Below are 72,089 nucleotides of genomic sequence, written 5' to 3'. Positions count from 1 at the left end.
GCTCTGAATGGTCTCATAAACCTTCAATGGTACCTGTGAAAGCGTGAATCTGATCGGTGCATTTACAATTCTGGCACTGTATTCATAAATGAAACACCTGCCAGTGTGTCCAGATGCTTGAGGTCAGGTAGTCTCCCCCTGGAGTGCAGGCCGCTGTCACTCAGAGCCCACTAGGCAGGTCCACAGGCTGCCTATAGTAAGGTCCCCTCTCCCCAGGGCATCAGGGATCACAGTGGGAGTGGGCTTCAGCAGGGCCAGATGCTCACCTGAGCACTAAGGCACCCCTCTATCACTGCCCACTAGGTCCGTCTCCCACCTGCCAGAGCACAGCTCAGGTCAATGCTGCCAGGACTCGGGGATGCCCACAGGCTGCACGCTGAGCTTGGGGCCTGGCACACCATGGGCCTCTCTCCTCGTGGCTTGTGTCAAACCTTGATGCCAAGCAGGCTCAGCAAAGCCCGTCACACCCCACTGATTGCACCAGGTTGCAGGGATCCTTATTTAATGTAGCTACTGGAAAATGACCACTGGCCAATTCTACCCCCAGAGGACAAGCCCACTGGGGCTGCTTTTCCCTCTTGGGTGGTTCCTGGCAGCGTGGACAGCACGTGGCCCCTTGATGGGTCTGAGAGTGACTCAGCTTTGACAGGCCCGGCAGAAGCTGTGGCCACAGGAGATGTTCCCCAGGCCGCCGTCTCCAGGCAGACGGTGCAGGTCCCATCTGCCAGGAGGGTCCAGTCGTGGCCCCAAGGTCATGACTGTCCTTCAAGGTGGGTGAGGAAGGGGAACAAATGCAGGGCAGAGGAGACGGTCAGGAAGGACTTGACCACACCTGCCCTGGTCAGGCCACAGGAGCCTCCTCCCTGCCCCGCACACTCTCACCCTCTCCAGTCTCTGCTCCCCACAGCACCCCAGGCCTTTCCCAACACGGACCCTCACCTGCCTTCTCTGCTCCCCACACCTGGCAGGGAGGGCTCACAGGGCCTGGCATCGCCTCCACTTTCTCTCCCACGTCACCTGCCTCCATCACCAGAGCAACATCAGGAGGAATTTTTAAAATTCGACTTATCAATAGTAAGATGGCCTAGGCAGATAGTGAGGCGCCCGTCACTAAGAGGACCCATTCTGGACGTTTTCAGTGGATTTGACCACATTGAGACCTCAGTCTCCTCAGCTCAGAGACCCTGCCTCACTGCAGCTGCCACAGCAGGGGGACCCTGGATGGGTCAGAGCCCTGGGTCCCCCAACTGTGACCTGGGCTGTGCTTCTGAGTCTCACTCCCACAGTCATTAGTTACGCTGGGGTCATGGGATCTGACAATGCACAGGGTGTCGTGGGTTGAACTGAAAAATCCATGCAAATGTTTGTCTTATTTTCATTGTTGGCTTTTTCTCCATTTTTTTTTGTTTGTTTACATCATGAAAACTCAATTTCTCCCTCTCCCACTTTGTGTGTGTGTGTGTGTGTGTGATTGCACAGCATTGTTACAGCAACAACAAAAATAAAATAACTTTTATAAGTAAAAATCTTACCTCCAATGCCAGTAGCAAATACCGTAATGATACTTACCTTTCTGTGCTCTCCTCAGGGTGGCCATGAATACAAGGAGATTCATCCTGAACACTATAGTGGGGAGAGACTTGGGGGAACCAAGCTGTGTTTGACCTGAGATCCTCTCCCTGCTGCACATGGAGGGTTACCCTGGGGAGATGGGAGAGCCCCAGAATGAGAAAGAAACAATTCACCCCCTCCAACATTACACCTTCCTCCAGGAGCTGAGGTGGAACCTGCCCCATCTCCAGCTCCCTTCCTAAACCTTAGACAAAAGCTCACCCGGTAACTGGGGTGACCTGGGCTAATCCTGCCCCTGGGCCAGACCAGCAGGGGACACACTCCTCCCTCTCCCTGTGGGGCTCCCTCCAGCTCTGGTCTAGAGAGAAAGAAGCTGCAGCCCATGGTGCTCCCTGATACTGAGGCCTGTGGGTTTTCTGCAGAGACTCCAAAGGAGAAGAATGTTGGGGTTGGGGGAGGGAGCTGTCAGGGGCAAAGGTGCCACCACATCCTAGCAGGGCCCTGGAGGGGGTATCCTGCCCATTTCCTTACACCTCAAGCCAACAGCAAGTTATTTCTAAACCTCCTCCTCTTCTTCAGGTCCAATGTTTTTTCAGTCCAGCTCAAAAACTGCTTCTCCGTGGAACTATATTTACTGAGGTGTTGTTCTGACACTCTTTACTCTGTGTGCGATTTGATTTCATTTATTCTGGGGCTTCATGTTAATTGACTTCCCATCATCTTATGTTGTGTATCCTGTTACACACACACACACACACACACACACACACACACACTCCCCTCTCCTTGGAAACCAGATCCTCACTCAGCACTGGGGTTACTCTGACCCTCTGTCTCTGGTCCCCCTCAGAGCCGCCCTCTCTGCAGTGTCTCTACTCAGCGGTGTCTGAGCAGCCCCAGGAGTCCCTGCACCACCTGCCTCTGCCCTTGGGGGGAACCAGCTCCTCAGCCTGCATGACAGTGAGGAGGCGAAGGCAAAGTCCTGAGATCAGTGATTGATGAAGAAGATAATTTACTTTTTTCCTTTTGCTTAAGAACTTTTCTTTTTCCCCTCATTGTATTATTCAGTTGAGGCAACACTACAGTGTGGTTTACACACTGCATGTGTTAGAGGCGCAGGGTCACACCTCTTCAGATGTTCATTATCACTTCCCACCCATTTAAGGGCACCCATAATCCTCCACCATAGCCCATTGGGCCCTCTTCCTACCTTGTTTCCTTCTCTCACCCCCACCCCATAACTTCAATTCTACAGTCATATTTCTAGATTGTTTTGGTTTAGTTTCATCTGTCCCTGCTGTCTTTCCTTATATTCCACATATGAATGAAATCATCCAGTATTTAACATTCTCCCTCAAACTTATTTCACTTAGTATCATCCCATCCATATCTATCCATGTCATTGCAAATTCAATATTTCATCTTTTTCACAGCTCAGTAGTATTCCACTGTGTATATTCCACAGTGGAATATTACTTATATTCCATAAGTAGTATTCCACTTGTGTTTTTTATCCCCTCATCTGCCATTGGGCACTTAGGTTGTGTCCATCACTTGGTTATGGTAGACAGAGCTGCAGTTACCATAGGAGGTACATATTCCTCAGAATTAGTGTTTTACCTTCTTTGGACAAATACCAAGGAATGGAATCCCTGACCATGGGACAGGCCTATTTTGAATATTTTGAGGAAATTTCATTTGTTCTCCACAGGGGCAGGACTGTACCCATGTGCTATCCATAGAAAAGGGAGGTTCCAGGTGTCCTGCCCCACCCAAGGAAAGGTGGAGCTGAGCAGGGATGAGAAGCTAAGGAAGAGGAGGAAGACGTGGAGCAAGATGGGGAGAGAAGACTGGAGGAGGCGCATGGAGCAGAGAGACATGTGAAGAAGCAGCCAGGCTTGCTCCTCAGGCTTGGACTTGTGCCAGGGCGTTGGGGACATGGAAAGAGACACTTGAAAGAGACAAAGACTTGGGTGAGGGACCCATGGGGAGGCTGGCAATGGCAGCTGTTATCTTGATGTGGATTTTGACTTTGCTCTTGTCCTTCCAGACTTGCCTGGCCCCTCCTGCCCCTGTCCCATGGGTCTCTACCAGTAGGTGCCTTAGCCTTGTGGCAGACCTTCGGGCCTCAGTGGGCCTGCTTTGGGCCAAGCCTGTTTGGCTCGGAATTTACCCATGAGGGGACAGGTGACTTTAATTGATTCACGTGGGAACTATTCTAACTATATTCTTTCTCTTCTCTCTCTTTATTGCACACTAATTCTTTATTGCACACAAATTTTATTAAAGTTCTTTTCTATTGAAGGTCTTACACATTAGAGCATGTTTTGTCTTTATGCAGCTGATGACAGATTCCATGTAGAGCGTGCAGCTTTGGGGGTCCGGGGAACCTCTCCTTCTGCCCGCTAACAGGACCAGTCTCCATCCCCAACACCATGTACCAGAGTTCCTTTTCCTTCACACTCTTCAACGGGTCATTGTCACAGGTTTAAGGTGGTAACTTATTGTGGTTTTAATTGGCATTTTCCTGACAGCACATGATGATAAAATTTTATCCATGTACCTTTTGGCCACATGTAAGTCTTCTTTAGAAAAGTGCTTATTTAGCGCCTCTGCCCCTGTTGTGATTTGGTTGCTTTCTTGTTTTGGAGTTCTTTAAATATTAACTCCTTGTTGGATTTATGATGTGCAAATATTTTCTCCGACTTGATATTGTCTTTTCATTTTAATGATATTTTCCTTCACTATGTAGAAGCTTTTTAGTTTGATGTGATTCCACTGGTTTCTTTTTGCTTTTGTTTCCTTGTAGCACAGAAGACATTGTGGGCAGTGAAAATACTCTGCACGATATTCTCATGATGACACATGTCAATATACATTTGTCCAACACCCATGATGTGCGGATCCATCACTGGTTACACTGGTCACACGTGCCAGTCTAGTCTTAACATGTGATTTGGACATGACGTAAGAAGAGTTTTATAAGCTGAGCAGTGTAGTGTAATTGACTTTTGAAAGCATATTTCATGCACATACCAGGATGCTGCAGGTTGCCCCAGCCAGGTAAGACACTGGCAAGCAACTAAGAAAAGGGCCTCACACCCTGGGGCTGAAGATTCCTTGTGCTTCACACCATGGGGCTGACGATTGAACATCCCTTTGTTTTTTATTCTTGGTCATAATAAGAAAGAACTTCTCAGTAAATACATTGGGCAATAAATTACACATATAAGAATATTATAAGTACATGGCATGGAGAATTACTTGCTTAAAAGTTAAACACTGAATAATTTGGCCTACTTGACAATGGGAAACAACTATTGTGCAAGGGCATGTCTGCTAAACAACCCAGAGCTGATCATAATAATATTCTTCATATAAAAGTTCTGTAGAGAAGCCTTGCAATGAATCATAAAGTTAATTATGCTAAGAGTTTCTAAGCTGAATCATAAAGTTGATTACACTAAGAGTTTCTAAGCTGAAAAAAGTTCTAATAACTGATTACCAGGAAACAACTGGTTTCTCGCTGCAGGACATATAGATAGAGGAGTCTCCTGATATTGTGGCCTTGGTAACAGGGCATTACCAAGGACTGCTAGTTGACATAGGTAGTTGTTTAGGCTAAAATAATAAGTCTAAATTTTAATTATCTATTAACTTTTAAGATCGTTTCTTTTGGGAAAGGAATGGGAAAGGAATGTACTGATTGTTTTATTTTGCTTCTATGCATTTGATGATGTAATCCCATCGCTTGTCTTAAACATATAAATAAAGACCCGCTGAGACCCTCAGCAGGAGATGCTTTCACCAATATAAGAGTGTATTTGCTGCAGGGGGCCTTGTTGCCCCAGCCAGATAAGACACTGGCAAGCAGTGAAGCTCAAAGGGCCTCACACCGTGGGGCCGAAGATTCCTTGTGCCTCACACCTTGGGGCTGAAGATCTAACATCCCTTCACTTTTTGTTCTTGGTCATAAAAAGAGAAAAATTTCCCAAAAAGTACATTAGGCACTATATTATATGCATCAGCATACTGCAAATAAATGGTACGCAAAATTATCTGTTAGAAGCTAATTATTAAACAATTTGGCCCACTTGACAATGGGAAACAAGTTATTGAACATGCCTGACAAGCATTACAATACAACAATTATAGTAGGTCCTTCTTTTGCCTTCCCTTGAAGTTTCTTGGGAAGGTTTTTAAATGAAGCTATTTGAGTTAAGGAGTTTCTAGGTAGAAAAAATTCTGATGGCTGAGTAGCAGCCGGCCCCTGCTGTGAAGGCCATGAGAATAAGAAAAGTCTTTTCTTGCTTAGGCTTTAGCTGATAGGGGTGTACTGGCGGCTATCAACTGTCTTAGGTTATTGTTTAGCTGAAACAATGAGTTCTAGTGTAAGGCTTAGTTTTTTTATTAAACTTGAAGGTTGCCTTCTTGCTGAGAGCACGTAGTGGCCAAAAGTCTATGGAAAAAGAGATGCACTGATTGTTTCTGCTTTGTGTCTATGCACATGATGATGTCATCTCACTGCTTGCAAAAAATGTATAAATAAAGAACCTGCTGAGCCTCTCAGCACCTCACCAAGTGTCAGTGTCTCCTCATTCTACCTCTTCCCCTTCCCCTCAGCCCTTTCGTTTTCGCAGACGCTGTCTCATCCTTCCAGGAACCCCTAACACGACATCTTGCTGGAGGCTGGTCCCCGGCATGTATTGTATCTGCCTCGCCTCCCCTTAAGAAAGTTTCGCCTAGGCCTTCTCATCCTTTCAGGGACACCTGACCCGACATTTTGCCGAAAGCTGGTCTCCTCTGCACCAGGACATTTACATCACAATCAAGGATAGACATAAGTTAAGTCAGTCTTTCCCCTCAATCCCCCAACACCCCAGGCAGCCAGTATCTGCTCAAAACCTGTTAGTGATTTATCATTTCTCTTTTCCAAAAAAATGTATATCTATGCTGGGTCTCCCCTGGTGGCGCAGGTGGTTGAGCGCTGCGCCATGGAGTTGTTCACAGCCTCTGTAGCGCTGGTTTGATCCTGGCTGGCCGGAGAGGGTCCCACATAGTGTGGCAGACCTCTCCTTTTCCACCCGCTGCTTCCCTCAGCAGTGCATTTCATCAGTCTGCTGCTGCAGGAGGCCTTGATGCCCCAGCCAGATAAGACACTGGCAAACAGCGAAGGTAAAGGGCCTCACACCATGGGGCTGAAGGTAAAGAGCCTCACACCTTGGGGCTGAAGATCTAACATCCCTTCACTTTTTGTTCTTGGTCATAAAAAGAGAAAAATTTATCAGGAAAGCACATTAGGCAATAAATTATATGTATCAGCAGACTGCAAGCAACTGGCATGGAAAATTACCTGTTTAGAAATTAGTTACTACACAATTTGGCCCACTTCACAATGGGAGACAATTTGTTGTACATATCTGACAAGCAATCCAGCATAACAATTATAGTAAATCCTTCTTTTGTTTTTTAGAAGTTTCCTTTTAGAAGTTTCTTAGGAAAGTTTTTAAATGAAGGTAACTGTGGTAAGAAGTTTGTAGGTAGAGAAAGTTCTGATAGCTGAGCAGCAGCTGGTCTCCAGCTGAAGGCCATATGAATAGAAGAGTCTTTTGAAGCTGAGGCTTTAGCTGATAGGGATGCACTGGCGACTATCCACTGTCTTAGGTAATTGTCTAGCTGAAATAATAAGTTTTAGTGTTAGGTCTGGTTTTTTATCTGTTAACCTTGAAGGCTACCGTGTAGCTGAGACCCGTAGGAGCCAGTAGTCCATGGGAATAAAATACACTAATTGTTTCTGCTTTGCACATGATAATGTATTTTTTCCTGCTTATTAAAAATGAATAAATAAAGACCTGCTGAGTCTTTCGGCAGAAGATACTTACACCTCATCCAGTGTCAGTGTCTCCTCACTACCTCATTCCCTTTCCCTTGGCCCTTAAGTTTCAGCCCTTTACAGGTCGCCGAGGCCGTCTCATCCTTTCAGGAACCCCTGACACGACATTTTGCCAGAGGCTGGTCCCTGGCAGTCTGCCTTTTCTGTTTCCTGCTCTGTCTCTGGTGAATCCTCTCACCCTCCCACAAATCTGACCTATACCCCAGTTCCTATATAAACGAATAAATAAATTTAAAAAAAAAATGTATATCTGTGCTTCTGTGTGGACACTGGTGTTTGTTTTCCTGTCAGTACAGGACACAGAGTGGGGGAAACATTTGCATATCATGAATCCGATAAAGGACTGTATCTAGAATTTACAAAATAACACTTAAAACTCAATGAGCAAAAAGAAACAACCCAATTTTAAAAAGGACAAAAACAGTGTTGTAAATGAATGGTGCCTCATTTGAAAAATGTACAAAAGACTTTAACAGACATGTCACTAAGGAGAGACACAGACGACAAGGAAGAACATGAACAGATGCTCAGCATCACAGGGCACTAGGGAAAGACAAAAAGAACAACAGTGATGCCATCACACCTAGGAGAGGTTGAAAAATGCAAGCCCTGCACAGGTGCTGCCCAGGATGTGGACACAGGAGCCTCATGGTTGCCAGCAAGAGTGCAAAATGGTGCGGTCACTGTGGAAGATTTTTGACAGTTTCTTTGAAAACCAGAAAACCTGACATACAGCCAGAGATCACTGCCCCAGCTAGTTTCCAACCGTGCATGCATGCAAGTGTTTATAGAACACCTGTAAGTTATAGAACACCCGTAAGTGTGAGCTGCACATAGTGCTTCCTTCCAGAGACAACAGCATTTAAATAAATGGAACAAAAAGAAGTTTGGCAGGAAGAAATCTGGGAAACACTGCCTTAGCCTGGTGTTGAAGGTTAACACCATCAGTGACCAGTTAGGTGGACATGATGAGCAATGACGTGTTGAATGGACAATGGCCCTGCACCCCTGGGGTCTGCTTCCCCAAACCCACAGTCCCACTCAAAACAACAACAAAACCCTAAATTGAGGTACTATGTTCCTGAGCAGTGCTCCTTGATGGAGACTAAGAATAAAAAATTAGGTTCCCTAGTGGCTCCAGGAGTTAAGACACCACCTATGAAGCTATACTCAGCCTCTGCAGCACAAGTTCGATCCCTGGCCAGGGAGCTACCCACATGGCGCAGCAAACCTCTCCTCACTCCCTGCTGCTCCCCTCAGCAATGTATTTCAGTCAATCTGCATGTTCTGCTCCCCACTCTGTCTCTGGTGAATCATCTCTCCCCCTCACACCTCTAGTCTGTGCCCCAGTTTTTTTTTTTTTTTAAAGATTTATTATTTATTTATTTATTTATATAAGCACTGGGTACAGTCAGAAGTGCGGAGGGTGAGAGAATTCACCAGAGCCAGAGCAGGGAGCAGAGCAGGCAGACTGACGAAGAAATACACTGCTGAGGGGAGCAGCGGGCGCGGCAGGAGAGGTCTGTCACGCCATGTGGGACCCTCGCCAGTGGCCGGGGATGGAACTGGCGCTACAGAGGCTGCGGGTAGCTTCGCAACCCAGCGCTCAACCACTGCGCCACCAGGGGAGGCCCTGTGCCCCAGCTTTTATATGCATAAATAAACAAATCTTTAAAAAACTAAAGAGTAGAAAAATTAGGGTGGAGGGGTCACATGACCAGAAAATGTAGGTGGGGGTAGAAGTGATTAACATAGTTATTAAACCAACTATAGAAATGAAAAATGCTTAGGGCCGACTGCTATAGCAAGTATTAGACGCTACAGGACATATACAGACAGGAGCTGGGGTATGCAGATGGAGCCACTGCAGAGAATTGCTGGTCTTGACAAATCAGCCTAGTCACACCATAGAAGTAATTCATTTAAGTTTTCTTTGTATAGGTCCTTTACCTCTTTTGTTAGGTTTATTCCCAAGTATTTGATTTTTTTGGTTTCAATAATAAAAGGGATGGTTTTTTTGATTTCTTCTTCTTCAGATTTATTGTTTGTGTATAGGAAGGCTACTGATTTTTGTGTGTTGATTTTGTATCCTGCCACTTTACTGAACTAATTGATTAATTAGTTTTTCTGTGGAGTTTTTGGGGTTCTCTATGTATATTATCATATCATCTGCAAATAGTGATAGTTTGACTTCTTTTTTTCCTATTTGGATTCCTTGTATGTCTTTCTCTTGTCTTATTGCTCTGGCTAGGACTTCCAGTATTATATTGAAAAACAGTGGTGAAGGTGGACATCCTTGTCTTGTTCCAGATCTTAATGGAAATGCTTTCTGCTTTTCGCCATTGAGAATGATACTGGCTGTTGGCTTGTCATAGATGGCCTTTATCATAAAGGTATGTTGAGGTATGTTCCTTGTATCCCAAGAATTTCAAGGGCTTTTATCATGAATGGGTGTTGCACTTTGTCGAAAGCTTTCTCGGCATCTATTGATATTATCATATGGTTTTTATATTTCTTTTTGTTGATGTGTTGAATGACGTTGATTGATTTTCGGATGTTAAAACATCCTTGTGTCCCTGGAATGAATCCTACTTGGTCATGGTGAATTATCTTATATGGATACATTGTTGGATTTTGATAGCTAGAATTTTATTGAGGATTTTTGCATCAGTGTTCATTAGGGGTATTGGCCTGTAGTTTTTTTTTTTTGTGTGTGTGTGTTGTCCTAGTTTGGTTTTGGTATTAATGTAATGTTGGCTTCATAGAACGTGTTTGGTATTATCCCTTCCTTCTCAATTTTTTGGAAGAGTTTGTGAAGGATAGGCACTAATTCATTTCTGAATGTTTGCTACAAAGAAATGGAAAGACATCCCCTGCTCATGGATTGGAAGAATAAACATTATTAAAATGGTCATCCTACCAAAAGCAATATACCGATTCAATGCTATTCCAATCAAAATTTCAATGTCATTCTTCAAAGAAATAGAACAATTATTGATGAAATTCATATGGTAGCACCAAAAACCCTGAATAGCCAAAGCTCACTTGAAAAAAAACAGAAGGGAATAGAGGCATCACACTCCCAGATTTCAAACTATACTGCAAAGCCATAATCATCAAAACTGCATGGTATTGGAACAAGAACAGACACACAGACCAATGGAATTGAATAGGAAAATCCAGAAATAAACCAACAGATTTATGGTGAACTAATATTTGAGAAAGGAGCAAAGAATATGCACTGGAGCAAAGAAAGTTTGTTCAATAAATGGTGCTGGGAAAACTGGGTCGCTACATGCAAAAGAATGAAGCTTGACTACTACATTACACCATGCACAAAAACCAACTCAAAATGGATTAAAGAACTAGACATAAGACCTGAAACCATAAAATACATAGAAGGAAATATAGGCAAAACATTACATGATATGCACATCAAAGACATCTTTACAGACACATCACCCAAAGCAGTGATAGTGAAGGCAAAGATAAACAGCTGGGACTACATCAAATTAAAGAGCTTCTGCACAGCAAAAGAGACAATAACAAAAACAAAGAGAAACCCCACCGACTGGGAGAATATTTTTGCACACAACACTAATGATAAAAGACTGATAACAAATATCTACAAAGAGCTGATGAGACTCAACAACAACAAAGAAAATAATCCAGTCAAAAATTGGGCAGAGGAGCTAAAAAGAAACTTCTCCAAAGAGGAAATGCAAATGGCCAACAGACATATGAAAAAATGTTCAACATCACTTGTAATCAGGGAAATGCAAATCAAAACTACAATGAGATACCACCTTACACCAGTGAGAATGGCACATATTAAAAAAAAACTAGCAACAACAAATGTTGGCGAGGGTGTGGAGAAAAAGGAACTCTCCTGCACTGCTGGTGTGAGTGTAAACTGGTCCAACCACTATGGAGAGCTGTGTGGAGATTTCTTGACCTACTAAACATAGAGCTTCCATATGATCCAGCAATTCCACTCCTAGGTATTTACCCAAATGTCACAGAAACAGTAATTCCAAAGTGCACCTGCACCCCTATGTTTATAGCAGCACTATTTACAACAGCTTAAATATGGAAACAATCCAAATGCCCAAAAATAGATGACTGCATCAAGAAGATGTGGTACATATACACCACGGAATATTACTCAGCATTCAAAAAAGATAAACACACGCAGTTTGCAGCAACATGGATGGAACTAGAAGGGATCATGCTCAGCGAAATCAGTCAGAAAGAAAAAGAAAAATACCAGATGGTCTCACTCATAGCAGGAATTTAGAAAACCTAAATAAGAGATCAGGAAAAAGACTAATCAATACAAAGTAATAATCAAAATCAACCAGCAACTATAAACCCGAGACACACTATGGGGGGGAGGGGCGGGGAGAGGAAGAACTAGAGTCAAAATAAGAGGGGGTTGCAATTGTATGGGGAATATAACCAAAATGAAAATGCATACATTGTGCAGAGATGAAAAGTGATATAAGAATTATATAAAATAAAATATAAAAAAGAAAAAAAGTAAAGCATGAAATTCGGTAAAGATAAATGGATGGATGAGATGCACCAAGATGACATATAATAAAAAAGTTTTTGATTGCTCAAAAAAAAAAGTAATTCATTTAAAGGCAGATAACAATTGCACATCGGAATGAGCCCTCCCAACTAGAACACCACCTCAGTGCCCCTTCTGCCCTGGGAAGACACAGCTCTGCTCTCAAGGCTGCCACCTGGGTCCTGCAGGCTTCTCCTAACACACCTGCCCTCTCCAGGGGCAGCTCCTTCTGCCTGCTGGTGTCTGCACAAGCATCTACTTCTTTCCTTTTGTGTGTGGGGGTTGAGGGCAGAGTGTGGGGTGTGGACACGCACACCACTGAAAGGAGGACTTTGGTGAAACTTTTCTTCTAAGAGGTGATCCAAGAACCCCCATCTGTAAACCCATGACCTCCCCAAAACATCACTCCTCACCAAAGTCAATGTTTCAATAATGACGAAAGTCTGAGAAACTGTCATCCAGGCAAACTGGACGGGATTACGGAGCATAAAATGGACATTAGCAAAAATCAATGAAAGTATGGCATTTAGTAATTATGTCAACGTTGCTTCATTAGTTGTAAAAAAAAAAGTTTACTCCTGTAGAATGTTAACAAAATAGAAATGCTGTGGGATAAACAAGACCTGTGCTACCTTTGCAACTTTTCTGTAAGTCTCACAGTATTCTTTAAACGTTATTTTTTAAAAGATTTATTTATTTATGCATACAAGACTGGGGTACAGACCAGAGGTGTGGGGGGTGAGAGGATTCACCAGAGACAGAGCGGGGAACAGAACAGGCAGACTGAAACACACTGGTGAGGGGAGCAGCTGTGAGACAGGAGAGGTCTGCTGCGCCATGTTGGTAGCTCCTTGGCTGGGGATCGAACTTGTGCTGCAGACCTATAAGGGTAGCTTCATAGGTTGTGTCTTAACCCCTTGTGCCACCACGGAGGCCCTAAATGTTATTTTTTTTTTTAATGCCCTCCAAATTTTATAGGTTGTATAATGAAAAAAATCTGTCTCATTTCCAGTTTTCCTAGGTGTTCTGAGGAGAAAAGATGGAAGTTTCACACCCAGGGCAGGCTCCGGAGTCTCCTCTCCTCTGAGCCCTGCTTCTCTAGCTCCTCACAGAGCATCTCACCCCCAGGACGCCGCCCTCCAGGACCCCCAACTCTGCCCACCTCAGCCCCCGCCCCGTCCTGGCGGCTCCACCAGAATCCGGAGCAGCGCGGCAGCGCCCCCGTGTGGCCACAGGGCTGAGCACAGGAGCCCAGAGCTTTCCTTTCTCCTGCTCAGCCAGGCCCTTCCCAGGCTCCCTGGGCTCCCTGCGGCAGGACAGGGATCTGCACACAGGGCTACGCCCAAGTGTGTGTCAGTTTATCCTTATTTTTAGTCTCCAGTTGTCTCCGGTACATAACAACTGGTTCCTCGGTCCTGGGCAAATCCCCAAATATACAGGTTGCCTCAGTCTCTTGGGATGGAAACTTAGATTCCAGGGTCCCTGTAATTTGTTTCTGCTTCTGCTTCCAAGGACAAAAGCCCCTTCTCCTGGGAATCACCTGATATTCTCCGTCCTTTGGAGGAGGGGAGAGGCCTAGGAGAGCCCCAGGGCACTGGCTAGGAAGATGGGGAGACTCCTGGAAAAGAGAGCAGAGGATGGAAAATGGGGACTTTAGAGGACAGAGGTGGGAAGGGGTGCAGTGGGGTGCAGAGAGGACCGGACAGGGAAGGGGCAGCACAGGGGACACTGTGGGGGGAAGGTCTGTGTGGGTGACACGGGCTCTCACTGGGGGGCTGGGAGCGTCTGACTCACCTGGGGGGATGCAGCAGGGCTGGCCTGTAACTGCCCAGGGAACTGTGCACATCTGGAGCCTTGCCTGTCCTTGCAGGGCTGGTGTCACCCACACACACACATGCTGGTGACGGAGAGTACTGTAAGGGGAGGAGGTGGGGGGAATGTCCCCAGGGGAAGATCCAAGTTCCCTGATCCACCAAGCAGGGTGGAGCTGAGCAGGGAGAAGCAGCTGGAGAGTAGACTGGAGAAGGAAGGAAGCAGTATGGAAACAGAAGGAGACCTTGGAGGAGGCACATGGAGCAGAGAGACACGTGAAGAACTTGCACTTACTTCTTGGCCTTGGGCTGGGTGCACAGATGTGGGTGAGAGACAATGGGGAGGTTACAATGGCAGCTTCTATCTTGATTTTGCTCTTTTCTTTCACTTGTCAGCCCCATCCACCCCTTTACTATGGGTCCCCACCAGGAGGTGCTTTAGGTGGCAGGTATTCAGGCCCTGCTTGGGCCAACCCTGTTTGATTGAACATTTACCCACAAGGGGATGGTGACTTTGAATGTTTGATTGATTTGGAAAATTTATTCTTTCCTTTTTCTTTGTTGCACACTAATTGTATTTAAGTTCCTTTCCATTAAAGATCTTACATGTTTTGTCTTGATGCAGCAGATGGCAGAGTATGAGGGAGACAGATGGTTAAGAGGTGTCCTTAACCCCTCCTTACTCAGGACATCACCCTCAGTTCCCCAATGCTGGGGTGTCAGGGAGATTCAGGGAGGCCAAGAGGAGGGCAGAGCAAGGCCTGAGCCACCCTGGAGGACCAGCCCCGGGGGCTGATTCTGGGCTTCCAGGACCCCAATCCCTGCAGGTGGGTCAGAGTCAGCCCCGCTCACAGCTCCAGGCCACTGTCAACTCCTCTGTGCTGTGACCCTGCAGACACCACTTGGGATAGCAAGAAGAAAAATAAATGAACAGAAAAATTAAATGGAATAGGTAAATTAAATTAAAGGTAGAAATATTTTTTTTAAAATCATGTTTATTTTGAAAGACACTTCATGGGACATGGAATCCTTTTCTGACAGCTCACTGTTAGCACGACCTTGACTATCACAGAGTTACTCTGGTGCACCTGTTCATTGTGAGAAAACAGCCATGGATCAATTTATTGCCTTAATGTATTAGTGGTTTGTACAAAATCACTTCCTACTTTGCACCTAAAACAAAGATCTGGCATCTGGCTATGCATTCCACCCACCAGACAACTCTGCCTGGCCCCACGAGGGGGCGAGAGAGGTGACCAAGCTCTCCTTCAGTCCCTTGGGATGGGCTGAACTAGAACCAGGGAATCAAAAATGTTCTGGCAGTTTCCCAGAGAAATGATATGGCACTCAGAGTGGTGGAGAGAGAGAGATTTAATTGTCACACCGGTGGGCTCACTGGGATCGCTCCCCAAAGGGCTGAGTCCCCAGGAACAAGAATGGCAAGGTTTTATACAGTTTGTATGAGAAACTTGCTATCCCATCTATCTATCTAAACATAAGCGTTCTTTATCGGTTGGGAAGGGGGTTCAAGGATGTCATGGCTACCACCTCAGACAAGCAGCAGTACACCCAGCAACTTCTCCACTCCAGCAAGCAGCAGAACCAAAGCGTTAGACTTCCCCAAGCAGCAGATTTGGGAATGCAACAGACCCTAAACATCAGGCTTAGCAACAGACACTAAGCAACAGACAATAAGCATCAGACTAAGCAACGGACACTAAGCATCCAAGCAGCAGGCTTGGGAAATGTCCTGCTGCAGGTTATCATTGTGTTTTAAATCAGGGGGTCGTGAATGGATCACGAAGGTGTGATACACGTACGCAGTGGAATACTACTCAGTGATCACAAACATAAACTCATGCCATTTGGGAAATATGGATGGGGTAGGAAGGGATACTGAGCTTGATAAGTCAGAGGAAAATAACTATCAGATGGTTTCCCTTATATGTGGGATATACAGAAATCAAACAGAGGGTCAGAATAAAGACAAAACTTGCAGCCTGATCCTAGATCTGAGGCCTACAGCAGGGGAAAGGGAAAGAGATGGTTCCAAACAGGGGAGGGAAGAGCACAAGGGACTGTAGTGATGGATCATGGGTGCTATGGTGGTGAGAGAACTATAAGGACTACACCTGAGAGAGAAATCAAATGTTATACAAAAAATAACAATGATGTAACAGAACAAATAGATGTAATAAAAACTTTTATATCAATCACTGACAACTAGAAAACAAAGAAAATTAAATAAAGCAGAGGATTCTGAAGTTACAAAATGGGGAGAGAGAAATCCTGTAACATTCAGTCCCACAAGAGGCAGAGCTCTCATTCTATGATGGAAAATAATATTGAAGAAATTCGAGTGAGTTACATTAAGTGATAACATTCTCAATAGCCCACTGCATCCTAAGACTGTCCCATTCACAGCTCCCCACAACCTGGCCCCATCCTCTGGGGTGTCCCAAGGGGTGAGAGATACACCAGAGTCCTGGGTGCTGTTGCTGCCTGAGGAAGCACTAAAGAGACCTGGTCAGAGCCCAGAGATGAGACTCTCAGAGGAACTGATGAGAATGACTCTCCCTAGAGTTCCCTCTACACTGTCCTCAGGGGCTCAGGATCCAACGCTGATCCACACTTACCTGCAGCCTGACTGTAGCTGATTGCGTGTCCCTCTGTGGGAAGAAACAACACGTGAGACAAGGGAGGAGTCAGCCCATGGAGCCTTAAAGGAATCCCCAAGTCTGGGTCACAGGGGAGTTTCTAGAACTGTGACTGAAGACCCAGGTCAGGACTGGGATGTATGAAGAATGGATATGAAAGAAAATTGAGTCTTTCCACAGCAGGGCCCTTCCCCTGTAACATTTCCTGGGAAACAGATCCCCATCACCACAGTTATAAGGTGAACAACCGGTGATTCATTTTCATAAGTGCTTTACAAAGAGTGAGTATGAGCAATCAGCTCCAGACTGGGCAACACATGTGTGTGGATCATACTCCCTCCTAACCAGGTAGGGAAAGTTCTCCCTGGGACATGAAAGCCCCCAGTGGACAAGACCCCCCACTCCCTTCCCTACCTGAGCGCTTCTTCCTCCACCTCACAGCTGCAGCCACCGCAGCTCCAGTGAGCACAGCTCCAAGGAGAACCAGGCCAGCAATGATGCCCACAGTGGGGATGGTTGGCTGAGGAGGTGGCACTGGAAGTGTCGGGAAGGGGAGACCCTGAGACCCAGGCCTCATCCTGACCCTGAAGATCTCCAGAAGGGTTCCTGATGCCCCTGAGAAGCTCTGTGCCCACGTTCCCTCCTTACCCCATCTCAGGACTTGGGGCTCCAGCAGCCCCTCATGCTGCACACGGCATGTGTATCTCTGCTCCTCTCCAGAAGGCACCACCACAGCTGCCCACTTCTGGAAGTTTCCATCCCCCCCAGGCCTGGTCTCCACCAGATCCGTGGCCTGGGTCAGGTCCTCCCCATCTCTCTGCCAGGTCAGGGTGATGTCCGCAGGGTAAAAGCCCAGGGCCCAGCACCTCAGGGTGACCTCATGGTCAGAGGTGGGGTGGTGGGTCACGTGTGTCTTTGGGGCATCTGAGGAGAAGGGTCAGAAAATTCACACTTTGGGTTTTTCCCTCCTGGACACTGAGGCAGCCTCAATGACCATCCTCAGAATGGACATGACAATTGGTTTGGAGGGAGGAAGCACAAAGCCCAGAAACCAGCCTAGTCTGGGGAATCTGGGATAATCAGGTGAGAGCCCAGGGTAGGAGGACGCAGGTCTCTAAGGAGAACACAGACTTTTGCTCCTGACCTGGGTGGAGGGTGAATGACACAGAAAGGCAGGAGTCAGATCCAGAAATGCTCTCAGACCAAAAACAAGACCTTGAAGAGAAACTCATGGTTCCCAGGATGGCTGCCGGGTCACAAGGATCCAGGGAGAGTTATTTCAGGATGGCCTCCCTCCCTCAGGAGAGACTGGATTCCTTAACCGTCCAGAAAAGTGGTGTCTTCTGGGCGAGTCTCTCTCTAGCACAGAACACGAAACCCAGGGGGACTCTCCCTCTCTGCCCAGAAAGCAGGTGCTGTTCTGCCCATTATTCCATGTTCCCTGTGGGCGCCAGGAGAGGGGAGGTCCGAGGCCTTGTGGCCCCTCTTACCTGTGCGCTGAAGCACCGCCTTCCCCAAAACCAGGAGTCTGCGGAGCCACGGGAAGCACCTGCCCTGTATAGTGTTCCTGACGCGCTCGGCCCTCCCCTGCGCCTCCCACTCGCGCTGGGTGATCTGAGCCCCCGGGTCCGCGGGGGTCCAGGAGCGCAGGTCCTCGCTCAGGGAGATGAAATCCGCGCCGTCGTAGGCGAACTTTTCATACCCGCCGCGGAGACGCAGGTCTGGCCCCACCTCACAGCCAAACATGCTCTGGAGGGTGTGAGACCCTGCGCCCCGCCCAGCGGTCAGCCCGTAGGTCGCCCCTCAGTCACCCCCAACCCTCAACCTGAAAAAACCTAAACTGAAATGAAAGGGCCGGCAGGACAGTCCCTTCCCGGGGGAGGGTCTGGCAGATCCAGCAGCCTCGAGGGGTCAGTGGACCCTGAGACTCGGGACACCCCGGCCTTAGGGTGGGAATGGGGGTGACCTGACCCTGGCCCCGCTCCGCGAAGCTCACCGTCCTCGCTCTGGTTGTAGCGGCCGCGCAGGTCCCTCAGGAGCGCTTGGAACCACTGTGCCTTGTTCCTTTGGTTCCGAGTCTCCTGGTGCCGATCCACCTGCCCCACCCGCTCCACCCAAGGCGCCCGCGGCTCCGCCCTCTGATCTGGAGAGTCGCTGTGGAACCGCAGGAACTGCGAATCGTCCACGTAGCCCACGGCGATGTAGTGGGGCTCCCCATTGCCATTACCATTGCCGTTGCCGTTGCCAGGGCTGGACATCGCGGTGTGGAACCACCTCAGGGAGTGGGAGCCTGGGGGCGGGAGGGGAGAATCGGGCTGACCCTCCTCTCAGCGCGGGCCCAGGGCCCAGGGAGATGGGCCTGGAGGGGAGAAAGGGGCGGGGCCATGAGAGTGAAAAGGGGGGTGGGCCAAGAAGGGCCCAGACTCAGGGGCCCAGAGCACTCAGGGGAGGCGGGAGGGACAGAAGGGGCCAGAACACAACGGGCCTAAAGGGGTACAAGAGGCTGGGGGGAGATGAGCCTTTCCTGGGGTCCTGCCCCCGCAGGGGGCTCCTTGCTCCTCCCTCCTGGAGCAACAGTGTCCAGCTGGACCCGCACTCACCCGCCCGGGTCTCCATCAGGGCCAGGGGCCCCCAGAGCAGCAGCAGGAGGGGGAGGGGCATCACACTCCTTCCAGGGGTCTGGGGAGAAGGAGTCCAGGAGGGTCCTTGGAGACTTTGTCACTGGAGCAGGATGATGCTGATTGTCTTCCCTGGACACCCCCAGGAAATGGGGAGAGAGAATGGGGGTGAGTGTGGGGTCATCAAGGCTGCACCACCCCACAGAGCCTGCGAGAGGGAGACATGATGCTGTGACAGTGTGACATCCACAGAAAGGGGAGGCTCCAAATTCTCTTCCCCACCTTAGGAAGGAGTGGATTTGGGCTGGGAGAAGCAGCAGCCTGGAGGAACGAAGAAACTAGCAGTGTTTTCAGATAATTGTGAATATTGATACTAAATTAAATCTGCACAGGTGGCAGTTTCTGGAAGGCTTTTTGCTAAGTGAAACCTGAAATAATATCAGGGACTATTTCCTATTCTGTTACATTCCATAGACCTCTCTTGCATATTGGTTTGAACTTATGCTAAGTATGATTTTTTAAGGTGATACATTTTTTCACTAAGTTACATAGCTCTTCAGTGTTAATTACACTGGAATCAAATGATCAAAAAATGTTTTATTTTTCAATCACAAATCCCAAAAAAAAAATTTGTACTGTAAATTGTCAAGCAGTGATGCACTCAATTTTTCGTAATTCTGGTTTTTTCTGAGAGCTTATATTTTATCAGGCAAAATTACTATCAATGCCAATTGTCTGTTGATTTTCTTCAAGAAACAGACATTCATTTTGAGGAAAGTGTCTCCTAATTAACCAAATTTAATTGACCTTAGTTTTTGTCATTCATCCTTCAGGTAAGATTGGCATTGCCCACAAATAAAAAGAGTCTAATTCATCTCATACAAATGTTTTCCTCGGACTCAGTGCTTGGGAATGCCACAGAAATGCTCTGTGTGTCCTTCCAGGTCAGCACACCAGATATTTTTAAATGTGGATTTGAAGATGACACAATAATGAAGATAACTTCTAATGCTTTTTCCAGGGCATTTTCAAGTGAAACTGGCTTTGATTTTTGTTCCTGCAAGTAAGTGCTGGTGAAGAATTACTGCTTCTGCAGTGGTACTATAAGCTCCACTCTTACTAAATTTTACCTCAGCAAATACCAAATAGTGAAAAGACAAATGGTGTCTAAGTGATGTTTTGAAAATAGTTTTACCTCAGGGACCCCATGAAAGGTTCTGGGTGACTTCAAGGGCTCCACAGACCACACTTTGAGAAATGCTTTTCTCAGGAAACCAGGAATCATCTCCCAAGTGTTCTCTGCCTTTGCCTCCTCTTCACTTCCCAGCATCCCTCTGCCTGGCTGGCTCCTGCCTCCCCAAGCTGCCTCCCCTGCAGATACAATGGAGAGCAGAGAGAGGACCTTGGAGACGTGGAGCTTGCACTGTCAGGAGAGATGGACACTGAGTAAAGGTGACAAAGACACGTGTAAACCCCACCTGAGCCCCGTGCTGGGAGGAAGGAGCGGGTTTATTGTGAAAGCAGAGAAGCAGGAGCCCCAACAAGATCCTACCTCTACTATCAACAGTATCAAAAGATGTAAGAAATATATATATTACAAACAAATTAAGCATAAGGAAAAGATTTTATCTCTTCCCATAACTGTCACTTCTGCCCCTGACACATGTGCTCTGGCCCCATAGCACCAGCCTGTCCCCTCTTCCTCAGTCCCCCTCCATGTCCTGCCCTAGGACCCAGCCATATTGAGGAAGCCTGTAGCCTAATCTGCCTCCTGGTCCCAGGCCCACCCTCACCCTCATCTGCTCTTCCCCTCATTTATTATGCTCTGAAGGACAGGCCACCCCAAGATGTTCAGAAAGGTGTCCCCTAGACAGACCACTTTGGCATGTGAATTATTTCCATCTGAGGTTCATCAGGGGTTCATCTTAAGAAACATTTAGCACTTCTATAGCTACCTGGTATGAAAATTGGTGGTCTTACCCAAAATTAGGGTTATTACCAGAAACAAGCTTTGTACCTAAGAAATCTACCTATATGTGAGGGCAAACAATTATAGAACATCTGGTCTTCATTATATGAGCCACCCTTTCCTTGCCATGTGACCCCCTCCTCTGTCCTTGAGTCCCAGGCCCCATCTCATTCCTTAGCTCAGGAGACACACCCTCATTTCCTGCAGGGATTTCAGACACTCATTGAGATGTAGATTCCCTATGCATATATAGGGAAATTTGGTTACTTTCTAGTACTAAAAAAAAAAAAGAAAAAGAAAGAAAAGGTGTTATAAAATTTCATGTGCTCGGAATAAGAGTTCTTGAAAATTAGAGATTTAATCATAGAAATGAATAAATGAGTAGATGAACTGGAATATTAAAGTCTCACTCCCACTAAATAATGTGAATGGAAAAGAAATGAGAAGCAGAGAGAAGACCTACAAGAAACTGAGTCTATCGACCAGGGGATTCCAACTAGTTAATAATACAAATTATTAACAATAATGCAAATATTAATACGAACAATATAATATTAATAATACAAATTATTAATTATTAGAGTTGAAATGTGAAAAGTCAAGAAAATCCCTGAGCATTCACAGATAAAATGTGCACTCTGAGTGTCCTCCCCAGGTTCCCCCTACAGGGGATGAGCAGCCCCACACCGTTACCTGCCCCAGGAATTTTCAGAAAGAGGCAGGAGAAGGACAGACCTTGGGGCCCTCAAGAGACAACCCAGGCCTGGAGGCCAGAAGACCCTAGAACCAGGCCTGCCCAGTTCTCAGGGGAATCCAGCCCAGACCCCATGTCAGGCCCAGGTGAGGGAGGCGCTGGGGGCACAGACATTCACTTCAGCTGTGGGTGGTCTCGGGTTACTGTCCACGTCCCTCCTCTAGTGGGCAAAGGACACTAGTGGGCAAAGGGGAGACAAAGATGATGGACACAGAGAACAGGACACAGGAAAATCAGCCACAGGGGAACAGGGACAGGAGGGAGGCCAAGGGTGAGGTGAGGGATCCAGGCCTTCAGCCCTGCCCAGGTGAACAGGCCCCAGGCCAGGGAGGCAGGACTGAGGCTGCGGGACGGGGGTCTGCCCAGGATGAAGCGGGCAGAATAGCTGGTGTGTGTGATATGTCCATGGAGATTCTGACCCTGGGGTGGTCTTGGGGGTGATTAGGAATGAGCACAACAGGAACTAAGCTAGTGAGGAAACAAAATAATTATAACTCCAGGGCCAATAAAAAAATAAAAAAATCCAAGAAGGAAAAGCATCCTGGTCTACTCACTGCACAGCTGTGACTGGACAAGGTTATAATGATGCAGACCCTAAATCATGTGAATCTCAACAACCTGCCAGAGGGGCCTCAGGGGTAAATGTGTGTGCTGTGGATATGAGGAGCCACCTTGAGGTCTCCTTGCCACTCAGCCAGCTCTCAAGGCCTGGGCAAGAGGCCTGGGTGGTGTGGGCAGGGACTTCTCCAAACTGCTGACTGAAGGATTCCTTGTGAAGGAACAGAGAGCAAGGTGACCATCAAGGGCCCTAGAAAAGCTGCCGGGAAGACAGTGACAAGCCTCCCTAGGGAGGAGGCTGCAGCTGTTCACCCAAGAGCTGAAGCAAAGGAGGAAGTAAGTCATCAGGCCCTTCAGAACATGCTCCCATGCCCAGAACATGCTCTGTGGTGCCCCAGCCCTGACACAGGCGACAACTTCCCTGAAAGACACAGTAAGGAGGACATTAACAAATGTGAACAGGATGCATCTCAATTGATGCAGGTATCGGTAGAGACAGACCAGGAAAAGTCCAGAGAGCTGCTGCTGCAGAACCTCTAATGCGGGAGTCCTTGCTGCCTCAGCCAGATAAGACATTGGCAAGCCCCTAAGAAAAGAGACTCACACCGTGGGGCTGAAAAAAAGGGCCTCAATTGGGCCAACGCCATCCCATCCTTCAGGAACCCCTGACACCCAGTTTGCTGAGGCTGGTCTTTGTCACTCTAAGAGGCAGATGCGTGGGCATGTTGGGAGCTGACACTGAGGAGACACTGAAAACTCAGGCAGAGCTGTGATTTCTGCCAGGCTTACAGGCTTATGGAACAGCTTAGTGGTGGTCTCCATCCTATAGGCTGCTCAGAAAAATGGGTTCATTCAGAGGCTTGGAAGGACAGGCTGGAGGCCTTGACTTGCCCCCAGAGTGTGACCACATTATTGGGAGCTTGGATTACCGTGTGCCTCAACTGGTCTGTGTCTTTGCCTTGATTATTCTTTGCTTTGACTATTCTGTGCCTCTCAAGTGCAGAACCAGAGAAATTTTGCAATAAGGAACTTTTCAGGGCAAAAGTCCTGGTGTGAGTGTCTATATGCTGGGGACCAGCCTCCGGCAAAATGTCGTGTCAGGGGTTCCTGAAAGGATGAGACGGAGTTGGCGAAAACAAAGCAGAAACAATCAGTGCATCATCTCCCCCTTTTTTGTTTTGCAGGGGGTCTTATTGCCCCAGCCAGATAGGATACTGACAAGCAGCTAAGAGAAAAGCCTCACACCATGGGGCTGAAGATCTGGCATCCCTTTGCTTTTTGTTCTTGGTCATAGAGAGAGAAAAATTTATCAAAAAGTATATTAAGCAATAAATTATATGTATCAGCATACTGTCAGTAAATGGCACGGAAAATTGTCTATTTAGAAATTAGTTGTTGGGCAGTTTGGCCCACTTGACAATGGAAGATGGTTTGTTGTGCATGCCTGACAAGCAATCCAGCACAATTGTAGTGGGTCCTTCTTTTGCCTTCTCTTGAAGTTTCTTGGGAAAGTTTTTAAATAAAGCTATTTGAGTTAGGAGTTTCTAAATAGAAAAAAGTTCTGATAGCTGAGTAGCAGCCGGTCCCCAGCTGAAGGCCATGCGAATAAGAGGAGTCTTTTCTTGCTTAGGCTTTTGCTGATAGGGATGTACTGGCGGCTATCAACTGTCTTGGGTTATTGTTTAGCTGAAACAATGAGTTCTAGTGTAAGGCTTAGTTTTTTATTAACCTTGAAGGTTGCCTTCTTACTGAGAGCCCGTGGTGGCCAAAAGCCTGTGGAAAAAGAGACGCACTGATTGTTTCTGCTTTGTTTCTATGCACATGACAATGTAATCTCACTGCTTGCAAAAAATGTATAAATAAAGAACCTGCTGAGCCTCTCAGCAGAAGATACTGGCACCTGATACTGGCACCTCACCAAGTGTCAGTGTCTCCTCATTCTACCTTGTCCCCTTCCCCTCAGCCCTTTCGTTTTCGCCGAGGCCGTCTCATCCTTTCAGGAACCCCTGACACGACATTTTGCTGGAGGCTGGTCCCCGGCATCTATACATGCTGGAAACAGCATATGCAGAAACAGCAACAGCTGTGATGGTGAGAGCAGCATAAACACAGACTGTCCTTGACTTTCTCCCTGTTTCCCAACCTTGGCTGGGCCAGCTGGTGACGTGTCCCCACCACACTTGTGCATTCCCCGTGTGCCTGCTGCTTCTATGGTCTTTTTCATTTTCTATCTGATGCTAAATAAAACTGAGACTGCCCTCAGAGCTGGGCTGCTCCTTTGCGGGAGGCCTTGCTGCCCCAGCCAGATAAGATGCTGGCAAGCAGTTAAGAGAAGAGCCTCACACCATAGGGCCGAAGATTCCGTGTGCCTCACACCATGGGCTGAAGATTAATCTATAACTTATAAACATCCCTTTGTTTTTTTGTTCTTGGTCATATAAGAAAAGTACATTGGGCAATAATTTATACATATAGAATACTGTAAGTAAATGGCACAAAGAAATACCTGCTTAAAAATTAAACACTGTAAATTTGGCCTGCCTGACAACAGGAAAGTATTTGTTATACATGAATATGACTGACAAGCAACCCAGGACAACGATGATAGTAAGTCCTTCTTTTGCTCTTTTTTAGAAGTTTCTTAGGAAAGTTTTTAAATGAAGTTAATTGTGTTAAGAAGTTTCTAGGTAGAAAACCCTGTTAACTGATAACCAGAAAGTAGCTGGTGTTCGGCTGAAGGCCATATGAATAGAAGAGTCTTTTGATGCTTAGGCTTTAGCTGATAGGGGTGTACCAACAGCTGTCAACTGTCTTGGATAATTGTCTAGCTGAAATGATGAGTTTTAGTGTAAGGCTTAGTTTTTTATCTATTAACCTTGAAGGTTGCCTTCTTGCTGAGAGCACGTAGCAGCCAAAAGTCTATGGGAGAAAAAAATACACTGATTATTTCTGCTTTGCTTCTATGCATATGATGATGTCATCTCACTGCTTGCAAAAAATGAATAAATAAAGATCCGCTGAGACCCTCAGGAGGAGATACCAACACAAGACATTGTGTGGGTGTCTGCCTCACTCCTCAATTGCACTGATGCCATCCCATCCTTCAGGAACCCCTGACACCCAGGCTGCTGCTGCTGGCTCGCGGCACCCCTTCGTGGTGTGGTCCCTCTAGGCTTCTCATTGTTCTGCACATGGACTCTGAGTAATCCTTTTTCATCCCACCACCACACGTCATAAGGAGACAACTGGTGTCCCACGTGGGGAACCCAGTGTGGGAACTGGGACGACCTCTCCAAACTGGACTGTGACAAAAGGGAAGCCCCTCACAAGGGAAGGACATCCGACTCCATTCCGGGGAGGAGCACAGGTGGCAAAGGGCTGGTCTTGCAAGCCTGTGGGGAGGCCAAGTTAGGTATTTCACCTGGAGGACTTTTTCTTTTCTCTTTGTTTAATTGAATTTTGCTTTGGTTTTAAACTGTGGGGAAAGCACTTACAAGTGAAGAAAAACAGTATAAATTACAGAGTCTTTTAAAAGTGGGAAGATACAAAGAACCAAGCCCCCACTCCATAAATTACTTCTAATCCTTAGACAACACTCTCCTCAGTACCCAAAGGGAGGGAAGCCTGGGGAAGGCAGGGCAGAGGCTGAGGCAATCAGCGGGACCCGGAACCAACATGTCTCCCCTTCCCACGTGGAGTCTCTGGATCAGCACTGAGACCCGCTCAAGGGGATAAAAGATCTGACACCCAGAGGGCCCAGGGCTTCCTGCCCCAGCGCGTCCTTCTCCTCTCCCCCCTCCTCTGCCATCTCCAGCTAATTCTGAGCCCCTTATAGAAACATGTTTTCATGAAGGATGACAATTGAAGGGAGAAATATTATTTGAGGAGGCCAGTGTCCCTAACATGAAAGTTGGCCATTTGCTGTTTTTAAAGAATTTAGAAAATATATTTCTGACAATAGTATTCAAAGTTCATTTATAAAAGAAATTTTTTGATTCATTTATTGATTAATTTTTATATATTTCTTACATCATTTTTCATTTCTGCACAATGTATGCATTTCATCTTGGCTATATTCCCCATACAATTGCACCCCCCTTATTTTGACCCCAATCCCTCCTCTCCCCACCCCTCTCCTGTAATGTGTCTCTGGTTTATAGTTGCTTGTTGATTTTGATTTTTTCTTTATTATAGTTATTCTTACAAAAGAAATTTTTGAAGCTACAGATACTGGGTATGAAATGACTGCATGGGATTGGAAAGTCCTTATCAAAACAATATTAACCACTGCCCCCCCAGTGGTGCAAGAAGTAAGTCTCAGCACTAAGAAGCTCTCAGCAGCCACTGAGGCAGGAGTTTGATCCCTGGCGACAGAGCTGACCCACATGGTGCAGTAGACCTCTCCTGTCTTCCCCGCTGCTCCCCTCAGAAGTGTATTTCAGTAGATCCGCCTGTTCTGCTCCCCAATCTGCCTCGGGTGAATCCTCTCATTCCCCCCACCTCAGCTGTTCGTGGTCTCAGGTGTCACTTTCCACGTCCCTCCTCTAGTGGGCAAAGGGCACTAGTGGACAAAGGGGGAAACAAAAATGATGGAAACAGAGAACAGGACACAGGAAAATCAGCCACTGGGGGGCAGGGTCAGGAGAGAGGCCAGAGGTGAGGTGAGGGTTCCTGGTCTTCAGACCTGTCCAGGTGAGCAGCACCTGAGGAGGCAGGACTGAGGCTGTGGGACAGGGGTCTGCCCAGGATGAAGCGGGCAGAATAGCTGGAGTGTGTGATATGTCCATGGAGATTCTGACCCTGGGGTGTTCTTGGGGGTGATTAGGAATGAGCACAACAGGGACTAAGTTAGTGAGGGAATAAGATAATTATAACTCCAGGGCCAATGAAAAAATCAATCCAAGAAGGAAAAGCATCCTGGTCTACTCACTGCTCAGCTGTGACTGGCTCACGAGGTCATAACTATGCAAACCCTGGATCCTGGGGTGAATTTCAACAACCTGCCAGAGGGGCCTCAGGGGGGCAAATGCCTGTGCTGTGGACCTTAGGGGCCACCTTGAGGCCTCCTTGCCATTCAGCCAGCTCTCAAGGTCTGGACAAGAGACCTGGCTGGTGTGGGCAGGGACTTCTCCAAGGTGCTGACTGAAAGATTGCATGTGAAGGAGCAGAGAGCTGGGCGACCATCTGGGACCCTAGAAAGGCTGCTGGGAAGACAGTGACAAACCTCCCTGGGGAGGAGGTTGCAACTGTTTACCCAAGAGCTGAAGCACAAGGAAGAAGCAAGTCACCAGGCCCTTCAGAACATGCCCCTGGTGCTCTTTGGTGCCTAAGCCCTGACACAGGAGACAGCTTTTCTGAAAGACACAATTCAGGGTAAGGAGGACATTAACAAATGTGAACAGGATGCATCTCAATCGATGTAGATGTCAGTAGAGACGGGCCAGGCCAAGTCCTGGAGCAGCTGCTGCAGAACCTCCAAAAAGCAGACACGTGAGCATGTTGGGCACTGACACTGAGGAGACACTTAAAACTCCAGAGGGAGCAGTGATTTCTGCCAGGCTGACAGGCACATGGAACAGCTTAGTGGTTGTCTCCATCTTCCAGGCAATTCAGAAAAATGGCTGCACTTCGAGGCTTTGAAGGACAGGCTGGAGGCCCTGACCTGCCCCTAGAGTGTGGCAACATTCACCACTCATCTGTGGTATTTTATGAACATTTTCAAGCACACAGAAATTGAAATAACAGTGCTGCTTCAGGGGCCCTTGATACCCCTGCCAGATAAGACACTGGCAAGCAGCTAAGCTACAGGACCTCACACCATGGGGCCAAAGATTACTTGTGCCTCACACTGTGGGGCTGAAGATTTAACATCCCTTTGTTTTTTGTTCTTGGTCATAAAAAAGGGAAAAATTTCTCAGAAAGTACATTAGGCAATAAATTATATGTATCAGCATACTGTAAGTAAATGGCACAGAAAATTATCTGTTTAGAAATTAGTTATTAAACAATTTGGCCCACTTGACAAAGGGAGACAACTTAGTGTACATGCCTGATAAGCAATCCAGCACAACAACTGTATTAAGTCCTTCTTTTGCTTTTTTAAAGAAGTTTCTTGGGAAAGTTTTCAAATGAAGTTAACTGTGTTAAGAAGTTTCTAGGTAGAAAAAGTTCTGATAGCTAAGAAGCAGCTGGTCCCCGGCTGAAGGCCATGTGAATGGAAGAGTCTTTTGATACTTAGGCTTTAGCTGATCAGGATGTACTGGTGGCTATCAACTGTCTTAGGTAATTGTCTAGACAGAAATAATAAGTTTTAGTGTAAGGCTTAGTTTTTCAACCTTGAAGGTTGCCTTCTTGCTGAAGGCACATAGCAACAAAAAGTCTAAGGGATGCACTGATTGTTTCTGCTTTGTTTCTATACACATGATAATGTCATCTCACTGCTTGCTAAAAAATGCATAAATAAAGAACCTGCTGAGTCCCTCAGTAGAAGATACTTTCACCTCACCAAGTGTCAGTGTCTCCTCATCTACCACATCCCAATCCCCTCAGTCCTTTATGCCACACCTAGGCCGTCTTTTCCTTTCAAGGGCTTCTGACCCGACATTTTGCTGAAAGCTGGTCTGCAGCACAGTGCAGAGCACACCACCTAGATCCAGGCATTAGCATTCACCACATTTGCTTTAATCACTCATCTTTATCCATGGATCCATCTCTCTATTTCTCCTATCTTCTTTTTCTCTTTTTTTTGTTTTTGAAGATGGATTTATTTATACATATGAGAGCTATGGTACAGGCCAAAGGTTCGGGGGTGGGGGGAATAGGAGGATTCACCAGAGACAGAGTGGGGAACAGAATGGCAGATTGAGTAGCAGGGAGACAGGAGAGGTCTGCTGTGCCATGTGGGAATCTCCCTGCCAGCCTGGAATCAAATTCATGCTGCAGAGGCTGTGGATGGCTTCACAGTGCTGTGCTAAACACCTTGCGCCAGCAGGGAGGTCCCCATCTTAGTCTTCTGATGCATTTCAAAGTTAGTTGCAGATGTCCCTACCCATCTTTCTTTGATTTGTTTTTTAAGATTTATTTTATTCATTTATGTATACAGGAACTGGGGTATAGGCCAGAGTTGTGTGGGTGAGAGGATTCACCAGACACAGAGAAGGGAGCAGAGCAAGTGGATCTACCAAAATACACTGCTGAGGGGAGCAGCGGTCGAAACAAAAGTCTGCTGTGCGATGTGGGTCAGCTCCCTGGCAGGGGTAAGAACTCTTATTGCAATGGCTGCCAATAGCATCACAGTGCTGAGACTTAACACCTTGTGTCACGAGGGACTCCCCACATTTCATTTCTCAACTCTTGGGTTAAGAATAATTTTTGAAAATAAGTAAAGACACTAAAGCTCTAAATAAGGATCTAGAGCACTTGGGCTTAACAGACATCTATAGAACACTAAACCCAAAAAAAATGGAGTACACATTTTTCTCAAGCGCACACAGATCATTCTCAAGGATCGATCACATACTGGGACACAAGACAAACATCAACAGATACACCAAGATTGAAATCATACCAACCCTCTTTTCTGAACATGAAGGCATCAAACTAGAAATAAACCATAAAAAGAAGGCAAGGAACTCTCCTGCCACATGGAGATTGAAAACCACACTCCTGGAAGACCAATGGACTAATGAGGAGATCAAAGAAGAAATTAAAAAATTCTTTGAATTGAATGACTAGGAGGACACCAATTTCCTAAATGTATGGGATGCAGCAAAAGCAGTAATAAGAGGAAATTATATAGCAATAGAGGCTCACATCAAGAAACAAGAAAGAACTCAAAGAAACAACCTAATCTCGAAGCTCAAAAATCTAGAAAAAGAACAACAAAAAAACCCCAAAACCAGTAGAAGAAAAGAAATAGTAAAAGCCAAAGCAGAAATAAATGAAATTGAAACTTAAAAAAAAAAAAAAATCCAAAAGATCAATGAAACCAAGAGCTGGTTCTTCAAAAAAATCAATAAAATAGACAAACTCCTAGCCAGGCTCACAAAGGAAAAAAGGGAGAAAGCACAAATAAACAGGATCATAAATGAAAGAGGAGAAATCACAACGGACACAGAAGAAATCAAAAGAATAGTCAGTAACTACTATGAACAGTTATATGGAAACAAGTTCAACAATCTAGAGGAGATGGACAAATTCCTACAACTCTACAATCACCCAAAGCTAGATAAAGAAGAAATAGAACACCTAAACAGACCAAATGCAAGCAGCAAAATTGAAATGATAATCAAAACCCTTCCCAAAAACAAAAGCCCAGGACCTGATGGATTTACAAATGAATTCTACCAAACATTCAGAGATGAATTAGTGCCTATCCTTCACAAACTCTCCAAAAATTTGAAAAGGAAGGGACAATACCAAACACGTTCTATGAAGCCAACATTACACTAATACCAAAACCCAACAAGGACAACACAAAAAAGGAAAACTACAGGGCAATCTCCCTAATGAACACTGATGCAAAAATCCTCAATAAAAATTTAGCTATCAGAATCCAACAATGTATCCATAAGATAATTCACCACAACCAAGTAGGATTCATTCCAGGAACACAAGGAAGGTTCAGCATCCAAAAATCAATCAACGTTATCCAACACATCAACAAAAAGAAATATAAAAACCATATGATAATATCAATAGATGCTGAGAAAGCTTTTGACTAAGTGCAACACCTATTCATTATAAAAGCCCTTGAAATTCTTGGGATACAAGGAACATAACTCAACATCATAAAGGCCATTTATGACAAGCCCACAGCTGGTATCATTCTCAATGGCAAAAAGCAGAAAGCATTTCCATTAAGATCTGGAACAAGACAAGGATGTCCACTCTCACCACTGCTTTTCAATATAATACTGGAAGTCATAGCCAGAGCAATAAGACAAGAGAAAGACATACAAGGAATCCAAATAGGAAAAGAAGAATCCAAGCTATCATTATTTGCAGATGATATGATAATATACATAGAGAACCCCAAAAACTCCACAGAAAAACTAATTCAACACATCAATCAGTTCAGTAAAGTGGCAGGATACAATATCAACATGCAAAAGTCAGTAGCCTTCCTATACACAAACAATAAATCTGAAGAGGAAGAAATAAAAATAACCATCCCTTTTATTATTGAAACAAAAAAAAATCAAATACTTGGGAATAAATCTAACAAAAGACGTAAAGGACCTATACAAAGAATACTATAAAACACTGTTAATAGAAATAGAAGAAGACACAAAGAAATGGAAAGACATCCCCTGCTCATGGATTGGAAGAATAAACATTATTAAAATGGCCATTGTACCAAAAGCAATATAGAGATTCAATGCTATTCCAATAAGAATTTCAATGTCATTATTCAAAGAAATAGAACAATTACTGATGAAATTAATATGGAATCACCAAAAACCCCAAATAGCCAAAGCTCTCCTGAAAAAAAAAAAATAATGGAATGGAGGCATCACATTCCCAGACTTCAAACAATACTACAAAGCCATAATCATCAAAACTGCATGGTATTGGAACAAGAACAGACCAATGGAGTCAAATAGAAAATCCAGAAATAACCCCACAGATTAATGGTCAACTAATCTTTGGCAAAGGAGCAAAGAATATGCACTGGAGCAAAGAAAGTTTGTTCAATAAATGGTGCTGGGAAAACTGGGTCGCTACATGCAAAAGAATGAAGCTTGACCACTACCTCACACCACACACAAAAATCAACTCAAAATGGATTAAAGAACTAGACATAAGACCTGAAACCATAAAATACATAGAAGGAAATACAGGCGAAACACTACGCGATATGCACATCAAAGACATCTTACAGACACATCACCCAAAGCAGTGATAGTGAAGGCAAAGATAAACAGCTGGGACTACATCAAATTAAAGAGCTACTGCACAGCAAAAGAGACAATAACAAAAACAAAGAGAAACCCCACCAACTGGGAGAACATTTTTGCACACAATACTAATGATAAAGGACTGATCACAAAAATCTGCAAAGAGCTAATGAGACTCAACAAAAACAAAGAAAATAATCCTGTCAAAAAATGGGCAGAGGAGCTAAAAAGAAACTTCTCTGAAGAGGAAATGCAAATGGCCAACAGGCATATGAAAAAATGTTCAACATCACTTGTAATCAGGGAAATGCAAATCAAAACTACCATGAGATACCATCTTACACCAGTGAGAATGGCACGTATTAAAATAATTAGCAACAACAAATGTTGGCGAGGATATGGAGAAAAAGGAACTCTTCTACACTGTTGGTGGGAGTGCAAACTGGTCCAACCACTATGGAGAGCTGTGTGGAGATTCCTCAACCTACTAAAGATAGAGCTTCCATATGATCCAGCAATTCCACTCCTAGGTATTTACCCAAAGGACACAGAAACATCAATTCCAAAGAGCACCTGCACCCCTATGTTTATAGCAGCACTCTTTACAATAGCTAAGCTTTGGAAACAACCCAAATGCCCAAAAATAGATGACTGGATCAAGAAGATGTGGTACATATACACCATGGAATATTACTCAGCATTCAAAAAAGATAAACACATGCAATTTGCAGCAACATGGATGGAGCTGGAAGGGATCATGCTCAGCAAAATAAGCCAGAAAGAAAAAAAAATACTGGATGTTCTCACTCATAGCAGGAATCTAGAAATCTTAAATAAGGGACCAGGAAAATGAATAACTATATGAAAGTGAAAATCAAAATCAACAAACAACTATGAACCAGAGACACTCTATGGAGGGTGGGGGGCGGGGAGGGGAGGTTTGGGGTCAAAATAAGGGGGTTGCAATTTTATGGGGAATATAAAAATAAAATTTATTTTTAAAAAGTTACAAAAAAAAGAATATTTTTTGAGATAAAACTCTAACTGAAGAAATGCACAAATCTTAAGTACACTACTGGAGGAGCTGTGACCCTTGTCAAGAACATTATGGATATTGTTCTTTTCTTCTCTTGGAAACAATGAACATTTAAATAATTTAATGATGTGTCTCACTTAACAATACAATTTATCAGCCCTCCCTCCTTTTAAGTAACTACCACAGTCCAATCTGAAACCTCCCTGGCCCCTCCATTCTCAGCACACTCCTGTACCACACTCTCCTTGGGACAGAGCCCAGGCCTGAGTCATCTTCATATTTATTTATTTTATTTATTCTGATAACTTTAATTTTTTCAACCATATTTTTTGGGGGAGTTATAGGTGCAAGACTCCAAAATATATGTTATTGTCCCATGTAAATGTGATCTATCAATATATAACAGGTTATTCATCTTTGACCTTTCAACAAATAAGTTTATCTAACTCTCCCTGTTCCATTCATCCACAAGACTATTAGTCAATCATAAGCAGCAGCTTAGCTGTTTTCATACCTCCACAGCCATATATTACCATTTATATCTATGGTAAATATTTTAATTATCAGTGTTATTATACAAACATGTATTTATAGGCAATGTCGGAAGCATAATTTCATTGGAGCAAGAGATGATCATTTCTTCTAGAAAAACAAATGTCTGAACTTAGATGAAAGACAGGGAAATAGGGCACACCTGGTAGCACAGGGGTTAAGTCGCAGCACTATCAAGCTATCACCAGACACTATGGCATGAATTTGATCCCCAACCAGGGAGCTGGTCCACAAGGCACAGCTGACCTCTCCTGTCTCACCTGCTGCTCCCCTCAGCAGTGCATTTCAGTAGATCTGCCTGTTCTGCTCCCCACTCTGTATCCAGCGACTCTTGTCACCCCCACACTTCTTGGCTATCCCCCAGTTCTTGTATGCATAAATAAATAAAAATAAATCTTCAATAAAAAAGAAAGACAAGGAAATAATGATTTCACTTTATATGTATGAAGTCACCAAAATCACATCAATTCCTTTATATGAGTACTAGCTTTACATTATATAATAAGTTATTAACAGAAAATGCACAAGCCAGAAATCTTATAGCCTTTTTTTAAATTTTTTTTTAAGATTTATTTATTTATTTATACAAGCACTGTCTACAGTCAGAAGCACAGGAGGGTGAGAGAATTCACCAGAGCCAGAGCGGAGAACAGAACAGGCAGAGTGACGAAATACACTGCTGAGGGGAGCAGCGGGCGCGGCAGGAGAGGTCTGCGTACCATGTGTGACCCTCGCTGGTGGCCTGGGAATGAACCAGTGCTGCAGAGGCTGCGGGTTTCATAGCCCAGCGTTCAACCACTGCGCCACCAGGGGAGGCCCGAAACCGTATAGCCTTAAACATCACATCAACCATCAACTTTTCTTAATTTTTGAAGACATAAAAATAAAAATCTTTCATATAGCAGCATGAAAATTCCATACCTTGTAAAGTGGTTGGACAGTCAAATTATTTCCCAGGTTTCAGCTGAAATGACCATCAAAAGTGCTCAGTTTATATCCAGCTTGTTTTTGGGCAATTTGCCTCCTTGAGCCTAAGCAGAGGACAATATTAAAATATATGAATGATTCCCCACTGACACTTTGGTGTGAATGGGGGTCTGTTTTTTTGTGACTCAAATAGTGAAGTCACATAGTGACTTCAAATAGTCAAATAATCAAATAGTGAAGCCCTCTTGGGGGCCAGGGGAGAATCTCCCAATGAACACTGAGGAAATGAACTTACAGAAAATTTCAGTTATAGTTTGTCACTGTTACCACAGCTTTGCACTGTTACCACAGCTTTGTTGGTCTGTGGTCACATTTCCCCACACAAACTGAGAACATAACCGTTGAAACTGCTGCATTGTACCAGTCCACCTCAGAGTCTGTCCTCACTGATTTTCTTTCCCCCCTGAACTGCCCCCTGGATCCCTCCTTGGTTTCCCTGCTCCTCCATTCAGTTACCTCAGCTATTGTCCTGGAAGCTGGGAAAAGCTCATCCTCCATGTCCTGGCGTGTCTCACCAGCCCCTGAGACCCGCCCTCCAGGCAGGTGCCCGACTGCATGTTCAGACCTGTCGAAAGGAGTAGGGACAGGACAAGAGATGCTGGGCATGGGTAAGGGTGACTAAGCCACGGCATCTCTCCCCTCCAACATGTGGGGGCAGGTCACCTTCCCTCCACAATTTCGAGGCCCAAAAGGGGTGCCTTTTGGCTACAAGTCAGAGATGACAAAAAAGGGGTGGCTTGGGTTACTCGTTACCCATCTCTTGCAGGTGGGTAATGAGGCCTCCACTGCCTGCTCATCCCTGGACTGTGTCCTCAGATCTTCTTTTGAGCTCCTGCCTGGCCAGCTCATTAACTAGAGAACAAAGAAATCCTGCCCAAAGTTGGGAGCATAAATTTCAATTCTTACGCCACAACTGAGGCAGGAGGGAAAATGCTGGAGACCGAAGTAAGAGACTCACAGCAGCTGACGGGGAAGCTGCCTTTGTTCTCATGAGACCAAGTGAAACACAAGGACTTTGGGAAACTAATGTAAATCTTCTGTCTCTCTAAAAGGGCCTGAAGCAACCGGGACATTTCAGCCACAAGTGTCCTAAGAGTCCACTCAGGGCCATGCCCTCTGTGCCATCACACAGGGCGTTGGAAGAGGGACTGTCCCACTCTCTACAGAGGGAGGCGCAGCCCAAACCACAGCCCAGACTGCAGGACAAACAGACCATAAGCTGCCTCTGGCTGTGAAGACCCCAGTGCAAGAGGAAAAGACCTTCCCTAAAGGAGCCCAGAGGTGAGACAGGCTCCCCCATGTACTATCTCTAAGGACAAGCCTCGGTGACCCCATAAATAACAAAGAGAGAGACACCTTCTTGGTGAATACAGGGGCCACTTGCTCAACCTTTCTCTGATTTTCCAACCAACCTACTGGTCAGCTGTCCTCTCCCCGGCATCAATGCCATCCCAAGCCAGACTGCTTTACAGTGCCCTGCCCTGCTCACTGCAAGGCTGATGTTACACCCTGAGGCTGGTCTTGCCTTCCTGTCCCATTCCTGGGGCAAGATCCAAACCAGCCTCCAATCAGTCGTCTGTACAGCATCCACATCAGGCAGATGCGGCCTCTGCAGCCACAGACAGTGAGGATGGGCTTTAAGGGCAGAGATGCCTAGAGACCCCTCTCCCCATGTGGACACTGCAAACACGGGGGTAAGGTCACCCCAGGGGCCCATTAGAGCTGCTCTTCCATCCGAGGGGGCAAGTGACCCACAGACCACCCCCTCCTGAGACCCACTTCTCTCCTGGGGAGGAGAAGCCACTCTTTCCCCTTTGCCTCCAGAGTCGCTGTGAGAGGTAAAGGTAGCTCTGTGTGCGTTGTAACATGGTGATAAATTGTTTCAATAATACTCATGAATAATAATGACATGGGCCTCCCTGGTGGTGCAGGGGTTCAGGTCTCAGGGCTATCAAGCTATCACCAGCCACTGCAGCACGAGTTCAATCCCTGGCCAGGGAGCTGACCCACATCACGCAGCAGACCTCTCCTGCCTCGCCCGCTGCTCCCCTCAGCAGTGTATTTCAGTCAATCTGCCTTTCTGCTCCCCACTCTGTCTCTGCTGAATCCTCTCACCCCTACACCTCTGGCCTACACCCCAGTTCTTGTATGCATAAATTAATAAAAATAAATCCTTAAAAAATAATTTTAACAAAAGGAGAAACTAAGCCACATATCGCTGACATGATCTGCTCTGAGTCTGCCCAGGGGTAGGCCCTGGGGCTCCTGTTTCCATCAGTGATGCTCTGACCTCAGTCTCATCTCTAGCAGTGGGAGAAGTCCGGCAGGGACACACCTCCTCAAAGCTCTGGGTTCCCACAGGTGGGGACTATGGGAGTCTCTCTACTGAGTCACACGCTGCTCTCTAGAGCCTGGATAGCAGGCCCCTGTGCTGGGGGAGAAGCTACTACTCAGATACACCACTCATGGCGACATTGTTATGCACCCTGGGGTGACTGGAGAGTCTTTGAGTGAAAGGGAAGACTCTCTCTCTGCAGGAGGAGGGCATCTGGGCCCTGCAAGTCACCCTCCTGTGAGCCAGTTCTGGCCTCTCACACCCCAGAAACCAAACTGACCCTGCAGAAAAATCCCAAATTTAGAGGTGAGCTTGGATTTCAAAATGGACAGGTGCCCATTACTAGTGCAGAAAAACAGGCCATTATATTTTTTCTTTTAAGAAATTTTTAAGAGAAAAGAGCCACAATCTTTGGTTTCAGAGGACTTCGGCAGACCTGACCTTTTCTCCAGCAGAGACACAGCTTTCCCACGGTCGCTCATTAGAACATGCTCAGAATTGGGCGTCAGGGGTCCTACTATATTAGTCCAATGTTGGCATCAGTGAAGGGACAGGTGTGTCAGCCTCCCCGCATCACATCGTGTGGGTCATGAGGGCAGAAGGTCTCTATTACCTGCGGGTTCCCTGGATCTGCCCACTGATGCCAGTAGGAGCCATGGCAGGTGCTCCAGGTCCTAATCACCGACCATTTCCAGCCAAGTTCCCCCCTCCCCACCCAGATCCTGACCGTGCAGGGAGTCCTCACATAAACAGTCTGGGTCCCTATGAAGGGCCTATGAGCACCCTGAACCCCCAACAAAAACCTGAGCGCATGATGCTGTGCTGGGGAAAGGGACTTCATTCTCACAGACCCAAGAACAGGTGAAAACCCTGAGCTCAGGGAAAGGACTAGGCCAGGGCCCGGCCAGGCTAAGGAAGCCGCCAGATGCATGTGAGCCAGCCCGTCTGAGTCGCAGCTGTCACCAGAGCTAGAACTTGGGCTCTCAGCAGAGGCAGCTGAGTGCTCTTTTATGCTCTTCTCTGAATTCTATTTCAAGTTCCTTCCCAAAAAACGACCTCAGGGTCAAGCACGCCCTGTGCTGGGTCCCGTGCTGTCTGCACACGTGCTCGGGGGCTCACTCCCCACATTCATCCCCAGGAGGGAAGACGTGACAGGGCAGGTCTCCCTCCCCGGTGATGTGAGTCCTCTGCTCACTAGAGGAGGCAGCAGAGGACCTTGAGGAGACAGGGCCGGGCTATGACGGAAGGGCCTGCATGGACACCACCGCCTTTCCCTGACGCATTTCCTCCAGTTTCTTTTTTTTTTTTTAATTTTTTTTTAATTTTATAGAGGCATGTTTTATTTATTTATTTTATTTGTTTGTTTGTTTTTGTTTATATATGCACTGGGTACAGTCAGAAGCATGGGAGGGTGAAAGAATTCACCAGTGCCAGAGCAGGGAGCAGAGCAGGCAGAAGGACCGAAGTACACTGCTGAGGGGAGCAGCGGGTGGCAGGAGAGGTCTGCGCCCCATGTGGGACCCTCCTCTGGTGGCTGGGGAGCAGCCGGGGATCGAACCGGCGCCGCAGAGGCCGTGGGCAGCTTCACAACCCAGCGCTCAACCGCTGCACCACCAGGGAGGCCCTCCTCCAGTTTCTTAAGAAACTTTGCAGAAAGTAATCCAAATCTTTTCCCACATTCTCCAAAATAAAAACACAGGCTTTCAAAGCTTTGTGCTTTCCGGGGCTCTGGGCTGAGCTGAGCTGCTGGAGGCGCTGATGGTCCCCCTCCTCAGCAGCCAGGCAGAGTCTCCTTGAGGAAGTCCCTTGACTCTTTACAGTTGCATATGCACAGAGACCCCCTGGGAACGCTTCACAGGAAGGCAAATTCCTGGATGAGTTCTTCCAAACAAGAAATCCCAATTCCCCAGGTACCTCAGTCATAGGGTTGTCTGTGGAGACACAGTCTCATCCTGACCATGGCTCCTCACCTTTGAGGATGATCCCCAGGCAGACCTCAGCATCAGGAAGCCCAGTGACATAAGAACCCGTGGTGTGAGGATGTGAAGCACTTTCATGGGCTGGCAGGTCACCCAGCCATCTCCCATCCAGCACCACTGCTGCCCTCAGACCCATCAGGAAGCCCAGGTTCTTCAAAAGGAGACTAACAAGTTCATGCTGCACCAGTCAGACTGACAGGTCAAAATCAAGGCTAACTGGAAGCAACCAGGGGCATGGATGGAACAAATAGAAAGCCCAGAAATAAAGCCACACATAAATGGACAACTAGCCTTTGACGAGGGAACAAAGAATACACAATGGAACAAGAACAGTTTGTTCGATAAATGGTGCTGGGAAAACTGGACCATCACATGCAAAAGAATGAAACTAGACCACTACCTCTCACCATGCACAAAAGTCAATTCAAAATGGATAAAAGATCTGGACATAAGACCTGAAACCACAATATATATAGAATATAGGTAAAACACCACAAGGCATACATCTCAGTAACACCTTTAAAGCCTCATCACCCAAAGCAAAGAAAGTGAAGGCAAAGATAAACACCTGGGATTACATCAAACTGAAAAGCTTCTGTACAGCAAGAGACATTAACCAAAACAAAGAGACACCCCACTGATTGGGAAAATATCTTTGAACTCCATACCACTGATAAGGGAGTGATCACAGAGATCCACAAAGAACTCACATGACTCAACAAAAACAAAGTAAACAATCCAGTCAGGAAATGGGCAGAAGAACTTAAAAGATACTTCTCCAAAGAGGAAATGCAAATGGCCAACAGGCATTTGTTCAACATCACTTATAATCAGGGAAATGCAAATCAAAGCTACAATGAGATGCCACCTTACACCAGTAAGAATGTCACATATCAAAAAAACTAACAACAGAAAGTGCTGGTGAGGATACCTTGAAAAAGGAACTCTCCTACATTGCTGGTGGGAGCGCAAACTGGTCCAACAACTGTGGAAAGCTGTCTGGAGGGTCCTCCATCTACTAAAAATGGAGCTACCATATGACCCAGCAATTCCTCTCCTAGGGAATCTACCCAAAGGGCACAAAAACATTGATTCAAAAGAACACCTGTTCCCCTATGATTATTGCAGCACTATTTACAATGTGTAAGATATGGAAACCACCCAAATGCCCAAAAATAGATGACTAAATCAAGAACATATGGTATAGATACATAATGGAATACTATTCAGCAATCAAGAAAGATAAACTGATGCCATTCACAGCAACGTGGATGGAGCTAGAAGGAATTATGCTCAGTGAAATAAGCCAGAGGGAAAATGAAAAGTATCGGATGGTTTCACTTATAGGAAGAATATAGGGGAACGAAATAAGACATGGGAGGGGGAATAATAACAATACAAAACACACACACAGAAAAAAGAAAAACATACAGACAATGATAAACCAGAGACATCCTGCAGGGAGGGGGTGGGGGAGGGATCAGAGGAAGGGAGGGAGGAGCACAGGGGACTGCGGTGATGGTGCACGGGTGGATTGGTGCATTGGGGAAGGAAATTCTGTGGAGACTACACTGGGGAGGGCAAACATTGTTTAAAAATGGAAAAATGATGTAAACTATAGTAAATTAATTAATTAAAAAAATAAAAATATCTTTACAGTAAAAAAAAAAAATCTTACCTCCAATCCTGGTAACAAATACAGTAATAATATTATCTGCCTGTGCTCTCCTCCAGTGTGGCCATGAATACAAGGAGATTCATCCTGAACACTATAGTGGGGAGGGAGGTGGTGAAGCAGCCTGGGTTTATCTGAGATCCTCTCCCTGCTGCACATGGAGGGTGACCCTGGGGAGATGGGAGAGCCCCAAAATGAGAAAGAAACAATAATTTCACCCACACTAACATTACACCTTCCTCCAGGAGCTGAGGTAGACCCTGCCCCATCTCTCCCTTCCTTCCTGAACTGTAGACAAAGGATCAGCTCAGTAACTGGGGTGACCTGTGCTTATCCTACCCCTGGGCCAGGCCAGCAGGGCACACACTCCTCCCTTCCCCTGTGGGACTCCCTCCAGCTCTGGTCTAGAGAGAAAGTAGCTGCAGCCCATGGAGGAAATGAAATAGAGGGCGTTCCAGGCTGGAGCTCCCTGACTCTGAGGCCTGTGTGTTTTCTAAAGTGACCCCAAAGGAGAAGAGTTTGAAGTGAACATTGGGCACTGGGGAGGGGGCTGTCAGGTGCAACTACATCCTAGCTGGGGACCTTGAGGGGCTCCTGCCCAGCTCCTTCAGCTCAGTCCAACCATGACATATTTCTAAACTTCCTCTATTCTTGAGACCCAGTGCTTCTTCACGTCCTGCTCGAAGACAGCTTCTTTATGGAACTGTAGTTACTGAGGTGCTGTACTGACATTCTCCCACTCTGTGAGGTTTGAATTTATTTATGCTGGGGCTTGATGTATAATTCTCCCCCATTTTTTATGTTGTGTACCCCTTCTCTCCTGTCTCTTTCTCTTCTCTCTCTCTCTCTCTCTCTCTCTCTCTCTCTCTCTCTCTCACACACACACACACACACACACACACACACACACACACACACTCCCCTCTCCTTGGGAACCAGATCCTCACTCAGCACTGGGGTTATTCTGGCCCTCTGTCTCTGGTCCCCCTCTGAGCTGCCCTCTCTGCAGTGTCTCTACTCAGCGGTGTCTAAGCAGCTCCCGGAGTCCCTGCACCTCCTGCCTCTGCCCTTGTGGGAAACCAGTCCCTCAGCCTGCATGACAGTGAGGAGGCGAAGGCAAAGTCCTTAGGTCAGTGACGGATGGAGGCGATAAATTATCTTTCTTTTGCCGAAGATATTTTCTTTTCCCAGCCCCCATTATTGTATTATTTCCATTGAGGAAACATCGGTTTACACACTGGATGTGTGCAGAGGCACAGGGTCACACGTCCTCAGATGTTTGTTATCACTTCTCACCTACCTAAGGGCACCCACAGTCCTTACCACCGTCACCCGGCCCTCTTCCTACTTTGTTTCCTACATCAAACCCTCACCCTCCCCTCCCAAATAGCCTCAATTCTCCAGGCATATTTCTAGAGTATGTTTTGGTTTAGTCACATCTGTCCCTGCTTGGTTTCTTTATATTCCACTAATGAGTGAAATCACTCAGCATTTGACTTTCTCATTCTAACTTATTTCACTTAGCACAATCCCCTCTATATCTATCCATGCTGCTGCAAATTCAACTTTTTCACAGCTGAGTAGTATTCCACTATGTCTGTCTACCACCTCTTCTTAACCCACTCATCTGTCACTGGGCACTGAGGTGTTTCCAAGCTTGGTTATTGTGCACAGGCTGCAGTGAGCACAGGAGGCACATATCCTTGGGAATTAGTGTTTTTACCTCCTTTGGATAAATACCAAGGTATGGAATGCTTGACCACATGGAAAGTGTATTTCGGACATTTTGAGAAATAATATATATATATATATATATATATATATATATATTTTTTTTTTTTTTTTTTTTTGCTTAGGGGCAGGAATGTGACAGTGTGATATCCATAGTAAAGGGAGGTTCAGTTACCAGGCAGGGTGAGGGAAACCAGGACGCCCAAACCTGCCCACGCTAAATGGGTTCTGCCATCTGCTGCATCAAAACGAAACATACTCTAGTGCAGAAGACATTTACTGGGAAGGGACTTTTATATAATCACTGTGCAAGAAAGAGAATGAAGGGAAAGAATAGAGACTCTGGTTTCCCAGTCAAGCACCCAAAGTTACCCATCCCCTTGTGGTCACCTCAGCCAAACAGTTTGGTCCAAAACAGGGACACTGAGGCCCAAAAACCTGCCAAAAGTCTAAGGCATCTTCTGGTGGGAACCCTTGGGAAAGGGGCAGAAAGAGCCAGACAAGTCTGGAAGGAAAAGAGCAAAATCAAAATCTAGGCAAATGTTGCCACTGTAATCTCCCGACAGGTCTCTCACCCATGTCTGTTCCAAGTGTCTCCTTCCATGTCCTCCAAGGCTCTGGCACAAGTCCAAGGCTGAGAAGCAATCACAGCTTCTTCACCTGCTCCCAGCTTTGCTGCTGTTAGAACCTGGAAGGGAAGGTGAAGACCTGGAACTGGGCACCTCACTGAGCTGTGTATGATGTGGGCAGTTTGTCAGGCCACTTGGCTACTGCAGCTGAAGTTTCAATGCTGACTGGGGCTGTGCTGGCCCCTCTCAGCATCTCATGTTGCATCTTCTGCTGGCTGAGCAAGCTGGATACTGGCCTATTGTCTGGATGCCACAGGCTCCAGGCTGCCAGTGGCAGGAAGATGTCCTTTTGAGAGTGATGTCTTTTTTTGGGATAGGTTTGAACATCTCCCGCTGCAGGTGGATGGTATCTTAGAAGCTTTTTGTTTAGGACTAAAACACTGGACACTGCTCGGGGTGAGAGAAGCCATTCTTGCAGCCTCAGTGATTCTTTGTTTTGCCTATTTGTTAAATAAATCCTGTTATTGTTGTTCTCTGAACGTGAGTGGTCTTGCAATTGTGCACATGGGTGAAGAACTCAGGGATCTGTAAACTACTTGGGCACTGTCCTTGGCCAGTTTTAGTGCCCCTTACTGGCCTGTATCATTTTTATTTTGCACTTTTCCTTCCAGACTTGCCTGGCCCCTTCTGCCCCTTTCCTATGTGTCTCCACCAGAAGTGCCTTAGTCTTGCTGTAAGATCTCAGGCCTCAGGGGTCCTGCTCTGGGCCAACCCTGTTGAGCTGCACATTGACACCTGCTGGAATGGTGCTTTTGGGTGTTTCATTTAGTAACTACTTTAACTACAGCCTTTCTGTTCTCTTATTCGCACACCAAGTGTATTAAAGTCCTTCTCTATTGAAGATCTTACACATTAGAGTATGTCTTTATGCAATGGGTGGCAGAACCCATTTAAATGTGCAGGTGTGAAGGTCTGGGGTGCCTCTCATGCAGCCCACTATCAGGACTGACACAGGCAGCAAGGGGCTGGCCAAGCACACTGCCCAAAGAGTTTACTATCTTAGTGATTCCTCAGTGCACACAATTTCAAGACCACTCAGGTTCAGAGGACAACAATAATGGGGTTTATTTAAAAACCAGGGGAAAACAAAGAGTTACTGAGACCACAAATGGCCATTTACCTCACCTGAAGCAGTGGCCAATGTTTTAAAGTCCTAAACACAAATATTCCCAAGACAGCATCTTCCTGCACTGAGGGCCTGGAGAATTTGGCAACTATAGGCCAGGAGCCAACTCATGAAGACAGCAGAAGACGTAATAGGAGATGCTCATGGGAGCTACCTAGATGCCCCAGCACAACACCAGACATGCAACACTCAAAACAGCAGGTACAGTGGCCAAAAGACCTAACAATTGGCCACGCTCATAGCTCAGAGAGGAGCCCAGGTCCAGGCCTTCTCCACATGTCTCTCTCCTGTGAGTTCCGCAGGTCTCTCTCAAGTGCTCTCTCCTCCAACAATCCTGTATCTTATGACTGATGCTCCTAAAGAGATTATTCATAGCTGAATATGTGTTCAGAAAGGTCCTGTTACCTCACATCTTTACTCAGCGAAGAGGCAAAAACATTCCAATATTGAGACCTACATAACGTGGGTGCACAGCCTCATCTCAGACACACAGACATTCCTGTCCTGGTGTGCCTGGGCTGGATGTCGCCCTGCTTGGACACAACAACCCCAGACATCTTCATGGGCTTTTGTGTCCATCAAGTCTCTTAAGTCACCTTCTTAGTGAGGCCCACACTGACCACATTCAGGAAAGAGCCATCTTACCTGTCCCCACACACTCACTCTGGTTCACTTTCCCCACAGTTCTTACCAAAAACTAGATGAGTCTGAAAATTTTCTCTAACCAGATACTTGTGTGAGCAGGGGCCACCCTATACCTTGTGGAGACAATAACAGATGCCTCCTGCTACTGTCAGAAGACATGAATCCGGCTCTTTAAACATGAAGAGAACAGGTGTGCTCCAGTAAAACACAAAGAGTAAAATATAAACAAACTATGAGGCCTGAGAATGCAACCCTAGCCTGAGGATAGGCTGACCCGGCCACACACAGCCTCTACCCACATTCCTGGAGACAGAACAGGCCCAGGTGTCTGAGTCCCTGTGATCACAGGCCCTGCTGGGACAGGTGCTACTGAAGGACAAGGAAAAGGAGCAGAGAGATGACCCCTGAAGAGTGACCACACAAAGCCCATGACACACTGAGCAGAGACTGGATACAGGCCCCGTCCCCCTCGGCTCCTCACAGCCTCTCCCGCCCCAACCTGCACAGACTCAGCACAGGGGACATGCAGTTCTGGCAGTTCTTCATGACTACTCTTTATTTCCTATCAAAAATTAGGAATCTTTTTAATTAACTCACCTTCCCCACAAAACAAAATAAGAAAAAAATAATTTCAGCTCTGGATTACTATTTTCAAAAGGGAAACAGACATTATTCCTCAGGAAAACACAAAGTACAGGCAGGGGTGGTGTCAGCCAGCCCCACTGCTGCTGGGACAGGAAAGTCATGAGTGAGGGGAGGCTGGAAGGGCCCTGGTGAGCAGGACTGGGCCAGTCTCCCCACCTCCTCACATTATGCTAATATGATCGCAGACACACGAGGATGCCCTTTGCAGCAAGACACCAGAGAATCTGTGTAGGATTGAACAACTATGCTCAGTTCCTTTGGATCAGTCTCCTTGTCTATCCTCCTGCCCCACCTGCTCTGCCCAGGGCACCCACGGCTCTGCACTCTGGTCCGGATAGTCGCTGTCTAACCACCCGACATGTGTCCTCCACGTAGCCCACAGGGATGTAGTGGGGTTCCTCAAGGCTTGGCCAGGACATGGCGGTGTAGAATATCCATAGGAGTGGGAAGCTGGGGGCGGAGATGGGGAGTCCCGGGCTGACCCTCCTCTGAGCTCGGGCCCAGGTCCCAGGGAGATAGGCCTGGAGGGGAGAAAGGGGCAGGGGCAGGGGGGCTGTGAGATTGAAAAGGGGCAGTGGGCCAAGAAGGGCCCAGACTCAGGGGACCAGAGCACTCAGGGGAGGCGGGAGGGACAGAAGGGGCCAGAACACAACGGGCCTGAAGGGGTACAAGAGGTTGGGGGGAGATGAGCCTTTCCTGGAGTCCTGCACCCGCAGGGGCTCCTTGCTCCTCCCTCCTGGAGCAACAGTGTCCAGCTGGACACGCACTCAACCGCCCGGGGCTCCATCAGGGCCAGGGGCCCCCAGAGCAGCAGCAGGAGGGTGAGGGGCATCACACTCCATCCAGGGGCCTGGGGAGAAGGAGTCCAGAGAGTCCTTGGAGACTTTGTAACTGGAGCAGAATGATGCTGATTGTCTTCCCTGGAAACCCCCAGGAAATGGGGAGAGAGAGTGGGGGTGAGTGTGGGGTCATCAAGGCTGCACCACCCCACAGAGCCTGTGAGAGGGAGACATGATGCTGTAACAGGGTGACATCCACAGAAAGGGGAGGCTCCAAATTCCCTTCCCCACCTTAGGGAGGATGGATTTGAACTGGGAGAAGCAGCAGCCTGGAGGAATGAAGAAACTAGCAGTATTTTCAGATAATTGTGAATTTTCCACTTTGCTACTAAATTAAAACTGTACAGGTAGTAGTTTCACAAAGGTTATTTGCAAAATGAAACCTGAAATACTATCAGGGCATATTTCCTATTCTGTTACATTTCCATAGGCCTCTCTTGCATATTAGTTGGAACTTGTGTTAATGTATGATGTTTTTAAGTGACAGATTATTTCTCGAGTTACATAGATCTTTAGTGCTCATTACACTGGAATTAAATTGTCAAAAAAATATGTTTTGTTTTTTAATCACACCCCCCCCAAAAAAAAATTGTCAAGTAGTGATGCACTCAATTTTTAATAATTCTGGCTTTCTCTGAGAGCTTATATTTTATCAGGTAAAATTACTGTCAATGTCAATTGTCTGTTGATTTTCTTCAAGAAACAGACATTCATTTTGAGGAAAGTGTCTGCTAATTAACCAAATTTAAATGACCTTAGTTTTTGTCATTCATCCTTTCAAGTAAGAATGGTGTTGCCCACAAATAAAAAGAGTCTATTGTATTTCAAACAAACATTTTGCTCTGGACACAGTGCTTGTGAATGCCACAGAAGTGCTGTGTGTCCTTCCAGGTCAGCACACCAGATATTTTAAAATGTGGAGTTGAGGATGATGCAATAATGAAGATAATTTTAATGCTTTTTCCAGGACATTTTCAAGTGAAACTGGCTTTAATGTTTGTCTCTGCAGGTAAGTGCTGGTGAAGAATCACTCCTTCTGCAGTGGTACTACAAGCTCCACTCTTACTAAATTTTACCTCAGCAAATGCCAAATAGTGAAAAGACAATAGTGTTTAAGTGATGTTTTAAAGCCAGTTTTACCTCATGGATCCATGAAAGGCTCTGGGTGACTTCAAGGGCTCCACAGACCACGCTTTGAGAAATGCTTTTCTCAGGAAACCAGGAAGCATCTCCCAAGTGTTCTCTGCCTTTGCCTCCTCTTCATTTCCCAGCATCCCTCTCCCTGGCTGGCTCCTGCCTCCCCAGGCTGCCTCCCCTGCAGATACAATGGGGAGCAGAGAGAGGCCCCTGGAGACGTGGAGCTTGCACTGTCAGGAGAGATGGACACTGAGTAAAGGTGACAAAGACACGTGTAAACCTGACCTGAGCCCCGTGCTGGGAGGAAGGAGCGGGTTTGTTGTGAAAGCAGAGAAGCAGGAGCCCTAACAAGTCACAACCACTATTATCAATAGTATCAACAGATGTAAAAAAAAATTTTTAGTAAAAAAATTATATATAAACCAATTAAGCGTAAGGAAATCAGATTTTATATCTTCCCACAGCTGTCACTTGTGTCCCTGACACGCACACTTGCTCTGGCCCCACAGACCAGCCTGTCCCCTCTGCCCTCAGCCCCCTCCACGTCCTGCCCAGGACCCAGCCATATTGAGGAGGCCTGTAGCCTGATCTGCCTCCTGGTCCTGGCCCTGTTCTCACCCTCATCTGCTCTTCCCCTCATTTATTATGCTCTGAAGGACAGACCTCCCCAAGATGTTCAGAAAGGTATCTACTTTGCCATGTGGGTTATTTCCATCTGAGGGTCATCAGGGGTTCATCTAAAGAAATGGTGACCCCTTCTAGAACAACCTAGTATGAAATTAGTTGTCACAGTGATGGTTATTAAAACAAAGTTTCAATCTGAGAAATCAACCTATATTAAAAAAATCTGCTTTTCATATATGAGTCACCCTTTCCTTGCCATGTCATACCCATTCCTCTCTCCTGGGTCCCAGGCCCCATCTCACTCTTAGCTCAGGAGATACACCCTCGTTTCCTGCACGGAATTCAAACACTCATTGAGATATAGATTCCCTATGCATATATAGGATAATTTGGTTATTTCCTAGTACTAAAAAAAAAAAGAAAAAAAGATTTTATAAAATTTCATGTGCTCAGAATAAGAGTTATTAAAAATTAGAGATTTGATCATAGAAATGAATAAACCAGTAGATGAACTGGAATATTAAAGTCTCACTCCCACTAATAATGTGAAAGGAAAAGAAATGACAAGCAGACAGAAGACCTACAAGAAACTGAGTCTGTCGATCAGGAGATTCCAACTAGTTAATAATACAAGTGTCTAAAAGAATGGAGAGTGGAAATGATGAAAAAATTCAAGAAAATTCCTGAGTGCTCACAGACAAAATGTGCATGCTGAGTGTTCTACCCGGGTTCCTACTACAGAGGATGAGCAGCCCCACACCATGACCCGCCCCAGGGACTTTCAGAAAGAGGCTAGAGAAGCACAGACCTTGGGACCCTCAAGAGACAACTCAGGCCTGGAGGTCAGAAGGCCCTGGAGCCAGGCCTGCCCAGTCCTCAGGGGAATCCAGCCCAGACTCCATGTCAGGCCCAGGTGAGGGAGGCGCTGGGGCCACAGACATTCACTTCAGCTGTGCGTGGTCTCAGGGGTTACTGTCCACGTCCCTCCTCTATTGGGCAAAGGACACTAGTGGGCAACGGGGGAACAAAGATGATGGACACAGAGAACAGGACACAGGAAAATCAGCCACAGAGGAGCGGGGACAGGAGAGAGGCCTAGGGTGAGGCGGGGGATACGGGCCTTCAGCCCTGCCCAGGTGAGCAGGACCCTAGCCCGGGAGGCAGGACTGAGGCTGTGGGACAGGGGTCTGCCCAGGATGAAGCAGGCAGAATAACTGGTGTGTGTGATATGTCCATGGAGATTCTGACCCTGGGGTGGCCTTTGGGGTGAATAGGAATGAGCACAACAGGAACTAAGCTAGTGAGGGAACAAGATAATTATAACTCCAGGGCTAATAAAAAAATCAATCCAAGAAGGAAAACATCCTGGTCTATTCACTACTCAGCTATGACTGGCTCTCACAAGGTCATAAGGATGCAAACCCTGGATCCTGGTGTGTATCTCAACAACCTGCCAGAGGGGCGTAAGGGGGCAAATGCCTGTGCTGTGAATCCGAGGGGCCTCCTTCGAGGCCTCCTTGCCACTCAGACCCAGCTCTCAAGACCCAGGCAAGAGACCTAGGGGGTGTGGGCAGGGATATCTCCATGATTTTTGCTGAAAACTTGAATGTAAAGGAGCAGAGAACAAGTAGACCTTCAGGGAGGCCCTAGAACAGCTACTGGAAAGTGACAAGGCCACCCTGGGGAGGTGCCCTGGGAGGTTTTGAAGGACAGGCTGGAGACCTTGACCTGCCCACAGAGTGTGCCCCCATTCACCGCTCATTCTGTGTGTTGTTGTTTTTTTTAACATTAACCCTAAATCTAATCCTGCCTGCCGTGTACCTGTTGCTGCACTACATGTAAAGTCTCAATAAAAGCCTGAGAAAGCCACCGAGAGCTCCAGGACTCTACTTTACCCATCTGCTCTAATCACAGAAAACCAGCTCTGTGCTCATCCTGCCCTTACAACAGGAAATGTCTGAAGCATCATTTCATTAGAGCAAGAGATGGACATTTCTTCTAGAAAAAGGAATGTCTGAAGTTAGATGAAAGACAAGGAAATGGGGCCTCCCAGGTGGCACAGGGTTTAAAGTCTCAGCGCTATCAAGCTATCACCAGCCACTGCAGCATGAGTTCAATCCTTGATCAGGGAGCTGTTCCACATGACTCAGCAGACCTCTCCTCTCCTGCTGCTCCCTTCAGCAGTGTATTTCAGTGGACCCGCCTGTTCTGCTCCCCACTCTGTCTCTGGCAAATCCTCTACCTCTACGGCTCTGGCCTATACCCCATTTCTTGTATGCATATGTAAATAAAAATAAATCTTTAAAAATAAATAATAATATAAATAATAATAATGTGGGCCTCCATGGTGGAACAAGGGTTTAAGATGCAACCTATGAAGCTATCTGCAGCAACTGCAGCACGAGTTTGAGTCCCGGCCGGGGAGCTACCCACATGGTGCAGCAGACCTCTCCTGACCCTCCTACTGCTCCCCTCAGCAGTGTACTTTGCTCAATCTGCCTGTTCTGTGCCCCCACTCTATCTCTGGTGAATCCTCTCAACCCCCACACCTCTGGCATATACCCCAGTTCTTGCATGCATAAATAAATAAATCTTTTTAAAAAATTGACAGAGGTAGTCACGATGCCTTTTTCTCAAGACCTACAGGTTAGCTCCCTGTAGACTCTGAGAATGACTCTCAGGGACACTCGGGTGTCAGGAGGCTCCTCTTTCCTGGGCCTGTGGGGATCCCAGCACCAGGAACCTTCCACAGAGTGGGGAGGGAGGTGCTGACCTGCTCCCAGGGTGCATCTCTCAGGGGGAGGAGAAGCCCCACCTCAGGTTATGATCCGGCTGTGACTCACTCTCTTTAGCTCACAAGGAGCTTCACCTCGGGGTCCTGATGCTTGTTCCTGCTGCTGAAACTGCTCCAGGATTTTCCTGGTATTGCTCCCAGTCAAAGGACATGGCCTCTGGAAGAAGAAATGGAGGATTGGTCCCCACGGAGGGAGATTCCCTTAAACGAGGGAGAAGGGGGGCCTCCCCTGGTGGCATAGCGGTTGAGCACTGGGCTGCAAAGTTGCCCACAGCCTCTGCAGTGCCGGTTCGATCCCCAGCCCCCGGCGAGGGTCCCACATGGCATGCAGACCTCTACGCCGCGCCCGCTGCTCCCCTCAGCAGTGTATTTCATCAGTCTGCCTGTTCTGTTCCCCGCTCTGGCTCTGGTGAGTTCTCTCACTCTCCCACGCTTCTGACTGTACCCAGTGCTTGTATAAATAAATAAATAAATTGTTGGAAAAAAAAAAAAGACAGAGAAGGGGCAGAAATCTGCCTGGATTAACTCTGCCGTTAGGTAAACCTCTTAGGGTAAATATTTTTTCAGTAGGCTCGTAAACTCAACCAGATTTTGTTGTTTTTGTCAGATCACTGTGAAAAGCTGTAGAACATGATGCAGCAAAGAACATGATCTCAAATGAAGGAAAACTGAGTTTGAATCCTGACTCTGCTCTCAGTAGTGCCACCTTATCACATTATGAGTGTTACAACTTCTCTAGTCAGTTTTATCACCAGTACCATGAAGGGTAATAAGTCATGTGAGCATATTGAGGACACAGTTGTGGGACTGGAAACTGCACCCCCTTCCACCTGCGGGAAAGAAAGTTCAGTAATTTGTGGGCCCCTATACATCCCCTCCCAGAGTCAGAGGGTCCCCAAACTGTGAGACCCTCCTGCTGGCACCCGAGAGTGGCCTCTGATGAACAGACCCTTCTCCCTGACAGGCTGAGGAAATAGGAAGAGGGAGACTGAAGACTGGGATCATTTCTAGAACTGACTGGTCAGACCAGTTTGCAATCACACCAGGCAGTGGAAGAGGCTCCATTCCCCCCACATCCTCACCAGCATGTGTTGTTTCTGTTTGTTTGTTTGATTGATAGATTATTTGGTTTTAATAGGGCCCATTCGCACAGGTGTGTGTTGGTGTCTTATTGTGGTTTTGATCTGCACAGATGGGTATATCAGGAAGATGTGGTCTATAGACCAATGGGATACTACTCAGAGATCAAAAAAGATAAACTGTCATTTGCAACAACATGGAAGGAGCTGGAAGGGATTATGCTATGCAATACTAAGATAAATGTCTGATGGTTTCACTTATAGGGAGAGTATAGAGAAATGAACAAATGTCAGGAAAAAGATAAACCTCACAAGCTGACGTAGATCTGATGCATACAACAGAGCAGGGAAGAGGTAGGAGTCACACAGGGGAGGAAGGAGCACAATGCACTGTGGTGATGGATCTCAGATGTAGGGGGAGGGAGAGAACCATGGGAACTACACTGAGGGGAAAAATCAAATACTGTCTAAACGTTAACAATGACATAAGAAAATAAAAATAAAAAATAAAAATAAAATATTTCAGATGCAGAGAAAAATGCAGCACTTTATCTTTCTAGAATAGTATGGATTTATCCATAATGCAGCAAGTTACCAAAGATTTATCACAAATTCAGAATGACAGTAATACACTTTACCTTATGAGACCTAGAACATTCCCCTTCTGCAGCGCTGGGTGACCACTGTGGTTAGGATTGTTGTAAACCACAACCTCCCGTCCTGGACCTGCAGAAATAGAAAAATACCATTTTTCTGTGCTGCCCACAAACCCCATTCCTGTGCTGGTTTCTCTCCCCTGGACTCCTGATCTGGGGCCAGAGAACAAACTGACCAGGACCCAGTGGGGCTGCTATTCTCTCTGGGGTGGTTCCTGGGATCTTAGACAGCACGTGGCCCTTAGTGGGTCTGAAAGTGAATCGGTTGTTTTGTTGGTGCCAGTTGAGCTCCAGTCAGATTGGTTCATTTAAAGCCCTAAATGGTCTCAAAAAATTTGAATGGCACCCATGAGAGCTCGATTCTGATTGGTCGTTTTACAATTCTGGCACTGTATTCATAAATGAAACACCTGCCAGTGTGTCCACATGCCTGAGATCAGGTAGTCTCACACAGGAGTGCAGGCCGCTGTCACTCAGAGCCCACTAGACAGGTCCACAGGCTGCACACGCTAAGGTCCCCTCTCCTCAGGGCATAAGGGATCACAGTGGGAGTGGGCAGGGCCAGATACTCACCTGAGCACCCAGAACAGACACCCCTCTATCACAGTCACCAGGCCGGTCTCCCACCTGCCACAGCACAGCCCAGGTCAACGCTGCCAGAGTTCAGGGATGCCCAGAGGCTACATGCTGAGCTCGGGGCCTGGCACATCATGGGCCTCTCTCCCCATGGCTTGTGTGAAATTTTGCTGCTGAAGCGGCCTCAGTAAAGCCACTGATTGCACCAGGTTGCAGGGATCCTCATTTAATGTGGCTACTGGAAAACGACTACTGGCCAATTCTGACCTTACAGACAATCTGTCCTCAAAGGACACACCCACTGGGGATGCTGTCCCCTCTTGGGGTTCTTGGCAGCGTGGACAGCACGTGGCCCCTCAGTGGGTCTGAGAGTGCCTGAAACTCTCAGGCTCTGACAGGCCTGGCAGAAGCTGTGGTCACAAGAGATGTTCCCCTGGCCCCTGTCTCCAGGCAGACGCCGCAAGTCCCCTCTGCCAGGAGGGTCCACTCGTGGCCCTGAGATCATGACTGTCCTGCAAGGTGGGTGAGGAAGGTGAACAAATGAAGGGCAGAGGAGACAGTCAGGGAGGAGGTGACCACACCTGTCCTGGTCAGGCTGCAGTTGTGCAGCTCTCTGCCCCGCACACACTCACCCTCTCCAGTCTCTGCTCCCCATGGCACCCCAGGCCTTTCTCAACATGGACCTTCACCTGCCTTCTCTGCTCCCCACACCAGACAGGGAGGGCTCACAGGGCCTGGCATCACCTCCACTTTCTCCCCCACCCCCTTCCCCTGCAGCCAGGAGGGCAGACAGGGCCTGGGCGTCCACGATGTGCCAGGCCCTCAGCTGAGACTCACAGGCATCAGCTCCCTGTCCTCACCGCGTCCCTTACCTCACCACACACAGGTGAGGAAACTGAGGCTCTGGGAGTGAGTCTCTGTGTGGGTCCCACTCGCGTGGTGGGGGGGATGGGCTAGAGTCCAGGTCCAGGGTGAGGCCCACACCCCTCAGCACCCGCTGCAACAGCTGCAGCTCCTGTGTATGCCCAGCCCTGGACCCACCCCACGCCAACACCCTGGACCCTCACCCTGTCTCCTCGGGGTTACTTAGCTTCCTGTCACCTCCTGCTCCCCTGGGGCTCAGGTCACCTGTCACCTCCTCAGGGAGGAGGCCCAGCGACTCCCATATCAGGAACCCCTCGCTCTGTGCTGCCTGGGCCTGTCTCCAGCTGGACTCTGAGTTACAGACACGCAGTCCTGGGATGCTCACTCTATGCCCCAGTGCCTGGCAGTTGGCACCCCAAATATATGTCATTGTGTTAAGAAATTAATACAGTTATGTAAAGAGTAGCTCAGGAGGACTCGTGTGTCTGTTAATAGTGGGTTAGGACTTTCACACCAACCAACATACTGCAAACAACCATGTGTTTTGTTGGGATTTGCCCTACTTATGCACACAGGGGTTTCAGACATTTCAAGGGCTATGATGTGAGAAAGTGTCCTTATTCTGTTTGAGCAGAGGTCAGAAATTGGTCTTTCTGTAGAAGTTTTGGGGCCCAGCCTCTGTCATCACCTCCCCTCTCTCCTACTCATCTCCCTCCATCACGAGAGCAACATCAGGAGGAATTTATTGATGAATCTTAACAATAAAAGGGCTGCCTGGGCAGGTAGTGGGTGCCCGTCACTAAAAGGACCCAACCCTCACTCTGGATGTTTCCAGGGGATTGTGATGATGAGAAAATGAGAAAGAAACAATAATTTCACCCCCTCTAATGTTACACCTTCCTCCAGGAGCTGAGGTAGACCCTGCTCCACCTCTCCCTCCCTCCCTGGACTGTAGACAAAGGCTGAGCTCAGGAACTGGGGTGACCTGGGCTAATCCTGCCCCTGGGCCAGGCCAGCAGGGCACACACTCTTCCTTCCATCTGTGGCACTCCCTCCAGCTCTGGTCTAGAGAGAGAGTAACTGCAGCCCATGGAGGCAGTGACCCCTGAGAAACAGAGGGGGTCAGGCTGGAGCTCCCTGACTCTGAGGCCAGTGAGTTTTCTATAGTGTCCCCAAAGGATATGAGCTTGAAGTGAATGTTGGAAACTGGGGGAAGAAGATGTCAGGGTTGGAGGACCACCACATCCTTGCAGGGGGTCTGGAGAGGGGGCCCTACCCAGCTCCTTACAGCTCAGCCCAAGCAAGATATAATTCTAAACCTCTTCCTCGTCTTCATACCCATTGCTTTCTCACAAACTTCTCAAAATAGCTTCTTTTTTTTTTTTTTGGCCTAAAACCATAAATCTATTGGTGATTTTATTTTTATTTTTTTAAATAATAAATTTTATTTTTATATTCCCTCATACAATTGCAACCCCCCCATTCTGAACCCCATCCCTCCCCTCCCGCCCCCCACCCCCCAAAAAGTGTCTCTGGTTCATAGTTTTTTGTTGATTTTGATTTTCACTTTCTTATAGTTATTCATTTTCCTGGTCCCTTATTTAAGTTTTCTAGATTCCTGCTATGAGTGAGACCATCCGGTATTTTTCTTTTTCTTTTTGGCTTATTTCGCTAAGCATGATCCCTTCCAGCGCCATCCATGTTGCTGCAAATTGCATGTGTTCATCTTTTTTGAATGCTGAGTAATATTCCATGGTGTATATGTACCACATCTTCTTGATCCAGTCATCTATTTTTGGGCATTTGGGTTGTTTCCAAAGCTTAGCTATTGTAAATAGTGCTGCTATAAACATAGGGGTGCAGGTGCTCTTTGGAATTGATGTTTCTGTGTCCTTTGGGTAAATACCTAGGAGTGGAATTGCTGGATCATATGGAAGCTCTACGTTTAGTAGGTCCAGAAATCTCCACACAGCTCTCCACAGTGGTTGGACCAGTCTGCACTCCCACCAACAGTGCAGGAGAGTTCCTTTTTCTCCACAACCTCGCCAACATTTGTTGTTGCTAGTTTTTTTAATATGTGCCATTCTCACTGGTGTGAGATGGTATCTCATGGTAGTTTTGATCAAAATAGCTTCTTGATGGAACTTTTGCCATCGAGGTGTTGTGCTGACATTCTTTGCTCTTTGTGGGATTTGAATTCATTGATGCTGGGCTTGATGTGTGCCCTGTCTCTTCTGTCACACACACACACACACACACACACACACACACACACTCCCCCCTCTCCTTTGGAACCAGATCCTCACTCAGCACTGGGGTTACTCTGACCTTCTGTCTCTGGTCCCCTCAGAGCCGCCCTCTCTGCAGTGTCTCTACTCAGTGGTGTCTGAGCAGCCCCACCTGCCTCTGACCTTGTGGGAAACCAGCCCCTCACCCTGCATGACAGTGAGGAGGTGAAGGCAAAGTCCTGAGGTCAGTGATGGATGAAGGAGACAATTTACTTTTTCTGCATTTTCTTTTTTCTTTCATTACTGTATTTTTTCTATTGAGGCAACATCAGTTTACACACTGCATGTGTTCAGAGGCACAGGGTCACCCCTCCTCAGATGTTTGTTACATTACATCCACCGAAGGGCACCCAGAGTCCTCCACAATAGTCCATGAGGCCCTCTTCCCTCTTTGTTCCCTACTCTCACCCTCCCTCACCCATAGATTCTATTATCCAGTCATAGTTCTTGAGTTTGTTTTGGTTTAGTGTCATCTGTCCCTGCTTTGTTTCTTTATATTCCACATATGAATGAAATCATCTAGTATTTTACTTTCTCCTTCAAATGTATTTCACTTAACATAATTCCCTCCACATTTATCCATGTTTTGCAAATTCAAGGCTTTATCTTTTTCACAGCTGAATAGTATTCCATTGTGTCTATCTACCACTCCTTCTTTGTCCATACATCTGTCGTTGGGCACTTAGATTGTATCCACAGTAGGTTATTGTGCACAGTGCTGCAGTGAACATGGCAGGCACATATCCTTTGGAATTAGTGTTTTTACCTCCTTTGGATAAATACCAAGGAATGGAATGCTCAACCATGTGGAAGGTATATTTTGAATATTTTGAGGAGCCTTCATTCTGTTCTCCACAGGGGCAGGACTGTAACAGTGTGGCATCCATAGGAAAGGAAGGATCCAGTTCTCCTGCCCCACCCCAGGAAGGGTGGAGCCTATCAGGGATGAGAGGAGGCAGAAGCAACAAGATGGGGAAAGGAGACTGAAGGAGGCTCATGGAGCAGAGAGACGTTTGAAGAAGAAACCACTCTTGCTTCTGAGCTTTGGACTAGTGCAGGGACCCGGGGGATATGGGAAAAGACATGTGGAAGAGACAAAGACATGGGTGAGAGATCCAGGGGAGGCTGACAATGGAGCCTTTATCTTGTGGATTTTGATTTTTCTCTTGTCCTTCCAGACTTGCCTGGCCCCTCCTGTCCCTTTCCTGGGAGTCCCCACCAGAGGTGCCTTAGACTGTGGCAGGATTTCTGGCCTCAGCAGTGCTGCTTTGGCCAACCCTGTTTGGTTGGCCATTACCCAGGAGGGGACGGGAACTTTGGATGTTTCATTTGGAAGTTATTTTAACTATATTCTTTCTCTTCTCTTTCTCACACTAATTCTCACACTAATTTACACTAATTCTCTATTGCACACTATTATATTATCATTTTTTTCTATTAAAGATCTTTCACACTATAGTATGCTTGATCTATGCAACCGATGACAGTACCCCCTTAGACTGATCAGGTTTCAGGGTCCAGGGAATCCCTCATGCAGCCCACTAACAGGAGCAGTCTCCTTCCCCACCCACTGCGTACCAGAGTTCCTTTTCATCCCCACCCTACAATGGTCATTTTCACGGGTGTGAGGGGGTATCTTATTGTTGTTTTAACTGGCATTTTCCTGACAGCACATGATGACAAACATTTATCCATGTATGTACTGGCCATCGGTGTGGAAATGGGGGGATGTAAATGGGGACTTTAGGGGACAGAGGTGGGAAGGGGTGCAGTGGGGAGCCAAAGAGGACCGGGCAGGGAAGGGGCAATATGGGGTACACTGTGGGAGGAAGGTCTGTGTGGGTAACAAGGGCTCTCACTGGGGGGCTGGGAGTGTCTGTCTCCCCTGGGGGGATGCAGGAAGTGCCTATTTAGCTCTTGTTTTGATCGGGTTGTTTGTTTTCTTGTTTTGGAATCATTTGTAGATCTCAGATATTAATCATTTGTTGGATATAGGATGCACAAATATTATCTCCCACTTGATACTGTCTTTTGATTTTATTGATACTTTCCTTCACTATGTAGAAGCTTGTTAGCCTGATGTGATTCCATTGGTGATTTTTATTTTTATTTTTTTTGCTTTTGTTTCCTTGGAGCATAGAATACATTATGGGCAGTGAGAATACTCTGCATGATATTCTCATGATGGACACAGGTCATTATACATTTGTACAACAGCCCAAGAACAGACAACACCAGAGTGAACCCAAACGGAAACCATGGACTCTGAGAGGGGATGGATGACGTGTTGGTCCCTCACTTGTAACACACGTGCCACTCTGGTGTTAACACATGGTTTGGACGTGATCTGTGAAGTGTTTTATAAGTTGAGGAATTTAGCATAATTTACTTGTGAAAACATTATTTCAAGTGCATGCAAGAACATTTAAATAACAATCAAGGATACATATAGAAAAGTCATCTCCCTCACCCCCAGCACCCCAAGCAGCTAGTATCTGCTCAAAACCAGTTCACAATTTATCATGTTTCTTCTCAAAAGACTATATCCATGCTTCTGTCCAGACAATACTGTTTGTTATCCCGTCACTACTCAAGTTCAGGACACAAAGTGGGAGAAACCGCTGCAAATCATGAATCTGATGAAAGACTATATCTAGCATTTACAAAATAGCCCTTAAAACTCAATATCAGAAAGAAATGACTCGATTTTAAAAAGGAAAAAACAGTGGAGTAATCAATGGTACCTCAGTAAAAATGTGGACAAAAGGCCTTAACAACATTTCACCAAGAAAAGATACAGACGACAAGGAAGAACATGAGCCATCACACCTAGGAGAGGCTGAAAAGGCAAACCCTGCACAATACCAGGTGCTGCCCAGGATGTGGACAACCGGAGCCTCATCACTGGCAGCAGGAATGCAAAATGGCCGCTCACTGTGGAAGATCTCTGACAGTTTCTTTGAAAACTGAAAAACTGATCATATACCCAGTGATCACTGCCCTAGGAGAGCCCCAGGGCACTGGCTAGGAAGATGGGGAGACTCCTGGAAAAGAGAGCAGAGGATGGAAATGGGGACTTCAGAGTATGGAGGTGGGAAGGGGTGTAGTGGGGAGCCAGAGAGGACTGAGCAGGAAAGGGGCAATATGGGGGACACTGTGGGGGGAAGGTCTGTGTGGGTGACACGGGCTGTCACTGGGGGGCTGGGAGCATCTGTCTCACCTGGGGGGATGCAGCAGTGCTGGCCTGTGACTGCCCAGGGAACTGTGCACATCCGAGGCCTTGCCCTGTCCTTTGCAGGGCTGGTGTCACCCACACACATGTACACGCTGGTGAAGGAGAGGAGTGTAACGGGGGGTCCCCAGGGGAGGGCCCGGGTTCCCTGCCCCACCCTTGGAGGATGGAGCTGAGCAGGGAGGAGAAGCTGGGAAGGAGAGTGAAGAAAGGAAAGAGCCAAGAGGAGACCTGCGGGAGGCACATGGAGCAGAGAGTCACGTGAAGAAGCTGCAAGTGCTTCTTGTTCCTGGGCTGGGTGACACAGAGGTGAGTGAGAGACCGCAGGGAGGTGACAATGGCAGCTTTTATCTTGATTTTTCTCTTTTCCTTCCAGACTAGCCTTTTTCTGACTTTTTTCTATGGGTCCCCACGGGAAGGTGGTTTAGACTGTGACAGGCCCTGGGCCCTGCTCTGGGCCAACCCTGTTTGGCTGCACATTTACCCACGAGGGGATGGTGACTTTGGGTGCTTGGTTTGGAAACTTAATTCTTTCCCTTTTCTTTGATGCACATAAATTGTATTAAAGTTCCTTTCCATTAAAGGTCTTACACGTTTTGTCTTGATGCGGCAGATGGCAGAGAGACTGGGGAGACAGATGGATAAGGGGAGCCCCCCTCCTGTTACAGAACATCCCCCTCAGTTCCTCAATGCTGGGATGTCAGGGAGATTCAGGGAGACGAGATAAGGGCAGAGCAAGGCCTGAGCCGCCCTGGAGGACCTGCCCTGGGGGCTGATTCTGGGCTCCAGGGCCCTAATCCCTGTAGGCGGGTCAGAGTCAGCCCCGCTCACAGCACCAGGCTGCAGACAGCCCCTCTGTGCCTGACCCCCGCAGACATCTCTCTGGGGATAGTGTGAAGAAAAAGAAATGAATAGAAAAATTAAATGGAGTCTAAAAACAGTAAAAATAATTTTTTTAAATCATCTTTATTTTGAAGCACACTTCCAGGGCATGTAGAATTCTTGTTGACACCTTATTTCTATCACTACCTTGACTGTGTCACTCCAGCTGCTCTGGCCTCCACTGTTTCTTGTGAGAAAACAGCCACTGATCACTTTATTGCCTGAATTTTCTAGTGGTTTGAAGCAGGGGCGGAGAGGGCCACGAAGATGCCACAGGGCAGGTGGCCGGATGGAAGGAAGGGCCACCCCCTGCCCAGGCTCTGAGACCAGGGAGCCACCAAAAGGCCCCCAAAGGCCAAAAGGCTCAAAACCAAAGCCAAGAGCTACAGACCAACAAATGACAGTGCCCAGTAAGAGGACAGGCCACTGTCTGTGGATCTCACCCATGCACACAATTGCAAGAGACCTCAGGCTCCAGGAACAACAACCATGGGGTTTATTTACAAACAGGGGAATCAAGATCTCACTGTACCCATGAGTGGCAGCTGCCTCACCCAGGGAGCATCAGTGATGGTCACCACCGGTCACCAGGGGTGCTGGACAGCACCGGCCAGTAGTGATGGCCACGACTGGTCCGCACAGGCAGTGTCAGAGATGCCCAGTGGTAAAGGCTCTTTGTGAGTGGTTGGGTTACACCAGCAACACACAGCTCTTTGAGACGCCAGGCCCAGGGCCTTTGGGCTCCTCTCAGGCGATGTCAGGGACAGGAACAAGGCCCAACCCGTGACAGAGTCCTTCGGCTTCTTTCCCTCCTCGGAAGGCGGCTGCTGGTGCTTCTTTTCCTCTTTCTTCGAAGGCTGGAACCATCTTCTTTTCTTCAGGGGCTTCTGGCGTCATCTCTCCTTCTTCAAGGTCTCCCCTGTCCTCTTTTGTCAGGGCTGGGGTCCTCGTCTCCTTTCCTTTGGGGGGGACTCCTCAGCTCCCTCCAGCCCTGGCTTTTATCCTTTCACCCACAAGTCTGATGGGACCGGTTAGCACCAATCAGGTGACAGCTCACACCTGATGGCCCGTTATAAACAGCAGTTACTGGGCTCTGAGGAGCAACTGCCACAACTGCCTGTGGTGGAGCAGCAGGTGGAAAACACCACTGTCCTGCCACTCCCACCGCTGAGATAGTTGCATTCCAGTTACAGTTTGTACCAAATCACTTCAAACTTAGCAGCTAAACCACAAAGATCTGGCATCTGGCACAGTCTCTGGGGAGTGGGGGGGCTCGGAGGGGGCTCACTCAGAGGCTCCAGCTCTGAGTCCCACAAGGCTGCGATGGGGACGAGATGTTGGTGGATCTGAACGGCCGTGATCAGCGTGGAAGGACCTGCCTAGAGCTCATGCATGTGGCTCCTGGAGAAAACCCTCAGGTTCTTGTCCTGTGGGCGTCCCCTTAGCTGAGTGTCCACCGTGTGCAGGGAGTCACCCCAGAGAGTGACCGGTGGGGAGCCCAGGCAGGAAGTTTCAGCTCCTATGAGCCTGACTCTGTGATGTGGCACATTCCTTCTGGTTCATTCTCCTCATGAGGAAGAGCCAGCAAGTCAGACACACTCATGGAAGGGGAGGTGGGGAACTGTCTCCCCTCCTGTGTATCACAGAATTGGTGGAAAATCGAAAACCAACACAGTAGACCTTCTGGACATTATTTCCGTTCTGTCCAAATAAAAATTAAATTGCCTTCCACCCAAGGCCCCTAAAATTCTCTCCCATCACAGACGTCAGCATCTCATCACGTGACAGGACCATGCAGAGGAGGCTCCTTGAGAGCATCTGTGCAGTGAAGCCATCTATGCTCAGCTCCTAATGCGCTGAGGCAGTTTTCTGTCCCACGAGCACTGGATGTAGATACAGTGGAGGACAGACACAGGGCAACTTGTACACCCATTTTTTAAAAAGATTTATTTATTTATTTATTTATTTATACAAGCACTGGGTACAGTCAGAAGCGCGGGAGGGTGAGAGAATTCACCAGAGCCAGAGCGGGGAGCAGAGCAGCCAGAGCAGGAAGCAGAACAGGCAGAGTGATGAAATACACTGCTGAGGGGAGCAGTGGGCGCCAGGAGAGGTCTGTGCACCATGTGAGATCCTCGCCCAGCAGCCAGGGATAGAACTGTTGCTGCAGAGGCTGCGGGCAGCTTCACAGCCCAGCGCTCAACCGCTGCGCCACTGGGGAGGCCCACACCCATTTTATTAATATGGTTCTAAAGTCACTTAATTGAGATATAATTTATGACCATCAAGTCATTTATTGAAGGCTCACCTCTCATGTCCTTTTGGTAAGCACAGAGCAGGGCTACCATCCCATATTCTATCTCAAGAACATCTCCATCACCACAACAACCTTGTTTCCTGGGCCTGGGCCCATGGGCACCACCCCCACCTTCCCCTCCCCAGCCTTGGGCAGCCAGAGCCCACGCTCTGCCTCTGGGGATGAGCCTGGGAACTTTTATCTAAACACACCCCAGGTGACTCTGTGACACAGACCTGCAGTGGGCATTTCGGGTCCCCTACCCCAATGCATGCTGTTGCCTAGGAATATACTCCACAGGGTGCTAAGGTCACAGAGAACCACGTGACCCCGCCCTGGAGGCCCTGCAGCCTGGGTGTGTGAGGAGAGAAGGGCTGCAGTAGTTGCCTCAGAGGGGTCCACGGGCAGAGCCAGGGAGGTTCCTTCCTCAGCAGGAAGGGGACATGGGAGCTGGGTCTTAAAAGCCAGATGTGGGCACAGGAACAGAAGTGGCTCAGGGAGCTGATGGAATGCTGACTGTGTGACCTCGGCAGTTACTTTCTTTTCTTTTTTTTTTTTTTAAGATTTATTTATTTATTTATACAAGAACCAGGGTACAAGCCAGATGTGCGGGAGGGTGAGAGGATTCACCAGAGACAGAGCAGGGAACAGGAAAGTAGTAGTATTTTCAGATAACTGTGAATATTGATACTAAATTAAAACTGTACAGGTAGTAGTTTCTCCAAGGTTATTTGCTACATGAAACCTGAAATAATATCAGGGAATATTATTACATGTTACATTTCCATAGGCCTCTCTTGCATATTGGAACTTGTGCTAATATATGATTTTTTAAGGTGATACATTGTTTCACTAAGTTACATAGATTTTTAGTGTTAATTAAACTGGAATCAAATGATCAAAAAATGTTTTAGTTTTTAATAAAAAATCCCAAAAGAAAAATTTGTACTGTAAATTGTCAAGTAGTGATGCACTCAATTTTTCATAATTCTAGTTTTATCTGAGAGCTTATATTTTATCAGGCAAAATTACTGTCATTTGCCAATTGTTGATACTCTTCAAGAAACGGACATTCAGGGCCTCCCCGGTGGCGCAGCGGTTGAGCGCTGGGTTGCGAAGCTGCCTGCGGCCTCTGCGGCGCCGGTTAGATCCCCGGCTGCTCCCCGGCCACCAGAGGAGGGTCCCACATGGCGCGCAGACCTCTCCTACCACCCGCTGCTCCCCTCAGCAGTGTACTTCGGTCCTTCTGCCTGCTCTGCTGCCCGCTCTGGCTCTGGTGAATTCTCTCACACTCCCGCGCTTCTGACTGTACCCAGTGCATGTATAAACAAACAAAACAAAACATAAATAAATAAATAAATAAATAAATAAATAAATAAATAAATAAATAAAAAAAAACATGCCTCTATTAAAAATAAATAAATTAAAAAAAAAAACAGACATTCATTTTGAGGAAAGTGTCTGCTAATTAACCAAATTTAAATGACCTGAGTTTGTGTCATTCATCCCTCAGATAAGATTGGTGTTGCCCACAAATAAAAAGAGTCTAATTCATCTCATAACAAATATTTCGCTCGGCACTCAGTGCTTGGGGATGCCGCAGAAGTGCTCTGTGTGTCCTTCCATATCTGCTGTGTCAACACACCAGATATTTTAAAATGTGGAGTTGAGGATGATGCAATAATGAAGATAACTTTTAATTTTTTTTTAAATTTTTTTTCCAGGACATTTGCAAGTGAAACTGGCTTTAATGTTTGTTCCTGCAGGTAATAAGTGCTGGTGAAGAATTACTACTTCTGCAGTGGTACTATAAGCTCCACTCTTACTAAATTTTAGCTCAGCAAATGTCAAAATAGTGAAAAGAGAAATGGTGTCTAAGTGATGTTTTGAAAATATTTTTCATTTATGGATCGCATGAAAGGTTCTGGGTAACTTCAAGGGTTCCACAGACCACACTTTGAGAAATGCTTTTCTCAGGAAACCAGGAAGCATGTCCCAAATGTTCTCTGCCTTTGCTTCCTCTCCACTTCCCAGAATCCCTCTCCCTGGCTGGCTCCTGCCTCCCCAAGCTGCCTCCCCTGCAGATACAATGGGGAGCAGAGAGAGGCCCCTGGAGACGTGGAGCTTGCACTGTCAGGAGAGATGGACACTGAGTAAAGGTGACAAAGACACATGTAAACCCCACCTGAGCCCCGTGCAGGGAGGAAAGAGCGTGTTTATTGTGAAAACAGAGAAGCAGGACCCCTAACACCACTATCAATTGTATCCAGAGATGAAAAAAAATATTAAAAAACAAATTAAGCATGAGGAAAACAGATTTTATTTCTTCCCATAGCTGTCACTCCCACTCCTGACACATCTGCTCTGGCCCCATAGACCAGCCTGTTCTCTCTTCCTTCAGCCCCCCTCTAAGTCTGCCCCAAGACCTAACCATATTGAGGAGGACTGTAGCCTCATCTGCTCCTGGTCCTGGCCCCGTCCTTACCCTCATTTGCTTTTCCCCTCATTTATTATGCTCTGAACGACAGACCTCGCCCATGTGTTCAGAAAGGTGTCCCCAAGACCGGCCACTTTGGCATGTGAACTATTTCCATCTGAGGGTCATCAGGGGTTCATCTTAAGAAACATTTACCACTTCTATAACTACCGGGTATGAAAATGGGTGGTCTTGTAACAGGGTGGTCCCCAGGAAAGGGGGAGGTTCCCTGCCCCACCCAAGGGAGGGTGGAGCTGAGCAGGAAGAGGAGAAGCTGCAGAAGAGACTGCGGAAGGAAGCAGGATGGAGCCAGGAGACCTGGAGGAGGCGCATGGAGCCTAGAGACACATGAAGAAACTGCTTGTCTTTTGGTCGTGGACTGGGTAACACAGATGTGGGTGAGACCCATGGAGAGGTGACAATGGCAGCTTTTATTTTGATGTTGATTTTGCTCTTTTCCTTCTGGCCTTGTCTGGTAGTTTCTGACCCTTTTCTGTGGGTCCCCACTGGAAGATGCTTTAGACTTGTGGCAGGCTTTGGGGCCTTGCTCTGGGCCAATCCCATATGGATGGACTTTTACCCATGAGGGGATGGGTAACTTTGGGTGTTTCATTTAGAAACTAGACTCTTTGACTTACCTGTATTGTTTCCTAGTTTCATTAAAGTTCCTTCCCATTAAAGTCTCCCATGTTTTGTGTTGATGCGGCGGATGGCAGAACCCATTTAGAATAGGCAGGTTTGCGGGGTTTGGGCTGCCCCTCTCCCTGTCCTATAACAGTCTTACCCAAAATTAGGGTTATTACCAGAAACGAGCTTTGTACCCAAGAAACGTACCTATATGTCAGGGCAAACATAAGTATAGAACATCTCGTCTTCATCATATGAGCCGCCCTGTCCTTGCCATGTGACCCCCTCTCTCTGCTGGAGGCTCCAGGCTCCATCTCACTCCTTAGCTCAGGAGACACACCCTGTTTCCCCGAAGGGATTTCAGACACTCATTTAGATGTAGATTCCCTATGGTTACTTTCTAGTACTAAAAAAAAAAAAGAAAAGAAAAGAAAAAAAGACGTTATAAAATTTCATGTGCTGGGCCTCCCCTGCTGGTGCAGGCAGTTGAGTGTCCTGCTGTGAAGCTGTCTGCAGCCTCTGTAGCACCAGTTCAATCCCAGCCGGCCGGGGAGGTTCCCACATGGCGTGACAGACCTCTCCTGTTTTGCCCGCTGCTCCCGTCAGCAGTGTGTTTCAGTCAGTCTGCCTGTTCTGCTCCCCACTCTGTCTCTGGTGAATCCTCTCACCCTCCTGCACATCTAGACTGTACCCCGGTTCTTGTAAAAATAAATAAATAAATCTTAAAAAAAAATTTCATGTGCTCAGAATAAGAGTTCTTGAAAATTAGAGATTTAATCATAGAAATGAATAAATCAGTAGATGAACTGGAATATTAAAGTCTCACTCCCGCTAAATAATATAAATGGAAAAGAAATGACAAGCAGAGAGAAGACCTACAAGACACTGAGTCTATCGACCAGGAGATTTGAACTAGTTAATAATACAAGTGTCTAAAAGAATGGAGAGTGGAAATGATAAAAAAACAAAAATCAAGAAAATCCCTGAGCACTCACAGATAAAATGTGCACGCTGAGTGTCCTACCCGGGTTCCTCCTACAGAGGCTGAGCAGCCCCACACCATGACCAACCGCCAGGAACTTTCAGAAAGATGCTAGAGAACGACAGACCTTGAGGCCCTCAAGAGACAACTCAGTCCTGGAGGCCAGAAGACCCTGGAGCCAGGCCTGCCCAGTCCTCAGGGGAATCCAGCCCAGACTCCATGTCACACCCAGGTGAGGGAGGCTCTGGAGGCACAGACATTCACTTCAGCTGTTTGTCCTCTCAAGGATTCCTTTCCACATCCCTCCTCTGTGGGCAAAGGACATTGGTGGGCAAAGGGGGAACAAAGATGATGGACACAGAGACCAGGACACAGGAAAATCAGCCACAGGGGGTGGGGAAAGGAGAGAGGCCAAGGGTGAGGTGAGGGATCCGGGCCTTCAGCCCTGCCCAGGTGAGCAGGACCCAGGCCCGGGAGGCAGGACTGAGGCTGTGGGACAGGGGTCTGCCCAGGATGAAGCGGGCAGAATAGCTGGTGTGTGTGAGATGTCCATGGAGATTCTGACCCTGGGGTGGTCTTGGGGGCGAGTAGGAATGAGCACAGCAAGGACTAAGCTAGTGAGGGAACAAGATAATTTTAACTCCAGGGCCAACGAAAAAATCAATCCAAGAAGGAAAAGCATCCTGGTCTACTCACTGCTAAGCTGTGACTGGCTCTCAAAAGGTCATAATGATGCAAACTCAGGATCTGGGGTGTATCTCAACTACCTGCCAGAGGGGACTCGGGGGGCAAATGCCTGTGCTGTGGATTCCAAAGGGGCCACCTTCCAGGCCTCCTTGCCACTCAGAGCCAGCTCTCAAGGCCTGGGCAAGAGGCCTGGCAGTGTGGGCAAGGACTTCTCCAAGACGCTTGCTAAAAACTTCAGTGTGAAGGAGCAGAGAGCAGGGCAACCATCAGGGGCCCTAGAAAGGTTGCAGGGAAGACAGTGACAAGCCTCCCAGGGGAGGAGGCTGCAGCTGTTCACCCAAGAGCTAAAGCACAAAGGAGGAAGCAAGTCACCAGGCCCTTCAGAACATGCCCCCATGCTCTGTGATGCCCAAGCCCTGACATAGGAGACAACTTTTCTGAAAGAACACATGATTCTGGTCAAGAAGCACATTAAAAATTTCTAACAGGACTCAACTCAATTGATGCAGGTGTCGGTAGAGACGGACCAGGCAAAGTCCAGAGAGCAGCTCCTGCAGAAGCTCCTAGAAGCAGATGCATGAGCATTTTGGGAGCTGACACTGAGGAGACATTGTGCAGTGGACCAGCACAGCAGTGAACGATGAGGCCGTCTCAAGGTTGAGAGAAGCATGCAGGGTGGTCAGGGCGTCAGCGAAAGAAATGACAGACACACTTCAAGAAAGTGTAAATCTGAGTGTAATTTTCTTTGAGTTGGTGACCAGTATATATATGTTTTCTAAGAGCATAGGAATGGCGAACATCAGTGAAGAAATCAGCTTGCTTATAGGTTTAGCTTATCATTAACAGAGCAGTGATTTACATCTGGACCCAGGCGCATTCCTAAGTAGTTAGGCTATTAATTTTTCTTTTTGTTTTATGTGATTACTTTTTTGTTTAAACTACTCACTACCACTAAATTACTATGAATTAGCACGGGTGAGTTTTACTTTTCACAATGTAATATTTTTATCATTAAGATTAATACTAACAAAGCTAAGCATACAACAGAGAAATTATTAAGCTAACAGTTCTATTAATACACAGAGTTTAGTAACGTTTCATTTGAATTAGCCTAGTTATTAGATTTCGTATGTTCTTTTTTAATTAGCAAACCAATGACCTTTTTAGACAGAGAAAGAGAAAAGATTTTAGAAAGAGAAAAGATTTTAGAGAGACAGTTGTATTAGAATAAAGTTTGTGGGCCTTGAGAAGGCGAGATAAGGTTTTGTGTGGTCAGCATTCCTGTAGTGGCTCCTTGGGGTCGTTATCTTTCAACAGGCTTCCGTCTTATCTATGTCTTTGGGGGGTTTGCTGTTCTCCCCCTGCTTCAGGGAGTTTTGCTGTTCTCCCCCTGCGTGCTGGTTCCTTGCGCAGATGGACCTAGGGACCGTGGCGAAAGCCATTAGCCCGAAGGGTCACTGCAGGGGGAGGTGCAGCAACATTGAAAACTGAGACAGAGCCCTGATTTCTGCCAGGCTGACAGCCTCATGGAACAGCTTCGTTAGGATGGTCTCCATCCTCCAGGCTACTCAGAAAAATGGGTGCACTCAAAGGCTTTGAAGTACAGGCTGAAGGCCTTGACCTGCCCCCAGAGTGTGGCCACATTCATCGCTCAGTCTGTGGTATTTTATGAACATTTTCAAGCACACAGAATAATTGAAATAATAGTGCAGAGCGCACCACCTAGATGCCAGCATTAGCATTAGCCACATTTGCTTTATCACTCATCTTTATCCACGGATCTGTCTCTCTATGCATCCATCTTATTTTTCTGATGCATTTCAAAGTTAGCTGCAGATGTCAGTATCCATCTTTCTTTTATTTTTTTAAAGATCTGTTTTATTTATTTATGTATACAAGAGCTGGGTGCAGGCCAGAGGTGTGTGGGTGAGAGGATTCACCAGAGACAGAGTAGGGAGCAGAGCAAGTGGATCTACCAAAACACACTGCTGAGGGGAGCAGCGGGTGAAACAGAAGTCTGCTGTGCCATGTGGGTCAGCTCCCTGGCCTGGGTTAGAACTCTTACTGCCAATAGCTTCACAGTGCTGAGACTTAACCCCTTATGTCACTAGGGACTCCCCACATTTCATTTCTCAACACTTGGGTTAAGAATATTTTTTTGAGGGCCTCCCCGGTAGTGCAGCATTTTGAGCACTGAGCTATAAAGCTGTCTGCAGCCTCTGCAGCACGGATTCGATTCCCAGCCGGCCAAGGATAAACCCATATGGCCTAGCAGACCTCTTCTGCCTCGCCCACTGCACCCCTCAGCAGTGTCTTCGGTCTGTCTGCCTGTACTGCTCCCTGCTCTGTCTCTGGTGAATTCTCTCACCCTCCCACACCTCTGACCTGTACCCCAATTCTTGTATAAATAAATAAAACCTTTTAAAAATAAGAATAATTTTTTGAGATAAAACTATCTGGAGAAATGCACAAATCTTTAAGTACACTACTAGAGGAGTTGTGGCCATTGTCAAGAACATTATATATATTGTTCTTTTCTTGTCTTGGAAACAATGAACATTTAAATAATTTAATGATGTGTCTCCCTTAACAATACAATTTTTCCGCCCTCCCTCCTTTTTCTAATAAATTATTTTATTTTATATAATTCTTACATTGTTTTTCATTTTGCATAAAGTATGCATTTCATTTTGGTTATATTCCCCATACAATTCCCACCCTCTTTTTCTGTCCCTAATCCCTCTTCTCCTCCCCCCATCTCCCACTGTAGTGTATCTCTGGTCTATAGTTGCTTGTTGATTTTGATTTTTACTTTATTACAATTAGTCTTTTTCTAGGTCCCTTATTTAGGTTTTCTAAATTCCTGCTATGAGTGAGACCATCTGGTATTTTTCCTTTTCTTTCTGGCTTATTTCGCTGAGCATGTTTCTGCTTCCAGCTCCATACATGTTGCTGTAAATTGCATGAGTTTATCTTTTTTGATTGCTGCTTAATATTCCATCGTGTATATGTACCACATCTTCTTGATCCAGTCATCTATTTTGGGGCATTTGGGGTTGTTTCCATAGCTTACCTATTGTAACTAGTGCTGCTCTAAACATAGGGGTGCAGAGGCTCTTTTGTTAGGTTTATTCCCAAGTATTTGATTTTTTTGTTTCAATAACAAAAGGGATTTTTTTTTTATTTCTTCTTCTTTAGATTTATTGTTTGTGTATAGGAAGTCTACTGATTTTTCATGTGTTGATTTTGTATCCTGTCACTTTACTGAACTGGTTGATTAGTTGAATTAGATTTTCTGTGGAGTTTTTGGGGTTCTCTATGTATATTATCATATCATCTGCAAATAGTGATAGTTTAACTTCTTCCTTCCCTATTTGAATTCCTTGTATGTCTTTCTCTTGTCTTACTGCTCTGGCTAGGACTTCCAGTATTATATTGAAAAGCAGTGGTGAGAGTGTACATCCTTGTCTTGTTCCAGATCTTAATGGAATTGCTTTCAGCTTTTCACCATTGAGAATGATATTGGCTATGGGCTTGTCATATATGGCCTTTATGATGTTGAGGTATGTTCCTTGTATCCCATGAATTTCAAGGGCTTTTATCATGAATGGGTGTTGCACTTTGTCTAAAGCTTTCTCGGCATCTACTGATATTATCATATGGTTTTTATATTTCTTTTTATTGATGTGTTGGTTTACATTGATTGATTTTTGGTTGTTGAAACATCCTTGTGTCCCTGGAATAAATCCCACTTGGTTGTGGTGAATTATCTTATGGATACATTCTTGGATTCTGATAGCTAAAATTTTATTAAGGATTTTTTTCATCAGTGTTCGTTAGAGAGATTGGCCTGTAGTTTTCTTTTTTAGTGTTGTCCTTGTTCGGTTTTGGTATTAGTGTAATGTTGGCTTCATAGAACGTGTTTGGTATTACCCCTTCCTTCTCAAGTTTTTGAAAGAGTTTGTGAAGGATAGGCACTAATTCGTTTCTGAATGTTTGGTAGAATTCATTTGTAAATCCATCAGGTCCTGGGCTTTTGTTTTGGGGAGGATTTTGATTACCATTTCAATTTCACTGCTTGCAATTGGTCTGTTTAGGTGTTCTATTTCTTCTTTATCTAGCTTTGGGTGATTGTAGAGTTGTAGGAATTTGTCCATCTCTTCTAGCTTATTGAGCTTGTTTGCATATAACTGTTCATAGTAGTTTCTGATTATTCTTTTGATTTCTGCTGTCTGTTGTGATTTCTCCTCTTTCATTTGTGATCCAATTTATTTGTGCTTTCTCCCATTTTTCCTTTGTGAGCCTGCCCAAGGGTTTGTCTATTTTATTTATTTTTTCAAAGAAACAACTTTTGGTTTCATTGATCTTTTGGATTGTGTTTTTAGTTTCAATTTCATTTATTTCTG

This window comes from Talpa europaea, assembly GCF_964194135.1.
Source record: "Talpa europaea genome assembly, chromosome: 2".
Classification (NCBI taxonomy): Eukaryota; Metazoa; Chordata; class Mammalia; order Eulipotyphla; family Talpidae; genus Talpa; species Talpa europaea.
Note: the sequence above shows the minus strand (reverse complement) of the source record.